Genomic DNA, 70,181 nt, shown 5'->3' on the forward strand with positions numbered 1-70,181 from the left:
GCCTGGATCCCGGGGTCGGGGGCGGGGTCTGATTCCTGAGCAAGGCGTCTGGCCCTTAACCTGTGGGGCCAAGGGCATCAGCTGGTTTGTCAGTAGGCCAGAGCTGTCACTCAGAGAATCAGGGCCATGGGATCGGAAGTCATCGGTGGGGTTTCTGCTGACCGGTGCTAAGGTCTGACAGGCAGTGGAGGTGTAGCGGAGAGGTTGGATGCAGAAGCAGCTCCGGAGGAATACTGCCAGCACCCGGTGGCGGAGGGCGTCACCACGCCCAGCCAGGTTGGAGAGGAGACCCAACACATCGCCTTTAAGTGTCCTTTGCTGGCGCCGGGGTGAAAGGTCCTCCAGCCTCCCGAGGCCTTGGAGGGTGCACGACGCCGCCCGGCCCGCAGTCGGGTCAGTTCAGCGGCGAGCACCCCCTAGCCCCGGCGCCTCGGCGGTGGATGGTGGTCGCTCCGTCTGCCCTGAAGGGGGCGCTGTAGAGACGGCCTGGCCGCCGCACATGCGCCTTGCAGCTCCCGGGCGGGGGCGGGGCGTCCGGACGCGGAAGCGGAGCGGCTCACGTGGGGGACGGCGCCGGCGGGAGTGAGTGCCCCTGGGGACGCAGCCCGGGCATCGACCATGGCGCTGTCCCCGGCCGCCGGGGCCGCGACCTGGCGCTGCTGCGGCCACCTCCTCACGCGTCCTTTCTCCCAAGCGACGCGGCGCGGGGCGCGGCCAGGCGGGGAGGAGCTCGGCCGCCTGCCCCTGGATGACCTGGGGTCGGTGCCGCGGCCGGCCGGGGGCCTGGAGCTCCTGTTTGGCCTGTCCCCGTGCCTCCTGGCGCTGCGGGCCGCCCGCCGCCGCGTCGCCCGGCTCCTAATCCAGGCCGGCAGGTCCGGGCTGGAGGGGCAGAGGGCTGAGCTGCTGCGCGCGGCCGAGGCGCGGACCATCCCGGTGTTGCGGCCCCGGCGGCGGGAGCTGGACGTCCTGTGCCGCCACCAGGTTCACCAGGGCGTCTGCATGGAAGTGAGCCCCCTGCGGCCCCGGCCCTGGGCCGAGGCCGAGGCCGAGAAGGCCCGACCAGGAGACGACCCCCAGCAGCTGTGGCTAGTCCTCGAGGGGCTGCAGGATCCCCGGAACCTTGGGGCCGTGCTGCGCTCCGCTCACTTCCTCGGAGTGGATAAGGTCATCACCAGCCGGAGAAACAGGCACGGACGCCCCTTATTCCCCGCGCGTCCCCATCTGGAGGCACAGCCGAGTTCCTAAGCACCTTGACCCTTGGGTGGTCCCTCAACCAGGCCTCCCCGACGCCAGAATTCTTACCCCCTAACCCGTGGGGTATGGGGGAGGGCACAGCACCGGGCCTGAGCTTACCCGGCTTCATATGGTGGCATGGGGAAACCTTGCAGCTGCCCGCTCACTCCAGTAGTCAGCAAGGCCAGCGCCGGGGCTATGGAGGTGATGGACGTGTTCTCCACTGATGACCTGGCCGGTTTTTTACAGGTAATGGCGAGGGGGAAGCGGGGGTGTGTCAGTAAAGGAGAAGAAATGAGCCAAGCTCAGTCTCCAAGGGCCTCCCGGCCAGCAGCTGAGGGAGGAGAGGGAGGGGGTGGGGGGGGGCGTGTTGGTATCGCTTCCTTGTTTGTTTAGTCACTAAGTCGTGACCACTCTGCGACCTCACGGACTGCAGCACGCCAGGCTTCCCTGTCCAAAGTATTGTGGCCATTGGAGCTTCAGCATTAGTCCTTCCAGTGAATATTTAGGATTGATTTCCTTTGGGATGGACTGGTTTGATCTCCTTGCAGTCCAAGGGACTCTCAAGAGTCTTCTCCAGCCCCACAATTTGAAGGCATTAAGTTTTCGGAGCTCAGCGTTCTTTATGGTCCAACTCTCGCATCCATACACGACTACTGGAAAAACTGTAGCTTTGGCTATATGGACCTTTGTAGGCAAAGTGATGTCTCTGCTTTTTAATATGCTGTCTAGTTTGGTCATAGCTTTTCTTCCAAGGAGCAAGCATCTTTTAATTTCATAGTTAAAGTCAGCATTTGCAGTGATTTTGGAGCCTCCAAAATAAAACCTGTCATTGTTTCCACTTTTTCCCCTTTTATTTGTCATGATGTAATGAGCCCAGATGCCATGATCTTCATTTTTTTGAATGTTGAGTTTAAGCCAGCCTTTTCACTCTTTCACCCTCCTCAAGAAGCTCTTTAGTTCCTCTTAGTTTCTGCCATTAGAGTGGTATCATCTGCATATCTGAGGTTGATGATATTTCTCCTGGCAATCTTGATTCCAGCCTGTGATTCATCCAGCCATGTAAATCGCTTTGAGAAGAGAAGGATCTGGAGTTTTAAAAAGCATACCTGGAGCAGAACCTGATGTTACGGACTTTCACTGCACTCCTTTCAGAGGCACACCTGTTGCTCCTCATGCAGGTTACTCAGTGCTTCACTGGCTAGGGGCTTCCTGAGAGCTCAGTTGGTACAGAATCTCCCTGCAATGCAGGAGACCTTGATTCGATTCCTGGGTCGGGAAGATCCGCTGAAGAAGGGATAGGCTACCCATTCCAGTATTCTGGCCTGGAGAATTCCATGGACTGTAGGTCCATGGAGTCTCAGAGTCGACATGACTGAGTGACTTTCAGTTCACTGCCTAGTAAGTAAAATGTTGGTTGCTCAGTATGTCCAACTCTTTGGGACCCCATGGACTGTAGCCCGCCAGGCTCCTCTGTCCATGGAATTCTTCAGGCAAGAATAATGGAGTGGGTAGCCATTTCCTTCTCCAGGGGATCTTCTCAACCCAGGGGATCAAGCCCAGGTCTCCTGCATTGCAGGTAGGTTCTTTACCATATGAACTGCCAGGGAAGCCCATCTAGTAAGTAGGTCTTCAGTAAATGTTCACTCCTGAGAAACCAGTGGTTCCTGCTTCATCCTGTAGGGAAGCAGTTTGAAAGGCTCTTTGGACAAGGACTAGTCTATCCCTTCCCCCTGGTCCCTCCCACACACGAAGAAACAAACAAAAGAAACCCCCCAAACCACTACCACCAGCAGCATCATCACCACCACCAAAAAAACCCGCTTTGATGTTTACGAAGGAAGGGGCTGCTGCGGCTGCTGCTAAGTCGCTTCAGTGTCGGCTCTTCGCGACCTTAGCAAAACCCCTGGTCCATCAGCATTTGTCTTCAGCTGTGCTTCCCTTGCTGGACACAAGGGGGCAGTATTGGCCCGTGTTTAGCAGTTTCCCTGCCCATCCCCCAGGGCCCCTCAGTCCTTGGGTCCCTTTTCGGTACATACTCATTTCTTGTTTGTCACATGCAATCTGATGGTTTTAAATTGCCTTTTAGATTCGAATGCCTCCCAAATATATATCCTTCTGGGTTTTGCTCCTGAACCTCAGATTCACATATCTAGTTGCCTACTCAACAGCTCTTTTTTCTGTCTAATGGGCATTTCAAACAAGATTTCCAAATGTTCCTGTTCCTTTTGCAGATTTAGCCAGCTCACTTGATGGCAGCTCCTCCTGCCTTCAGTTGTTTAGGCCTTGGCATCCTCCTCGGTTCTTCCTGCTCTCTCTCCCACATCCCACCTGTCTTACAAGGATGTGATTGTCCAGTCCTGCACATGCAGCTGACGACAAAGGTACAGGTAGTTCAGGTTTGACCCAGAGATTTAGAAAAGGATTTAAAATAAACGGATATTGTTAAGGCACCTCCTTTCATTTTTACCTTGACCTTATTTCCACATTCTGACCGTTTCTGACCATCTCCACTGTTACCACTGTGGTCCAAGCCACCAGCATCTCTGCCTGTACCACTGCAGAAACCTAACTGGTCTGCTTGTTTCTGCTCTCAACATAGACAGAGTGATTCTGTAGAGACGTAAGTTAGACCATGTCACAGCTTCTCCGCCCAAAACCCTTCAAAGGCTTTGTCTCTCTCAGAGTGAGGCTACACTTCAGTGAGGCATCCCTGATCACCCTACTGTGAGGCTGGGGTTTGGGCCTGTTTGGTTCATGGCCTTATCCCCAGTGCCGAGCACAGAGCCTATCCACTCTAGGTGCTTGATAACTACTGACTGAATCCAGCGGCTCAACGAGGGAATGACTAGATGGGCAAGGCCGGGCTCCTCCCGGCCAGTGCTCCGCTGAAGGACTGATTTCTCCTCCCCTTTCAGGCCAGAGCCCGGCAGGGCTGGCTCGTGGCTGGCACGGTGGGCTGCCCGGGGCCTGAGATCGCCCCGTCCTCCAAGATCCCCATCACTCGCTGCTTGGAGTTCTTATGGGACCGGCCTACCCTCCTCGTGCTGGGTAGGTAGATGTCCCTGCTCTTTGCCGAGATGCAAGCTTCCTGAGTGCCTTCCTGCCCAGCTGGGGCCTCTGTAACCCTCCGGCTCCCCTGCTCTGCAGGGAACGAGGGCTCTGGTCTTTCCCGGGAAGTGCAGGCCTCCTGCCAGCTTCTCCTCACCATCCTGCCCGGCCGGCAGCTGCCTCCTGGACTTGAGTCCTTAAACGTCTCCGTGGCCGCAGGTGAGTTTCCTCTCCCCTTCCTTCTCTCCCTCTGATCACATGCATACAGCTGCTTCAATTCACCCTAGATACCCTTCTCAATTTTTCTGTCTGAATTGCTTATATGTGCCAAATGAGGAAAATGTCTACACCTTTTAAAAAATTAATTTCTTTTGACTGCTCTGGGTCATCATTGCTGCCCAAGGGCTTTCTCTAGTTAAGGTGAGCAGGGGCCACTCTCTAGTTGCAGGCTTCTCATTGCAGTGACTTCTCGTTTGTGTGCGTGGTGCATGGGCTTCGTTGCCCTGCAGAGCATGTGGAATCTTCCTGAACCAGGAATGGAACCCATGTACCCTGAATTGGCAGGCAGGTTCTTAACCACTGGACCACCAGGGAAGTCCCCTACAGCCTCTTGAGGATGAAGTGAGGAAGTGCCTGGCCCATGGTCCCTCCTCTTTTCCATCTGTCTGTCTGTGCAGGAATCCTTCTTCACTCCATTTGCAGCCAGAGGAAGGGGTTCCCAGTGGAAGGGAGGAGAGAGCAACTTCCCCAAGACCCCCAAGATCCCTCGGCCGCATCTGAAGCAGCCAGTGTGGCTCAGCACCCAGGACCGTCCTCAGGATCAGAAGAGAAGAGACAAGACGGGGGCTAACCGGGACTGTCCACAGTGTCTGCCGGGGAGCCTCCGCACCCACACCCTTGAATGTGCTGGAATCTCTTGTGTTCTTATGAGTGTGCATCAGGCCTCTGTTTATAAACCGCTGTCCCCGGGAGCCCGAAGCTTTGTGGTAGAGACCACAGGAAGTTCAGTTTCCCATTTTTTTTGGACTTGCGGTTGGAGAGGGCAGCCTGTTCATTTCTACGCTGCGCTGGGACGGAGGGTCTCTTTCTTCCCAGGTCCCGCCTGGAAGTGAGGGGGCGTTTTGGACGTCAGAAGGGAATCAGGCAGCCCCATCCAGGGTCCTCTTCCTCTTGGACGGGTGTGAGAAGGCAGAGGGAAGCCCGGGGCACTCCTGTGAGCCAGATAGGTGCAAATCCAGGCTCAAACCCTGTGAGCACACGGCTTCATCTTTCTGTGTCTAGTGGCCGCCGTCTGCGCCTCTGCCCCAGGGCTGTTGTGAGGATCCAGTAAAACATCACTTGATATCCGGCAGGCACCCCTTCTTTCTGGTTCCTCCACTAGGTGGCAGCCTTGCTCTTTGGTCCACAGTTTCTTTGGGAAGCTTTCACAGCCACCCGGGGCGGTTCCTGGCTGTGACCCACCCCAGAGAGGCAGGGGAAAGATTAGCAAATACCTGCCAACTCACTGGCCCTCCAGTACCCGCCATGGGTGAGTCACCAGTTAGCCGGCCTCCATGGAAGGACCTGCCGAACCAGAGTTCTGGCCTTTGATTCTGGGAGGTGGTGAGGACCTTGCAGATCTGCCATTTATTGTACAACCCAGACAGATTCGGTCCTCCTCTCCCAGGCTCCCGTGAGTGGAGCAGAGGCCACTAGGATAAGTAGCTTAGAGCAGTCTTGGCTGCTCACTGGAACCACGTGGCAAGCTTTGAAAAACAGCTGACACCCCTCTCAGCCTGATGGAATTGGTCAGGGTGCGACATGAACATCCGACTTTTTTTAAAGGACTTTATCTATTTTCTCTTTTGGCCGTGCTGGATCTTTGCTGCTCGGGCTCTCTAGTTGTGGAGAGCAGGGGCGACTCTAGCTGCGCTGCACGGGCTTCAGTAGTTGTACAAGGGCTCAGTGGCTGCAGCTGCCAGCTCTGAGCACAGGCTCAGTGGTTGCAATGAATGGACTTAGTTGCCCCACGGCATGTGGGATCTTCCCGGATCAGGGATCGAACCCTCGTCCCCTGCATTGGCAGGTGGATTCTTTACCGCTGAGGCACCAGGGAAATTCCGAACATTGAATTTTTAAAGCTCCCCCAGATGGGTCTCAGTTGCAGCCCAGGCCAGGAACCGTTAGGTTTCTACTGATGTTCTGGGCTGGGTAACTTGTGAAGGCCTGTCCTGTACATTGTAGGGTGTTGAGCAGCATCTCTGGCCTCTGCCCACAAGGTGACGGTAAGCACCCTCTCTCCCCTGAGTTGTGACAACTGAAAACGTCCCCAGGGGGATGGAATCAGCCCTTGAGCTGCACTGCTTGGGAGCGCGGGTCTGGGGGATGGCCACCCGCGGCGCAGGTCCTGATGCTGTGACCTCAGCCAGTTCCTCAGCCTCCTGCTCGTCAATGGGCAGGGGTAATCCTGCCTCCCTGGGTGGCGGGGAGGGGAGATGGGGGAGAAGAACTCGGGGCCTTACAGGTTGTAGGTGCTTAGTAAGTAGTACTGCCCTGTTCTCTGTGGGATGGACTCATCTTGAATTCTAATGGTGATGCCAGTTTAGAAAGACACTGAACTTCAATTTTAAAAAGGCCAAAGATGGGACTTCCCTGGCGGTCCAGTACTTAAGACTCTGTGCTCCCAAGGCAGAGGGCCTGGGTTTGATCCCTAGTCATGGAACTAGATCCCATGTGCCACGCCTAAAGAGCCCATGTGCTGAAGCTAAGACCTGGTGCAGCCAAATTTTTTTTTTTTAAGTAGTATAATTCCAGCTGAATTGGGTTGTTGTACGGCAGAAAGCAACAGGACATTGTGAAGCAGTTTTCCTCCAGTTAAAAAGTGAAAGTGAAGTTGCTCAGTCGTGTCCGACTCTGCGACCCCACGGACTGCAGCCCGCCAGGCTCTTCCATCCATGGGGTTTTCCAGGCAAGGATACTGGAGTGGGTTGCCATTTCCTGCTCCAGGGGATTTTCCCAACCCAGGGATTTAACCTGGGTCTCTGCATTGCAGGCAGACTGTCGTCTGAACTACCAGGGAATCCCTCCAATTAAAAAGTAAATTAGAAATAAAAGGGACAAAGATGGCTTTAAAGTCAGAGCTTTTCCTCTCAAAAAGGAGGAGGAACCCCTCCTTCATACACTCCATAGATCTCCACCACACGGGTTTCCCCCGAGCCCTGTCCCTGACTGCCACACAGATGTGACCTCCATCCTCTCAGGTATACGACACCGCCTCCCGCATCACCTCTGCGCTCTCGGCGAAGAGGCCAGTGTGTTTGTTTTTCTTATTTTTTTCCAGCTGCACCACAGGGTAAGTGAGATCTTAGTTCCCCGACCAGGGATCAAGCCCGTGCCCGCTGCAGTGGAAGCACTGAGTCTTAACCTCTGCCCACCAGGGTGGTTCCCCTCGTGTGGTTTTTGACTGCGGCTATGCCTTAGCATCCTGGGGTCAGGGAATGGGAGGGTCACTTGAATAGTCCAGGTGTGCGGAGGTACCAGGCTCACTGAGTCAGCATCTCTTGGGAAGAAGCCAGACACCAGCATTTTTTTTTTAAGAACTGTCCAGCTGATGGCCAGTATACTGCCAGTTGGAGAATCACTGGCTGTCAAACTCCGGCATATGTCCAACTGCTTCCATACCGTTCACACCCGTGCTTTTGAGAGCATATCTGAAAGTTTGGGCCAAGCAAGCTTTTACCTGTCCCCAAGGTTCTTCAGAAGATGCTGGATCCAGCCCTGACTCTGGCTTCCTCCCTGGGCGGTGTCTCGGTTTCCTCATCTGTACAATGGGGATAATGCCATCTACACCTGCTCCAGCTACCCTCTCCCCAACAGGGAAGTTGTAAAGATTAAAAAGTGCTGTGTAAACTACAGGACTGTGTGCCCAGGACTGGTACATCATAATTCAAACCTGGATGTGAGGGTTCAGGTCAATGTGTCAACCCGAGTGGGCCACAGGGTGCCCAGATCCTTGGTCAGACATTATCCTGGGTGGTTCTGTGAGGGTATTTTTGGGTGAGATTAGCATTGCTGGGCTGAGTAAAGCAGATGGCACTCCCCTGTGTGGTGGGCCTTGTCCAGTCTGTTGAGGACCCCAGTAGAACAGAAAGGCTGACCCTTCCCCAAGTGAGAATATTCTGCCTGCCTTTTGGAAGTGAAACATGGCCTCTTCCTAGGTCTCAGGCCTGCTGGCCCTTAGATGGTTACGACGTCATCAGCTCTCCTGGGGTTTCCAGCCCTACCCTGCAGAACTTGGGGCTTCTCAGCCTCTGTAATCACATGACCCAACTCCTTATAACATATAGTGTGTGTGTGTAGGGTATGCATATATGTGTGTGTGTGCACGAACATGCATGCATGCTTGGTCATGTCTGACTCTTTGCAACCTCATGGACTAGCCCACCAGGCTCCTCTGTCCATGGGATTTTTCAGGCAAGGATACTGGAGTGAGTAGTCATTTCCTTCTCCAGGGATCTTCCTCACCCAGAGATCAAACCTGCATCTTGTATCTCCTGCATTGGCAGATTCTTTACCACTGTACTCCTGGGAAATCAAATATATATATATATAGAGAGAGAGAGAGAGAGAGAGAGGTTCTGTTTCTCTGGAGATCCCAGACTAATCGATCTGGTGGAAACAGGCTGAGGTGTCCTGGTGCTCCCCCCCATACTGGGGTACAGAATTGAGCTGTGCTCTCCAGAACTAAAGCTAGCATGGAGCCTAGAAGTAGGGGTGGGTGTTCTTGGGGTCCAGAGCCCTCTTCTGCCCACTGACCCCTCTGTGGTGTCCGGACCCCTCTCTAACCTTGGGCCTGCTGTCCGTCAGCTTTCTGAGTCCCAGGGGTCTGGGTCACCCCCAGGGCCACTCCCCTGGGGAAACAGCCAGGCCCAGGTGGCTCCTTCCTGCTTCTTCCCCCCAGGCAGCAGGCTGGCTGTCCTCGGGAAGACAGGTTCACTTGAACCAGAGGGAATTGCGGCTGTAATTACCTGCCCAGGACATACAGATACGTGGTAGTGTCATGCAACCCAGACACTCTCCAAATGAAGAAAACGCACCCGAGGCCAAGGATGAGGCCTGCTTCTCTGCGCGTGACCTCAGGTGCCAGGTACATGGAGGCTGCTCAGCTCAGCTGGTGTGGTTAAACCCCGGGAGCTGGGGCAGCTGTGGCCGTGGGTAGGAAGGCCAGCAGCGTCAGGGTGCGGCCAGAGGAGAGCGCGGCGGTGGCTGAGGCCAGACCTTGGCTGGTAAGCCGTGTGCGCTGTGAGTTCCAGCTCTGACACTTGGTGGTCGTGTCCTCAAGTGTCCTCTGACACTTGGTGGTCGTGCCAAGCCTTGGCTTTCCTCGTCTGTGAGTAGGCACAGCAACAGTGTCCAGGTGGGGGGGTCGTGCCCGTAAAGCCCCCGGCCCTGTGTCCTCAGACTTCGAGATGTTCTCTCAGCCGACATGGGCCGACCTAGAGGTCAGGACGTGGCCCTGCCCTCCCACCACCCTGGCCTCAGTTTCCCCAGAGGCTCTAGGACCCCTTTTAGCCACAACACACAATGGTTTACCGGGGAGAACAGAGGGAGCTGGGAGAGGCGGGGCTGAAATGACATTCCTAGGAGGTTGGGGTTGCCAGAGCACCCTGCCCCCTCCAGGGCTGGCATCTTTTTTTTTTTTTTTTCCTGCAGAAGGGTAAATTGCCAGTTCCCTCCCCCAGGCTGGGATCCTCAACTAGAGCCCCCCTACTACAGGGAGGGTGGGCGCCAGGGAGCCCCACAGTTTGTAAATGTAATCAACCTTGAGGTCTCTGACTTCCACAGGTGCAATTAGCATGCCCATCTGCTAATCCCTGATTAATGATGTTTACAAACACAGGACCCTGCTCTCAGAGCCGCTCAGCACCCCCCTCCGGGGCCAGGAGGCAGGGGTCTTCCGAGCATCGCCCCCCACCCTCCCCATGTAGCCCACCTCTTCAGGCCTCCCCACGCAACCCCTCTTCCATCCCCTGCCCCAGGCAGCGAGCAGAGCTGGAGATCCTTCCAGAGCCCTGGGCCCAGTCCTCACTGCACTCGGGTAGAGCAGAGGCCCCGTGAGATCGCAGGGAGCCCAGAGGCTGTGAGGCTGGGGCCTTGCTCTCCGTTCCCCCCAGTTCTGGAACTCCCGGGACAAGCGGTGTTGCTTTCACTCACCAGCCCAGTGCTGGCCCTGGGGCACACACGCCTCCCTTCCTGGAGGAGTGGGCCTGTCCCTGGCGCCCTGAGGCCTCTCCCCAGACGGGGCATTTCCAACCCTGCTGAGGACTGCCTGGGTCCTCTCATAGGCAAAGTTGCTAAAGCATCAGGAGCACACTTCTAGGGGACTTGCCTGGTGGTCCAGTGGTTAAGGACCTGCTTTCTAATGCAGGGGGCGTGGGTTCCATCCCTGGTCGGGGAACTAATATCCCACTTTGTTTTGTTTTTGTTGTTAAGTCGCTCAGTCATGTCCGACTCTGTGCAACCACATGGACTGTAGCCCGCTAGGCTCCTCTGTCCATGGGATTTCCCAGGGAAGAATACTGGAGTGGGTTGCCATTTCCTCCTCCAGGGGATCTTTCCAACCCAGGGGTCGAACCAAGTCTCCTGCATTGGCAGGCGGGTTCTTTTATCACTGAGCCACCACATGCCGCTGGGCAGCTAAGGCATTGCCCGCGACTGCTGAGCCTGTGTGCTCTGGAGCCCACGTGCCACAACTAGAGAACTTGTCCGCTGCCCGCAGACCTGCAGAGATCCCATAGGCAGCAACTAAGACCCCACTCAGCCAAATAAATGATTATTAACACACACACACACACACACACTTCTGAGTCAGACAGTCCTGGGTCCAAATACTGGGTCAGCCTCAGGCCCATCCCTTAACCTGATTTAATCTCAGTTTCTTCATCTGTGAAGTGGAGATAGGAACAGTACCTATCATAGGGGTCGTTGTGGGCATTAATGATGGGATGTATAAAAAGGACTCAGCACGGTTCCAGGGACACATTAGGTGCTCAATAAATGTAAACACTTTCAGGGCAGCAGAAGTAACAATAATGGTGATGACGATGATAGGAAAGGAGGTCTCTGAGCTCCAGGGTGTTTGGGGAGTCTCCTTCTCCTGCTGCCCCACCCCCCCACGCCCCTCTGGGGAGAAGGGCAGGTCCCAGCTCATTACTGGCGGGGGCTGGGGTGGAGGTGTCAGATTGGAATCCCTCCTGGGTCTGTTCGCAGCTTCTCTGTTTCATTAACACCTCCCTGGTGGTCTTCAGCTCATCCTGCTGGGGGAGGTGCTCTGGAAAGTTCCAAAGGCTTCCTCCCCAGCCCAGAGCTCGCTGCTCCACGCTGCTAGGTCTGTGCTCAGACAGGGTTTTATGTGGGAGAGTGGTGGCCACTGGCCCTGAGGCTGTCTCTGTCCCCCCCCGCCAGGGTCCTGGGGGCCTGGTCAGGGGGTCTAGCACCTGAAGCTGCCCCTTGCTCCCCAGCCAGCCTCTCCTCCCCAGAGCGTCCCACCCAGCCCAGCCACTTTTTCTTCCTTTTGGATCTCCATGACTGTGTGAACACGGCGTGGTCCTGGGTTCTCATCCTGACCCACCACTTCCTAGCTCTATGACCAAAGGCAAGTCGCTTTCCTCCAGGACGTCTATCCAGTTCTGTAAAATGGGGACACGAAGCCCACAGCCTGGAAGCCCACCGCCCGCTGAATCGGTCAGCTCTCCGCAATGGGCGGCCATTGTGATTTTACGGGGAGTGACAACTGCTCTCAGAACAATCACTCTACACCCCAGGACTTGATTTAGCCAGCTGGGGGGTCGGGGAGTGGAGGCCAGAGTCCCAAGGACCTGTCAGTTTCAAGGAAGCAGGAGAGGGCATGAGCTTTGCCCCGATGAATTGTTCCAGCTCCGTCCGCAGACTGGGAGAGGGAGTGGGGCTGGTCACTGAACTGGGACCAGGAGATTTATTCCTTGGGCTCTGGGAAGGCTGCTTCTAAACAAGGTTCCTCTCCACTACACTCCAAGAAGGCTTCTTATGGAAATGCCTGTCCTTCGCCCCCCTACTGCCCTCTCAGTCACAATGGTCCATTTCTGAGGACGCTCTTCACCAGCTGCGGTGGCCCCGGGGGAGGAGGGGCTCGGTTGGAGCAGGGGCTGGGCCCGAGCCCCTCTCCGCTTTCCCCCCTTCCCCAATCAGGCAGTCTAGTTGAACTTGACCCTTTCTGCTTTCTCCTGCCACCTCTCAGCCTCCTGGCCCCACTCTGATGCCCTGCTTTTTGCTGAGGTTTGTGGATGTCAGAACGGAGAGACTATGGAAACTGGTACCTTTTATGGTTTGTCTGTCAACTCAAAAACATGTCAGTGGGCTCAACAGTTTGCTTCAGAAAGAAGAAAATGAGAAGTCAGCAAACAAGGGAGGCAGTAACGGGGTGGCGGGGGGGCTTGCCTCCTTGCTAGCACCCTTAAGGCCCTTCCCCAGTCTCTCGGCCCCCAGAGTCCTCTGCAGACCCTAAGCACCCCCCACCCCCTAGGAAGGTCCACCCCGTCCTTGAGTCTTTGGAGCAGGAATTATTAATAACTTCCTAGGCCCCCCACATAGGGCCAGGCACTTACAGGGAGACGGGGCTAGTTTATAACCCATGAATGAACAAGCAAATAGGTCCTGAGGTCGGAGACTAATTGCCTCCTGCTTTTTGGTGGGGTGGGTTGTGGGGAGCAAATCTCTCAGCATGTTTCCAGCTGGCCCTGACCCTCCACTTTTCAGAGGCAAGATGCAAATAATCCTCCAGCCACAGCTGCTCTCGATTCTCTGAAACAAAGGAGCTCATGGAAGGCTGAGGGGACGCTCTGCAGAAGCCCTCAGCCCTTCGCCTCCCTGAGATCCATCGGTGCCCAGTCCCGGCATGGAAGCCCCTCCCCTTGATGGGGGTACTAGCTGTGGGGCCCGCACTGCCAGGGGCTGGATCTTGCTTAAATCGGAGCCCTGAGACCAACACACACCCCCCCCCACTCTCACCATGGTGGGTGTGGGACCCGGAAGCTGGCAGCAGGGCGATGATGTTGATGATGGGAATGATAATGATGATGACGGTGGTGATAGTACTAATGTTTATTATGTACGTGCCGTGTGCTAGCAGTTTTATGTGCCTCGTCTCCTTGGATCCTTTCGATGCTTTTGGGGCAGCCACCGTTACTACATTTGTTTTATAGATAGCAAACGGGCACGGAGGGGTTGAAGAACTTGCCCAAGGTCATGGTGGGGCAGTCAGAAGGATGTAGGAAGGAAGGAGGAGGAGAGGGCGGGGAGCCAGGGTGGGCAGGAGAGGACCTGCAGCCCAAGCATCCCCTCGGAGGCTGCCGCCGGGGAGGCCAAGCCGCAGGGTCACGCGGCCACCCTCCCCATCCCCAACACCAAGCCCCTCCACCCATGCAGCGCCCCGCCCTGTCTCCCCACTCCACTTCTCCCCGACTATCCTGACAAGCTCACAGTGGGGCACCCCTGTGCAGGGGCACCTCCACCCGCTCCCCACTCAGCTGTGGGTGTTAGGCTGGGGGTGGGCTGCAGTGGGTGGCTTGTCTCCTAGAGACGCCCAGACTTGGGTTTAAATCCTTCCCCTGCTCCGGCATCCAAAGCCCTCGGACCTGGGCTGAGTTTCTGAGCCTCTCTTAGTTTTCTCCCTGTGAAATGGTGCCCGCGGGACTTCCCTGGTGGTCCAGTGGCTAGGGCCTCGCCGTCCACGGCAGGGGCGCAGGTTCGATTCCTGACACGGGGGCTAAGATCCACATGACTCGTGGCCACAAAAACCAACACAGAACAGAAGCAATATTGTAACAAATTCAACAATGATTTTAAAAATGGTCCACATCAGAAAAGTGAAATGGTGCCCAAACTGGCTTTGAATATTCATTGGAAGGACTGATGTTGAAGCTGAAACTCCAATACTTTGGCCACCTGATGTGAAGAGCTGACTCATTGGAAAAGACCCTGATGCTGGGAAAGATTGAAGGCAGGAAGAGAAGGGGACGACAGAGGATGAGATGTTTGGATGGCATCACCGACTCAATGGACATGAGTTTGAGCAAGCTCCAGGAGTTGGTGATGGACAGGGAGGCCTGTTGTGCTGCAGTCCATGGGGTCGCAAAGAGTTGGACACGACTGAGCGACTGACCTGAACTGAGACTGGCTTTCTCCTGGGGGTGTGCTGGGGCTTGGAAGCAGATGCCCGTGGCATGAGCTAGGTCTTCAGGGGGGGTCTCCAGCTTCCTCTCCTCCTCCGCTCTGCCTCTGTGTTCCTATGTTCTCCATCCTGTCTGCTGTCACCAGGGGTCCCTGCCACTGTTCCCTCTCCGGGGCTGCGTCTCCACACACGGGATGTCCCTCTCTTTGCATCTCCTCTGGCTCCACCCCGTGGGGCTGATCGATGGCAGCCGCCAGTTATCGATTGGGGTGGGCATCCAAGTGCGGCTGCCGGAGGCCAGTATTGATGGACAGGATCGGTGCCCAGGCTGATGGGGAGGCAGTTGGGGAGCTCTGGGCTCTGCAAGGCCCGGGGCTCTGGCCTCTCCTGCCGGGACCTGGGAGTGGGAGTCTGTCCAGCTGCATGGCCCTGCCGCTCGGATGGGAGTAGAGGGCGTGGCAGAGGTCCTCTGGGGACAGACTGCTGAGGTTTAGCTTGTGCTGTCATTGGACAAATATTTATTGAGCATCTAGTATGGGTCAGCGGGGGATACAGCAGTGTGGGAGTCAGCAAAACCCAGTAAGTAAAATTATATGGTGTGTTACGCAAGAAGTGGAGCAGGAAGAGGGGGGTGAGCGTGCAGTCTGGGAGAGGCGCCACTTTGAATAGTGTGGTCAGAGACTGGCCCCCTTGAAAAGATGACCTGTACGCAAAGAGCCGGAGAAAGGGAAGGAGTGAGCCCTCTGAGCATTCTGTGCTGTGGAAACAGCGAGAAGGGCCAGATGCCTTCTGGCAGGGGCAGAGCGTGGTATTCCGATTCCAGAAGAGCTTTTCATGGGCTGACTGATAACCCAGAGGGCAGGATAGGCCCAGTAGAAGGCCCAGGGAGTCAGATAGCAGCTCAGTCTTAACAGGATTCCAAAGAGTGAATGGGGTGGGGGTGGGGGGTACTTTGTAGGTAGTGAGCTCCCTGTCACTGGAGGAATGCAAGCACTCAGATGACCACTCAGGCAGGATATTGCCAGGGGCTTCAGGCACATGAGATTAAGATTGGGTTGATGGCTTCTGATCCTTTTTGTTATTCAGTAGGGAATGAGGGAACTCAAACTTTAGCCAGTCGGGTAGGGTAGACAGGATTTCAGCTGACAAATGTCCTCTCTTTTGTGCCTGGGGATGTCTGGTAATTTGGGGTTGAGTTGTGGAGAAGATTCCCTGAGTTCCTGTCACCCTGGAGGCTGAACCCAAGCTCTGACCCAGATGGCCCAAGTATTTGGAAGAGAAGACAGGTGAAGATGTGGCACCTTCATGGCCTGCGAGGTGCTGCCTGCCAGCAGAATGGGGGAAACACAGACTTCAGGGCCTGGCAGACCTCGGTTCAGGTGCTGCCTCGGGCACTTGCCACCTGGGCGGCTGTGAGCAATTTATTCAACTTCTCTGATCCTCACTCTCCTCATCTGAGCAAGGGGGCCATTGTGTCTCTTGCAGGGTTTTCTGCAGAATGATGATAACAGGTGTTTGGAGCCAGGCAGCTGCTCAGTAATTGCCCCTCATCACCCTCCAAAGCCAATGACTTTGAGTGGGCTGTACAACCCCCACCCTCTGCTGTCGCTTCCTGCTCTTCTTGGCCATGAGCAGCCCCTCTGATCTGGGTGGACCTCAGCACCCACCCCGCCCTTCCTTCTGAGGTTGGGAGTCCAGAGTCCTGGATCCAGAATGCAGCCTGGCCCCGGCAGACACCTGAGTTGGCTCAGGGGCCCTCTCAGCCCAGCAGGGTGGGGTTGGGTGGCAACCTGATCTCCTATCTGTTGGTCCTCTGTCTTGGCCTGTCCCGGAGGCTGCTGGCCCTGGAGCCTCCCTGCCACTGGTTGCCCAGTCCCTCCCTGCCCTGTAAGCTGTGTCTGTCCCCACCTCCTAGCGGGCTGCATCCAGAGAGCTCCCACATCACCCCCAGCTCAGCACCCCTCATTGGGGCAAAAACTCAAAATCTCATTAAAGGTCATGGATTTTCCTCCAAATTTGCAGCGAGTATACTCTGAGGCTTCTGAAGAGAATGAGGGCTGGGGAGCTGTCTTCTGGAGCCCCTAGCCTAGTGGCCCTTCAGTGCAGCAAGATTCTAGATATGCCCTTGGTTTCTGGGGAGTCAGTATTCTCCTATCTGGCTGACCCCACCTTCCCAGTTTGGGCAGAGGAGTGGGTGTGTTTCTGTTTGTGTATGTCTGTCTTTGCATGTCGGTGTGTGACTATGTGTCTATGTGTGTGTCCCTGGGTGTTGATGGCGTGTCTCTGTGTATCTGAGTCCATTTGTCACTGTATCTGTGTGCACATCTGTGTGTGTGTGTGTGTGTGCACGCTTGCATGACTGCAGTATGGGGGATGGGGCTTGGCAGGAAGTTGAACTCTGGATGTTCTGCTACCCATGGGCCAGCCAGACTTGACTTGGGGTGTGTGCATGTGTGTGCTAAGTCACTTCAGTCGTGTCTGACTCTGTGTGACCCTATGGACTGTAGCCTGCCAGGCTCCTCTGTCCATGGGATTCTCCCGGCAAGAATACTGGAGTGGGTTGCCATGTCCTTCTCCAGGGGATCTTCCTGATCCAGGGATCGAACCCACATCTCTTACATCTCCTGCATTGGTAGGCAGGTTCTTTACCACTAGTGCCACCTGGGAAGCCCTACTTGGGATGAACCAATGGATCCGTTCCCAGGGGCCATGGACTGGGAGGGCTCTGGAGGGGGCATAGACATCCCTGTCCTCTCCCGTCTATCCCTGTTGTCCCATTGTCATCTTGGAACAAAAAATTGGGTTTTGGGGGAACTGGTGGAAAAGATTTGCAGCCTGATGTAGAGAGTGTGGGTGTGAATTCCTCCCTTCCCTCTGGTCTGAACTAAGAGCCCCAGGTGAGTATGTTTAGAGTGGAATGGACATGCATTCCCCTGAGCAAACTCTGGGGGACAGTGAAGGACAGAGGGGCCTGGTGAGCTGCAGTCCACGGGTGGTAAAGGGCCGGACACGACTTAGCGGCTGAACAACGACCCCATGTGCACCTGTTGAGTCTGGAGAGAAGGTTGGTCAGTGAGGACGCCAGAGAGAGGGTGGGCACAGAAAGCGTTCCTGTCCAGCAGAGCCACCTTCCTAGCAGAATCAAGGACTGCCTTAAAGCGGATAAAGGTCACACATGGGCCCTTTGGCTTTTATGGTGTGGAGTGGCTTATGGCCTGGCTGCAGGGGGCTTCTCTGGTGGTTCAGACATTAAAGAATCTGCCCACAATGTGGGAGACCTGGGTTCAACCCCTGGGTTGGGAAGATCCCCTAGATGAGGAAATGGCAACCCACTCTAGTATTCTTGCCTAGAGAATCCCATGGACAGAGAAGCCTGGTGGGCTACAGTCCATGGGGTCGCAACAAGTAGGACACGACCAAGCGACTAACACACAAAATCACCACCTGCCAGGGACAGAGGTCAGCCAGGATGCTGGACTGGCGTTCTAAGCCCTGGGACACGGCTGAGACGCCCCAGCAAGCAGCCCCAGTGGGGTCTCCCACACGTTCGGGGAGGGACGATCCCTAGATGCGTGCCCTCCATGAAGCACAAGGATGTGCATGCGTGTTCTCACTGCGGCCTCTGCCGGGGGAGCTGGGAGCAGCTCTCTGGGTTCCGGGGACAGGCCAGATTTATGGTGCTGGGAGAAATATTTAGGCCTGAGACAGTTTGGTTGTGTTAATTATGGAAATCTAAAGATAATCTATATTTAATGCTGAATTTTGTCAAATTTGCTAAAGAATTAGGGGAGCATGTGCAAACAGTGACACTTCAATGAAGAACAAGGTGCAATTAAACTCTGAAATTTACAGTGGAATAATTGGAGAGCATGACAAATATAGTTATCAGCAGCAACTAATTAGGGGTCTGCTCGAGGTTTCTGGGCTTGATTAATCTCGCCTAGATGCTAATACGTTATGCTGGGCAGCTGATTCCATTTGTAGCCTCCTACTTTCCACTCTGTCTCCAGGGCATTTGTGGGGCGGGAATGTAGCCCATTCGGTCATCCCGGGTAAAACCTGGCCTGAAGGGGACCATGGGGGCACCAGAGATGCCCTGCTGAGACTGCCCTCCCCTGCCAAGGATGGCGTGAACAGTTTGAGCTGCTCAGGCATTCTGGGGTCTCACTGGGGTTGGTAAGTTCTCGGTGTCTCACTTGAGCTTGTTAAGGTTGAGGGAAAGACGTATTGGAGGCAGAGTTTTAGGGTCTGACTCAGCCTCAGTGGGTCAGATGTGTGCCCTCCAAGCTGACATAACTCAGTCTGCCTCCTACCTCCACTTCCCGCTCTATATCTTGTGGGAAGGGGTGCTGAAGCCCCTTTCCCCCCCAAGATAGATTCCACGCACATCATTCCTTGGCCAGGCACCCCCCCTTCTTTCCCTCCCTGGTCTTTGCTAATCTTCCTTGTGGCTGATTGCGGCCAAGCCTTAGATGCATTGATTCAAGTTCAGGCCTGAACTGGTGCTATTACTGGGCTGGTGTGTGGCCAGCACCCTGGGCCTCACTGCAGGTTCAGCTGTGAACCAGAACCATCTGCTTCCTCTCCGCCTCTCGCCCTGCCTCTGTCTCTGGCTCAGATAGCCCCCTCTAACCTGCTGTCTTTGTCCCCATCCAGGGGCCCACCCCTCCCTCAGAACTTCTGTCTGCCATGTCCCCCCGACCCCGGGGTGGTCCCTCAGGGCTGGTGGGGCGTGGACCCCATCCTCTGCTTCTCCTGCCTTTACTTCACGTCACCTGGCACAGGCCGGGGACTCCGGTTGGCATTCTCAGATGAGGTTGGTGAATCTAAACTGGGAAGTTGGGTGAACTGTGATGTTCTCTGTGAACGTCTTTGATGCATTAAGAACTCGAAGCATGAGTGTGTGTGCGCATGTGTCCTGGGAGGCTGGGACCCTGATGGGGCTGGTGGAGAGACGGCAGGGGCTGGGGGACGGGGCCTCCAGGATGCCTCCCCTTGGTGTCTGGGCCAGAGTGGTCCTCCTCCCCGGGGGCAGAGAGGTTTGCTTCCTTGACATCTCAGTTTCTCTTCCTGCTTGTGGTCTGAGGAGCTTTGAGGTCAGACCCACCTGGGCTTGTATCCTGGCCCTGGGGTTCCTGGGCTGTTCCTAACCACCTCAGGCCTTGGTGTCCTGCTTTGGAACAGAGATAATTGTTTCAGGGCACTTACCCCCATGGTCACCAGGACCTGGTGTAAAGGGTGAGGGCTGAGCAGACCCTCAGGAAAGGGGCTCCCTCCCGGCCCCCTTCTGATCCCCTGCCCCTTCACCTTTCGGAGGTCTTACACACCTCCCCAGGCAATGTTGGGGCCCTGTCTGAGGAGGCCAGTGTGGGAACTCCAGCGCCTGGAGTTTCACTGTCCCCAGCGCCTGTCTTCAGGCTGGGAACCCACACAGCTTGAGGCCTGTGTGCAGTGGTTAAAAAAGGGCTTGTAAGGTCTCCTTATAAGAATTGATCCCTTCGAGTTGTGGTGCTGGAGAAGACTCTTGAGAGTCCTTTGGATTGCAAAGAGATCAAACCAGTCAATCCTAAAGGAAATCAACCCTGAATAGTCATTGGAAGGACTGAGGCTGAAGCTCCAATACTTTGGCCACCTGATGCAAAGAGCTAACTCATTGGAAAAGACCCTGATGCTGGGGAAGACTGAAGGCAAAAGGAGAAGGATGCAGCCGAGGATGAGATGGTCAGAGAGCACCACTGACTCAATGGGCGTGAATCTGAGCAAACTCCAGGAGATGGTAAAGGACAGGGGAGCCTGGGGTGCCACAGTTTATGAGGTTGCAAAGAATTGGATCCAGCTTAGCGACTGAACAACAACAAAAGGTCTCCAGTCAGGCCATGAGCTGTTGCTTTTGTTGATGGAGGGAGGTGGCTCCCATAAAAATTGTTTATTTATGGCTGCACTGGGCTTTCTCTAGTTGGGACAAGCAGCGGCTCATTGCGGTGGCTTCTTTTGTTGTGGAGCAGGGGCTTAGCTGCTCCACGGCATGTGGAATCTTCCTGGACCAGGATCAAGCCCATGTCCCCTGCATTGGCAGGTGGATTCTTAACCACGGGATCCCCAGGGAAGTCCTCCGATAGCCTTTTTGCCTTCACTCCCTCTCCAAAGGGTAATCCTAAAGTGCAAATCAGCTCTTTCCCGTCCCAGCTCAGAAAACTTCAATGGCTCTTGTTGCCTCCAAGATAAAGTGCAGACTTCTTAGCCTCAAGGTAAAAGCTATCCACAATCTGCCCCAATCTGGCTCCTACATCCTCCTGGGTCCCTTGAAGTTCCTTCACTCTGCCCTCAATCCCTACTCAAACCCTCTTCCCGCCAAATCCCTGCTGCACCTGACACTTTGAAGGCTTTCATTGGGGGTAGTTTCCACTGCTGGAAATGTCTTCCCTCCTGCTCTCATCCCCACGTCCACCTTCTAGGAGAGCAGCTCAAGTCTCACTGCCCCTCTCCCCACAAAGCCTGCCCAGATGCTCCCTGAGAACCTGTCAGCCCCTCTGCCACCCCATCTGAATTCCTCCTGGTTGCAGTTGTCCCTTGGTGGTTCAGACAGTAGAGAATCTGTCTGTAATGCAGGAGACCTGGATGTGATCCCTAGGTTGGGAAGATCCACTGGAGAAGGGAATGGCTACCCGCCCGCCCCAGTATTTTTGCCTTTAAAATTCCAGGGTCGGAGGAGCCTGGCAGCCTGTAGTCCATGGGGTGTCAGAGAGTCTGGACACGACGAGTGTCTGACACTTTCACTTTCTTGTGCCGTGTCACTCTTCTCTACCAGGGCACAGGAGATGCCATGTGGTGGTTGTTCAGTTGCTCAGTTGCATCCGACTCTTTGCGACCCCATGGACTGCAGCACGCCAGGCTTCCCTGTCCTTCAGCATCTCCCAGAGCTCACTCAAACTCACGTCATTGAGTTGGTGATGTCATCCAACCATCTCGTCCCCTTCTCTTTCTGCCCTCAATCTTTCCCAGCAGCAGAATCTTTTCCGATGAGTTGGCTCTTTGCGTCAGGTGGCCAAAGTATTGGAGCTTTAGCTTCAGCGTCAGTCCTTCCAATGAATATTCAGACTGATTTCCTTTAGGATTGACTGGTTTGATCTCCTTGCAGTTCAAGGGACTCTCAAGAGTCTTCTCTAACACCACAGTTCAAAAGCATCAGTTCTTCAGTGCTCAGCCTTCTTTATGGTCCAACTCTCACATCTGTACGTAACTACTGGAAAAAACATGGCTTTGACTACACAGACCTTTGTTGGCAAAGTGATGTCTCTGCTTTTTAATACACTGTCTAGGTTTGTTATAGCTTTTCTTCCAAGGACTGAGCGTCTTTTAATTTCATGGCTGCACTCAGCAGCTGCAGTGATCTTGGAGCCCGAGAAAATAAAATCTGTCACTATTTCCATTGTTTCCCCATCTATTTGCCGTGAACTGATGGGACCAGATGCCATGATCTTCGTTTTTTGAATGTTGAGTTTTAAGCCAGCTTTTTCACCCTCTCCTTTTACCTTCATCAAGAGGCTCTTTAGTTCCTCTTCGCTTTATGGGCACAAGCCAAGGGGACCCCCAACAGCTTGGCCGTACCTAGCCTTGGACCTGCCTCTGCTGTGGTGTCTCCTGGACTTCAGAGCTGGAGGATTTGGGGTCAGGGTGCATTGCCTGACCATTTCACAGGCCACTGTGGCTCAGAGGGGTTAGTGACCTGTCCGGAGACACACAGAACTTGGAGGTTTCGGGCCGGAGCCTGAAGCACCACTCGCAGTTGGTGTTAACTCTTGTCTGCAGAGTTAACACTCTTTGAGATTTGGATGAAAATAAACTAGGTGTCAATCGGCAGCTCAGTGGTAAAGAATCTGCCTGCTAAGCAGGAGACTCGGATTTGATCCCTGGGTTGGGAGGATCCCCTGGAGAAGGAAATGGCAACTCCTGTATTCTTGCCTGGAGAACCCCATGGACAGGAGCCTGGTGGGCCACCATCCACGGGGTTGCAGAGTCGCTAACCTGACTTAATGACTAAACAACCAGAACAACGGAACTAGTCTTACATTTGTGTCCACTGGGGCAAGTTTGCCTGGGTCCCCAGGACAGGCCTTTATTGGCCTATTTTACAGATGGAGAAACATGTCTTGGTCATTGCTTGAATTTGCAGAGTCTGACAAGTCACAGATGCAGGTTGCCTTGGGTAAATGGAGGCTCAGGTAATTTTTGCTGTGGGTAATGTGGCCTGCGAGGCGGGGATTGGGACTCAAACCCAGGCCTCTCTGATTTTACGTTAGCAACTTTTCCTGCACACCAGTTTTGTGGTGATTCAAGACCCCAGTCCGGTCCCTCCCTGTCAATCTCACAGCCCCTGGCTCTGGGGCAACTGTGAGCGGTGCTTCAGGCTCCGGCCCCGAAACCTCCAAGTTCTGTGTGTCTGTGGACAGGTCACTAACCCCCCTGAGCCACAGTGGTCAGTGAAATGGTCAGGCGATGCTCAGTCACTTCGTGGCAGGGTTATTATGGGGTGAAAAGGGATGATGGATGCCAAGGTCCCTCCCCCGTAAGATGGACCCCCTGTGAACCTGGGCTGGGATGTTTTCCCAAGGACTCTTGGTCTGTCACTTGGGGCTGGGAGGGGGAAAGCAGACATCCACGGGTGTAGTTCAGCCCTTCTCTGGGGGAGAGAAGAGAGGCCTGGGGGGCTTGCTCCTCAGGAGCCTCCAGCCCTTGCTGCTGCTGAAAGTGATTGGGTTCTGTTGCCATGGCAACTCGGGCCAGCTGCTGACCTCACTTACAATGATTACCTTTTGGCAAATAAAATAATTGTGTTAATAAAGAGGCTGTTCACCCCCTCCTCCCCCACTGCACTGGCCCATTCCCCATCCCCAGCTTCGGGGAAAGAGAGGCCTCCCCCACCCAGTTGCTCCTGGCCTGTGGGATGTCTTCTCTGTAGATCAGCTGTTGACTGAGACCCTGACTGGGCTTTCATTTTTGCCTGTTTCAAGCATTTCTCACGCAGGTCTGGCTTGCCCTGGGCTTCCTTGCCCTGATGTCTCTGGTGCACAATTGAGATGACACACCTCTTCCTGTTTCCCTTTGATGTAGCTTTAAAAAAAAATTCATTTATTTATTTTATTTTTGGCTGTGTCAGTTGCAGCACATGGGACCTTGCATTGCGGCAAGCAGGCTCTAGAGTGCATGGGTTCAGTAGTTTGGCTCGAAGTCTCCGTTGCCCTGTGGTATGTGGGCTCTTAGTTCCCCGACCGGGGATCAAAAGTGCATCCCCTGCGTTGGAAAGCAGATTCTCAACCACTGGATCACCCGAGAAATCCCTCCTTTGACATTGCTTTGAAAACCAACTGGGCCTCCCAGGAATCAGCATAATACATTCTACCTGTTATTCTACTTGCTGGGTGTTATACCAGGGCCTTCAAATACGTCTTCTTTATGTCCTAACACACTGTGCAAGTCAGGAGCTTCAACACCACTTCAGAAGGGGAGAAGCCTGAGGCTCTGGGACAGGGCGTGTTTGTTTGGACAGGACTAGAAAGCTGGATTGGTTTCACCTCTGAACTGAAGAATGGGCTCTGCCCACAGGTGTGGCCATTTGGCCCGAGAACATTCAGTCCAGCGGCTGGTTAATACACACTCACCGTTGGTGTGGCGCCGGGGTGGGTAGATGGACACGTCCACAGGAAACAGAGGCAACATGCCTGTGACATGTGCTCTGAGACCAAGAAAACGGCAGAGACCCGGCTTGAGGTGCTGTGGAGTCCCTGCGGGAGACGAGGAAGACGAATCTGGCTGTTATGGAGACTCAGGTAAGTAGCTGGCACTGCTGAAGGCCACGTTTGTTATCTCATACGATGCTCATTACCACCCCATCTTACTGGTGGGAAAAGTGAGGCTCAGAAAGCCTAGGTGAGTTTTTCTTTCTTTAAATTTTTCTTTTTTTTACTTGAGTATAGTTGCCTTACAATGTTGTATTAGTTTCTGCTGCGGCAAAGTGAATCAGCCATGTGTACACATATATCCCCTCTTTTTTGGATTTCCTTCCAGATTAGGTCACCCCCAGAGCTTTGTTAAGTGAATTTTTCAAGGTCACACAGCTGGTATGGAGCAAGGCTTCAAACCTGGACATTTGCCTGACCTCCCTGCCCATGCGCTGTGCTCACTGGACTGTGTTTGGAGGTGGGGGTGGGATGGAGCACAGGCTCCACACACTGTTCATTGTTTGAGGCTCTTGTGCAACATCAAGTCACTCCACTGTTCTTGCCTGGAAAATTCTATGGACAGAGGAGCCTGGTGGGCTTCAGTCCATGGGGTCACCAAGAGGACACGACTGAGCGCACACAAAGAGGGTTTACCAAAATTGTGGCTAATTTGGGAAATTTGCTTTTCACCAATGGACACAAAATCATGCAATTTGATTAAACTACTGGAAAGCTCACTTTAAGTCTGACAGGCAGTATGAAGCCAGGGCTTTGCGGGCAGCGCTAGTCCCGTGATGGGGCAAAGCTTTTGAACTGTGAGGGGACCGCCCTCACCAGGTTCCAGGGTCTCTCTGGGACTGGAGGAATACTTTCACAGCGCAGAACGTCAGCAGGTAGGATTTGGGGCTCTTTGGAACCGAGTCCCAGCCAGGGTAGAGACTCTTCCTGGTGTTTGACCTGCCCTGGAGGAGAAGTGAACCTGGCGAGCCCTGGGCAGGGTGCGGGGCGCCCACCACACAGTAGGTGGCGCTCTGACATCGGTGAATCCTCGGCGCGCCTGGCGGGGCCTAGCCGGAGGGCACGGCAGGGTGACCTGGAGGGGAAGTGGGTCTCGCTGGACGTGAAGGCCGGCGGGGGCTAGGTGACAGGCACTGCAGAGGTCACAGCCAGGCTGGGCGTCAGGAGTGCTGTTCCTCCCACTGTGGTCTCCTGGTCATCCTCGGGGCTGCAGGCAGTGGGGACTGGAAGGGTGGCAGTGGGAAGCGCAGAGAGACACGTGCTGCATGGGGGTGACTGTCGGCTGGGGTTCTTGAGCCAGGTGACCTGTTGTTCAGTTGCTCAGTTGTGTCTGACTCTCTGCGACCGCATGGACGGCAGCACACCAGGGTTTCCTGTCCTTCACTGTCTCCTGGAGTTTGCTCAAACTCACGTCCACTGAGTCGGTGATGCCATCCAGCCATCTCATCCTCGGCCGCCCCCTTCTCCTCCTGCCTTCAACCTTGCCCAGCATCAGAGTCTTTTCCAATGAGTCAGCTCTTCGCATCAGGTGGCCAAAGTATTGGAGTTTCAGCCTCAGTCCTTCCAATGACTATTCAGGGTTGATTTCCTTTAGGATTGACTGGTTTGATCTCCTTGCAGTCCAAGGGACTCTCAGGAGTCTCCTCCAGTCCTGTTATTGACCCCTAAAGCCCAGGGTTCTAAACCCAGGGCCTACCTCATCTGCTCTTGGATTCCAGGACAGGTAAGAGGCTGGTGGGGAGGAGGAATGTGTAAGGCATCCAGCCTCTATCAAAGGAAGCCTTGGGGGACGTCCCTGGTGGTCCAGTGGTTAAGAACCTGCCTGCCGATGCAGGGGACATGGGTTTGATCCCTGGTCCAGAAGATTCTACTTGCCATAGGACAAAGAGGCCCATGTGCCCCAACTACTGAGCCCACACTCTAGAGCCTGTTCTCTGCAACAAGAGAAGCCACCATAATGAAAGCCTGTGAACTGCAACTAGAGTGTAGTCCCTGCTCAAGGCCGCTAGAGAAAGCCTGCACAAAGCAATGAAGACCCAGCGCAGCCAAAAATAAGTAAATACAAATCTTTAAAAAAGGAAGGCCTGGGAGATGTTGGTGAGGGAACAGCTTTGTTCTCAGAACAAGATGCAGGCACAGGCCCCAAAAGCCTTGCCTTTGTCTCTAGTTTAGCTAGAGACATGTCCCAGCCCTGTGACTGGGGCCCCCCTGGTGGCTCAGATGGTAAAGAATCCGCCTGCAGTGTGGGATACCCAGGTTCCGTCCCTGGGTTGGGAAGATCCCCTGGAGAAGGAGATGGCTACCCACTCCAGTATTCTGGCCTGGGAAGTCCCATGGACAGAGGAGCCTGGGTGCTACAGTTCATGGGGTTGCAAAGAGTCAGACATGACTGAGCAACCAACCCCCCTGCTCCCCCGCCCCAGCCATGTGATGAGGGGCAGGCCACTGAGACCTCTGCTTCACTCTTTGTGATGTGGACATAATCCTCACAGTGCTGGCAAGCTTAAACAAGAGTGTGCCCAGAGAACTCAGCGTGCCCGAGTGAAGCATCTCTCTTGGCTGGGGGTTGGCAGGAGTGGCATCTTCACCCTTTCTTTGCCTGCAGGCCCAGTGAACTCTCAGTGGTGTTGGTAGATTAACGCTTGGGGTTGGGGCAGCTGGAGTTGGCAGTGTTCCAAAGGGACCTTCTAACCTCAGCCTGTGGGGGATCTTCCCTGAGAGACCCCTGCCCTTAGGTTTAGCATCTTCCCTGTTTAGGAATGCACACTCTGGAGGTGGGCCTGACCAGTCCTCATACTGGTCCTGGTCTCTCCCCTTGCCGGTCACTCACTGCATGTCTGGGGTTCTGTGGGGCTTGAGAGAGAAAGAGGATCCCAGCACCCTCTGGGGTGGAAGGAGGTAGAAGGCCTCTTTTCCAGCAGCCTGCTTGCCTACAGCTCTGGTACAGGTGGGGAAACTGAGGCAAGGGGTGTCACTGCATCAAACCACAAACCCCTGAAAGCTGGTAGGTGTGGGGAGGGAGGTGGCAGATTGTCTTTCCAGCCTCCTTAGGGGGTCTGGGGGGTTCCGTGACCCTGAACTCCTGGGGGAGATATGTCAAATGTCTGGCTGGAGCCGTGTAAGGAGTCAGGAGACAGAAGGACAGGGACGGTCCTGAAGGAGAAGCAAGATCAAGCAAGTGGGGGACAGCTCGGTGGACAAACGTGCTTCAGACGTTCAGTGAGCCCCTTGGTGGGTCACACACTGTCACAGGTGCTGGGGACTCAGGGGGCCCACCCTGGGGAGGGTCCATGGAGCCAGGCGGTGTGAGGCTTGGCTCCAAGTGGCTTTGCCAAATCGCCTAACAACTCTAAGTGCGTGTTTCATCGTCTGTGAAATGGTGAGATGGGGATGATAATAACGTCTCCCTCCATGGGGCTGAATGAGCATCAGATAAGCGGAAAGTGCTCAGTGCTGATCCGGGCAGAGAATGGCTGGGGGGATGTCAGTAACGTGGTCACTAGCTCTGGACAGTGTGACCTTGATTCAGTTGATTACCTTCATTGAATCTCAGGTTCCTCATCTAAGAAATGGGTTCAAGACATCTGCCCTGCCTACCTCCCAGGACCCTGTTCTGAGGTTTAAACCAAGTAAGATAATGCACAGGGAAGGATCAGTTTAAATTGTGTGTGTGTGTGTAACAGAGATGCCAGCATTGTGCTACATCTATCCTGCAGGCTACCTGAGTTCAGGTAAGCCGTCAGATGGCTATGCGGTGCCTGGCAATTCATGTCAGCATGTCTGTTCCGGAGCTTTGGGGCTGGGACTGGAACGCAGGCTGAGATGTGAAGATAAGGGCCCAGGGGAGAATTGTAGCATTTCTCCAAAGGCCTAGGAAGTCAAGGGCTTTCCAGGTGGCGCAGTGGTAAAGAATCCACCCTCTAACACAAGAGATACAAGAAACGCGGGTTCAATCCCTGGGTTGGGAAGATCCTCTGGAGTAGGAAATGGAAACCCACTCCAGTATTCTTGCCTGGAGAATCCCATGGACAGAGGAGCCTGGGTCCCACTCCATGGGGGTCACAGAGAATCAGACGTGACTGAGCAACTGAGCATACACAGGAAGTCAAGAGAGAAATCTCAGATACTGAGTTGGGATCAACCCCTCTCCCCATCCCAGCCCAGGATGAGGGGTTGGCGGGGATGCCTGCCGAGGTCAGGGGGTCCTTCCTCCCCTCTGTGAACATCTCTTTCTGCATGAGCCTCCTCCCCCAGCAGCCTCTCCCCCCAGGCTAATTCCTGCTGCTAAATTGCAGACTGACCCAGGAATAAGTAATACAGTGGGGCTCTATCCTAGAAGATTTTTTTGGCCATGCAACATGAGGGATCTCAGCTCCCTGATCAGGGATCGAACCTGTGCCCCTGCATTGGAAGCATGGAATCTAAACCACCGGACCACCAGGAAAGTCCTTTGCAGAGGCTTTTGATGTCCGTGCCTCCTAGCTCCTTGTGCCTATAAGAAGGTGCCTGGTCACTTCCATTAATGTTGTTAGTGCCCGGGACTCCTCAGCCCCCACCCACCCCACCTGCCCAACAGCTGGCTGAGTGGTGGAGCTGGTCAGAGTTCAGCTTGGACGAGACTGAAGAAGCAAAAAGAAATCATCTCCCTTCTGGGAGAATTTGAATTGGGGGCAGCTCCCTCTCCCCCCAGAAAAGACCTGTAAGAGGCAGTGTGACGGAATAGGAAGAACGTGGGTCTTGGGGTTAGCCAGCCTGGGGTTCCGATCCTTTACCATCTGGGGGTGGGGGGCAGATCCTGGGCAGGATGGGATGGCAATAGGATCTACTCTGTAGGGTGGAGATGCTACTTTCAGGGTTGACATGTGTGATGTGCCTCGGACTATGAATCCAAACTTAGTTGATGGGATCAGTTACCTGGGATTTGCGCAATTTTGTGGCCTCCCGTCCCCCACCCCAACTACTTTTCTTAGCTTGTTGATTGATTGATTAGGTGAAAGGCAACACAGGGAATGAGCAAGATGCCATTCAGCTGGGGGATCAGGGTGTGAGCAGAAAATCCCAGAGTGTCATTCCTTTCCCAGACAGCAGGGACAAAAATGCGCATATCTAGTTGAGAGACTGCCTGGCCTTGTGAAGGAGGGGGTGCTATGAGACTCTGACTGGTGGGGAAGGGAAGGAGTGCCTGGTGGAAGGAATTAGCAGGAGCAGAGCCTAGAGGTGGAAACGCGAGGGACACATGCACCAAAGTGCAAACAGGCTGCTTTCCTAGAGCAGAGGGCAAGTGAGATGAGGCTGAAAGGGCCTTGACCCAGTTCCTGGCTTATTAGATGTGAGACTTCCCTGGTGGTCTGGTAGTCAAGAATCTGCCTGCCAATACAGTGGACACAGGTTCGATCCCTGGTCCGGGAAGATCCCACATGCCTCAGTGCAAGAGAGCAGTCTCCGATTGCCACAACTAGAGGAAGCCCACACAGTAATGAAGACCCAGCGCAGCCAAACATAAAGAACTGAAAAAACAGATAAAAAACTAGAGTGCACTGGGAAGAGAGGAGGAGGCTGAATCACTTGGATCCTTACTAAAATGCTGTCAGTTCCTACATTTGAGGAATCTGCTCCCTCAAGGTGACCCATGTCTGTTTTTCCCTTTCCCCTTAAAATACAACAGTGGAGGAAAACATTTCTCCACTACCTCCCCTGAAAGAGCATCGCTTTCCCTTCTTCATCCTCCCCTCCTTCAACTTCACCTTGTGTCTCTGACCCTGTTCCCACTCCTTGAAGAAAGAAGGTGGTGTGCGGGGAGGTTCAGACAAGGGGGCAGGTGGTCCCCAGGGTGTACTATGGTAATAAAGAGGGACAGTCTAGCCTTGGGGGTGTCTAGGATCCCATGTCTTTCTTAAGTCCCCTGGGCAGATACACATTGGGGAGGACCCTGTTCTCTGCCAGAAATACACAGGTGGAGTGATTTACATTAAACGGGGCTTACTAGCCTCCTCATTCTTCAAATGGATACCCAGGGAAGGAGGCGGCGGTGGCCAGCTGGCAGGGTGAAGTGAAAGTCACTCAGTCGTGTCTGACCCTTTGCAACCCCATGGACTTGTCCATGGAATTCTCCAGGCCAGAATACTGGAGTGGCTAGCCTTTGCCTTCCCCAGGGGACCTTCCCAACCCGGGGATCCAACCCAGGTCTCCCCCATGGCAGGCAGATTCTTTATCAGCTGAGCCACAAGGGAAGCCCCAACTAGCAGAGGTGCTTCTTTATTTCTCCTTCCTGGAGCCAGCGGGCAGAGCCCGTCCCTGACGTCCCTGACGGGGCAGGACGCAAGCTACTTGAGGAGACCCTTGGGCCCTCCTGCCTCCTGCCTCCAGTCTCGCCCCTCCCCTCCCGCTGCCTTTCACTCCCTCTCATCTCCCGTGTGACTCTTTAGGCTCCTTGGTGCTTCCCGAGGGCTGAGCCGGGTGGGAATGATTTTTGTTCCTTCTCACTTTAGATGGACAGATTTCTCATGCCCAGCCACGGAGTGTGGCTTTGGTCCTCTCTCAGGGCCCCAGGAGCGGGGTAGGTGGAGAGCCCACACTTCTTTCCCCCTCCTTTCTTTCCTTCCTTTTTAAAATTTCATTTATTTATTTATTTTTTTTGGCTGTGTTGGGTCTTCATCGCTGCGTGTGGGATTTCTCTAGGTGTGGCTGCTCCCCATTGCTGTGCCCAGGCTTCTCTTGTTTCAGAGCATGGGCTCGGGAGTGGTGGCCCACGGGCTCAGCGTGTGGAATCTTCCCGAACTAGGGAACGAACCTGTGTCTCCTGCCTCGGCAGGTGGACTCTCAACCACTGGCCCGCCTGGGAAGTCCCTCTCCCTCTTTCTTCCAGAGCCCAGCCAATCCCTCCTGGGTCTCCTGTCCTCCATGGGGAAGCTTCAAAGCTCTGGAGCCCATCCTCTCAAACCATGTCTTGTCTTTTTTCTTTCTTTCTTTTTTTAATCCCTGTGTTTTTTCTTAAATGGACTTAGTCCAAAAAGGATCTAAAGAATTTTTTTTTTTGGGCTGCACTATAGCTTGTGGGATCTTTGTTCCCCCACCAGGGGCCAGGTACTGAACCTGGGCCCTCCCCGCCCCCAGCAGTAAGAGCATGCAGTCCTAACCACTGGACTGCCAGGGAATTCCAAGAACCTTCATTTCTAAATGTTCACAGTTTGGTCAGTTCTTTCTAGATTTTTACTGCCTTCGGGGGGTGTTTTCTGTTACCCCCAAAGTTTGGAGCTTTGGAATCTGATTTAACCCTCCCACAACACCACAAACAGGGTCGTTGATTACCTTTTACCAACGGAACAATCGAGGCTCATGAACAGCGTTAAGCAATGAGGCTGGGTGATTACCTTTTACCAATGGAACAATCGAGGCTCATGAACAGCGTTAAGCAATGAGGCTGGGTTGGAACCCAGTTCTCCTCTGCGCTGGTGCAGGGCACTCTTCCCGGGGGCTGTGTGCCCTCTGGATTTCCTGCTTTCAGCTAACGTCCAGGCACACAGATGTTCTCAGGGTGGCAGAGTCTGAAACGTGGTCATTTTCACGGCCACATGGTATTCCATCACTTTGATGGATGCCGCCTCTTTTGGTCCCTCCCTCGTTGCTGGGTATGTGAGAGGTGTCTAATTTCTTACTCTAATAAATGCAGCTGCTGTGAGTATTTTGCTCAGATTGCTCCCACTATCCTCTTCATCCCCAGCATGTTCATGAGAGGTTCAGGTAGGGTTCCACAGCTCAGTCACAAAGTCGGGGTTTCGGTGGTAGTCAGTCCTCGGTATCTTGACTTAGAGCGTGATCAATGCAGAGGAAGCTCCAACCACCTTTTTTTTTTTCTTTTTCTCCTTCCTCAAATTTTGACAGTACCTAGTCTCAGTTGTGGTACTCAGGATCTTCGATCCTCACTATGGCATGTGGGATCTTTAGTTGTAACATGCGAGATCTTTCGTTCCAGCAAGTGGGATCTAGTTCCCTGACCGGAGGTCGAACCCATGCCCCCTGCATTGGGAGCTTGGAGTCTTAGCCACTAGACCACCAGGGAAGTCACTCAACCATCTCCTGTGGATTTAAATTCACCTCCACCCAGAAGAGGTTACGCCACCTCTTTGGGGACTGGTATATTGGTAAATTACCAGTAATTTACCAGCAGGGCAAATTCCTTGTATGCTGCTGGTCTGGGACCACTTCACTACTACATAGCCACCACCACATCAAAAACCAAGAGCTGAAATGGCCCAGAGAATAAATCTACTTCAAACATTGTCCATGGGACTTAATGTTAGCCAAATGGCCAAGGTTATCAATAGCCAGCTTAATGAGAAATTGCTAATGCATTTTCCCAAACAGGTAGCAAGATTTAGAGGCTGAGAGTGGGTAAGTGATAGAACCATAAAGTTTAGGCTTTAGCCCTAACACGTCTGTTTAGGGGTAGAGCATACATTTTATGAAAAAAGTGGGTGGAATGGGAAAAGGGATCAACTATAGGAAGAGACCCTTATTTCAGCTCCAGGGGGAGGAAGGTCAGTGGTTCAGGTGGCAAATGGGTTTGGGAATTTAGGTGGTCCTCTTGGGGTGTGAGGCTCTCATGAGCTGGCAAAGAAGGGAAGCAGAGGGCAGTGGTCACTGCAGAGGGATGAGGAAGGGGCAGATAGTCCCAGTTCAGGAGGAGGTGAAGGCACAAGGTAGGAAGGGGCATGCCTGGGGTCAGGATTGGACTCCTGTGGAGTTCTAAGCATCCCAGCCAAGCTGCCTCATGGTTTTACAAAGCATGGATATTAATAAGGGTGATTAGTAATCATGACGTGTGAATAATAAGGGATGGTTAATTGTCCTGGTTATGATGAACAGCAGTCACTGGGAGAAGGTGGGGGAGTTGGGACCCCCAACACACACACACACACACACACACACACACACACACACGTATGTGATCTGTTCTTGACTGATGCTTATGAGACCACGAAGCCAGCAAGCTAAAGGGCATCAATATTTTAAAAAATGTAACCTAATAAGGCAAATTTAAAAATTCACTGAACACATGTTCTCAACAGAACGTTTGGAAAATACAGAAATATTAAGGAAGGAAACAAAAGCACTATGAATGTTTTGGTGTATATCCTTCTAGCCTTCTGCGATTAGTCGCTCAGTTGTGTCTGACTCTTTGCTACTCCATGGACTGGAGCCTGCCAGATTCTCCAGGCAAGAATACTGGAGAGGGTTGATATTCCAGGTGATCTGCCCAACCCAGGGATCGAACCCATGTCTCCCACATTGCAGGAGGATTCTTTACCACTGAGCCACAAGGGAAGCTCAAGAAGACTGGAGTGGGTAGCCTGTCCCTTCTCTAGGGGAACTTCCTGACCCAGGAATCAAACTGGCGCCTCCTGCATTGCAGGCGGATTCTTTTCCAGCTGAGCTACCCGGGGACACAAATATAGCCATAAACTATACTTAAAATGAAATATAATAGGATTATCCTCTGCACGACATTTGGTAGCTTGATTTCTTTTTAACTTACAAACACTTCTCGTGTGCTTCTCCCTGCTGTCAAGTAATCTTTGAGAGTATGTTTTTTTGATAAGGGAAACAATATTTGGGGCAAGAAGTCCATGCTTTCTGGCCTCCTCCAGTTTTCAGAAATGCAGAAGGGCGATACTGGGGTGGGGCAGGCGAGGTCAGTGCGCCCAGTGGACGGGGAAGTGGGGCAAGGAGGAGACAGGGCTGCTTCAGAACCTGAGCTTGATAGAGGGAAACATCTTCTGAAAACATAATTTTTTTTCATACTCAGTTGAGGATAGACAACAGTCAGAATCCTTCACTGGGCATTGATGCCAGGGTTAGTACATGGTCCTGGAGACAATTTGAGCCCTTATAAGCCTCAGTTTCCCCATCTGTATGTAGAGGAAACAGCCCCTACCTCCTACCCATCTCCTGGAGGGCTGTTACCATGGCCTGAGACACAAGAAAACTTAGGATGTGGAAGAATACTGACCCTGGAACTCTCATCAAATAACAAAAGACAGAGCAAACCTCCAATTATGGAGAGGGGACCACCTGTGTGACCCAAGGGAAGCCCGTCCTCTCCTTGGGCCTGACTTTTCTCTGCTGTGACCCTTCCGGACACCTGGCTGGTGCCAGGGGACAGAAGGCTCAATTGTGCTGCTGCCTCGGGGCTCCTGTTCTCGGGAAGAGGTTACAGCCGGAGCCGCAGAGCCTGTCTCCCGGTTGAACCTCTGTGAGAACATCTTCTGGTTTGAGAGAGATGAGAGACCAAGTGTGATTCCATCCTTCCTAAAAATGGGACAGAAATCATGCGACAGTGAAAGTTGACTTGAGCTCAAGGCCTTTCCCACCAACACGGAGAAGCCTCTGCTCCACCGAGTTCTGAGGTCAGCTGCCTCTGCCTCTGCCTTGCTCTGCAGTCCTAGTGTTCATGGGCTCAGTGTGGGGGGACTCCAGGACCACTGGCAATTTGTCAGCATTCTGAAAGTTTCATTCACTCATTAGTTCATCCATTAAAAAAACAAATTTATTTACTTTTGGTTGTGCCGGGTCTTTGTTGCTGCACGCGCGCTTTCTCGAGTTGTGGTATGCAGACTTCTCATTGCAGTGGCTTCTTTTGTTGCAAAGCACGGGCTCAGTAGTTGTGACACATGGGCTTATTTGCTCCGCAGCATGTGGGATCTTCCTGGAGCAGGGATCGAACCAGTGTCTCCTGCAATTGGCAGGTGCATTTTTTTTTTTTTTTTTTAAAAACACTGAAGGCCTTCATTCACCCACTTAAAAAAAAAAAATTAACAATTTATTTGGCTGCCCTGGGTCTTCATTGCAGCATGCTGGGTCTTTTAGCTGGGGCATGCAGGAACTAGTTCCGTGACCAGGGATCGAAGCCCAGGCCCCCCGAATTGGGAGCGTGGAGTCTTAGCCACTGGACCACGAGGGATGTCCTTATCCACTTGATATGTAAGAATAATCCACATCTGTTTCCTGAATAACACTCCTGCCACCCGCAAGCTCTGTGACCATGGTCAAGGGGCTTCACCTCTCTGTCCTCAATCTCCCTATCTGTAAGATGGGGTTTTGTAATGGTACCTATCTCATAGCATTGATGGGAAGAATAAAATGAAATTGTATAAGTGTGAATTGTGTTTAGGACAATGCTGGAGCAATGATGCTGATACCATCGTTATCATATACGTGTCAGGTACCAGGTAAGTAGTAATAGTGTTAATTGCTCAGTCGTGTCCGACTCTCTGCAACCCTATGGACTGTAGCCCGCCAGGCTCCTCTGTCCATGGGATTCTCCAGGCAAGAATACTGGAGTGAGTTGCCATGCCCTCCTCCAGGGGATCTTCCCGACCCAGGGATCGAATCCGGGTCTCCAGCTATGCAGGCAGACTCTTTATGGTCTGAGCCACCAGGGGTTATGTGTCAGGTACCAGGTAAAGGGATGATTAAAATCATCCAGACCCAGGTCCTACTCTCAGGGTGCACAGAATCAGCTGCTGGAAGCCCTTAAGTCTGGACAGGCTGCTCTGGGAGCACAAACAAAGGATTGCATCCTGGGTAAGGTTTTGGCAGGCAGCCTCCTACCCCCAAGTCCTGCCTGCTCCCAGCTGCAGCTCCCACGACAGGTAGTCCCCTCCTCGTCCCCCCCACCCCCAAGACCCAGCCTACAGCACAGCTTCTTCTTGGCCTTAAAAAGCCAGGCCAGCCTCTCCCCCAGCCCCCCACCCCTCCACTGCAGCAGCACGCAGGCTGTTTGGAGAGGTGACAAAAAATTAAAATTAAAGCTAAATTAAAAAGAAGATTCCCATTTCCTCTCCCCATCGCACTTTCCACCTTAATTTTATCGCATCTTCCTTCTCGTTTTATTGACTTTTAGAAGCATTGCCACAAGATTTAGTGTGGAGCAGGAGGGGAGGTAATAAATGTCATACTGCTCGGGCCTCCAATTAATGCCGCCAGGGGGTGGGGGCCGCTGGGGGAGCAGGGGGCGGCCTCTGGGTGCGAAGCCCCTGGGAGGGGAGCCGAGACCCCAGAGGTGGGGGAGATTACCTTACCCCATCCCAAGGTGGGGGCGATGGTTGCTTTTGGCTTTTGTCCCCTCCCTGGGCCTGTTTCCTGGTGACCCAGAGAAAAAAGAATCACGCTCAACTTTGCTCATCAGGCCAGACAACAGAAATCAGAATTTCATCTCCTCAGTCTGGCTTTACAAAAAAACCCCAAAAAACAACAACTCTCTTCTCCCCCGAAAACTCCACCCATATTTCCCAGGATGAAGATTCCCCACCCACCAAACAGATCTTTATTTAATTTTATTTTATTTCATGCTCTGTTGGTGCAAGGCAGTTTTCCCTCCTCTCCCCACCCTCCCTCCTTCCTTCTTCTATTTATTACCCCCCCCCCCAATCTCTAATATCATTTTCACCCACCCACAGCGACGCTGCGTGCTTGTAATTTTCTTCTGACCCTAATGGCTCCGGTTTCCCCTCAGTATTTAAGCGGAACAAGACAGAGGTAAGTGGCAAATAAACAGCGGTTCCTATTTACGCTGCCAATTTCTGTTGATGGTGAAGAGGCTGCCTTGAAATGAGTCCTGCCGCTGTCTGCCGCGGAGGCCTGTCTGCCAGACGCTGGGGGCGGTCGGCTCCCTGCCGCCCATTATCCGCTGGGGTTACACTGGAGGCGCGGGTGTGGGCCGGGTGACAGGTGCGCCCAGGGTGGTGTGCTTGTTCGTGTTGTTGTTGTTGTTTTAACAGGCTCCTCCCCTGCCTGGCTTTGGCCTTTCACCTCTGTAGGCCAGCGGTCCTCCCACAGGGGTGGGACCTCCTCCCACTGGGGTGGAACCGCCTTAGCTGTCACCAGATAATAGGGTTGATTCTCCAACCATCCCAAACCTACTAAATCAGAAACTGTGAGAAGGCTTCAGCAATCCACGTTTTTTAAAAAACAACTTTATTGAGGTATAATTCACATACCATAAAATTCACCCTTTTAAAGCATGCTATTCAATGATTTTTTAGGAAATTTATCGAGTTGTGCAACCATCGCCACAACCCAGTTATAGAACATTTCTATCACCCCAATAAGATCCCTGACGTCTGTTTACAGTTCATCCTCTCCCTCCCTCAAGCCCTGGGCAACTACTAATCTACTTTCTGTCTGTATAGATTTGCTTATTTTGGACGATCTTCTGAGTCTAGCTTCTTTTACTTAGCATAAAGTTTTGTTAACAGCTCTGTTGAAATATACAGTTTACCCATTTATCCTACAGTTCAGGACTTCCCTGATGGTCCAGTGGTTACGACTCCACCTTTCCAATGCTGGAGGCTAGGGTTGGATCCCTGGTTAGGGAACTAAGATCCCACATGCTGTCAGGTACAGTAAAGAAAAAAAGAAGTGTACAGTTCAATAGCTTGTAACATATGCAGAGATGTACAACATTGATTTGAGAACATTTTCATTACTCCAGAAAGAAATGCTGTTGTCACTTCCAAATTCTCTTATCCCCCAACCCTAGGCAAGTACTAATCTACTTTCTGACTCCAGTAGATTGCCTACTCTGGACATTTCCAGAATGATATATAATAGATTCATATAACATGTGGACCCCTGTGACTGGCTTTTTTCACTTCGCATGATGTCTTCAAGTTTCATACATATGGTAGCAATATAAAAGCAACTTAGTCCTTTTTATTGCCGAATAGTATTCCATTGTATGTGTATGCCACATTTTGTTCATCCATTCATCACTTGATAGCCATTTGTGTCGTTTCTGCTTTTTGGCTATCATAATAATTATACTGCTGATCCTGTTCATGCCGCCATTTGTCTTGCTGTTCACACTATTTCTGAACCCAGGGTAGGCAAGGCGCGGAGCCACAGCCATAACATAGCCCTGCCATAACCTCATACAACATAACCATAACACAGCCATGCCATAACCTCATATAACATAACCATGATGTTGCTCCAGTCTAGCTCCAGCGCCCCAGCAGCCAGGGCTTCCATGGGGAAGCTCACACCTTTGGGGAACCGCACAAAGTAGCCTCTGGCCAAGCGGCTACCTCCTGACGTGCATGCGCAGTGCTACAAGTGAGCTCAGTTGTTTACTAACTGTGCAAAGTCATTGGTTACAGAACATGGGGTGAGAGGGCGTGAGAGCGTGGGGAGAGAGCGCCTGACTGGTGCCATCCTGTTCATTTCCCCACAGTAATACTATGGAAATTTGATCCAAAAAATTCTGTGTGCGTAACTGTAAGAAATCCTTATCCGAATCTGATTAGGCTAAACTTGAGGACCACAGGTCTAGGCTTCTTCCCCCATCTCTCTTCTAGACCATTCCTTTGCTGTCCATCTTCCCATATCAAGTCCCCTGTTTCCAGTCTCTACCTTCTTTTAAAAATGTTTTCATTTTCTATTTTTTGAGCACGTCACACGGCTTGTGGGAACTTAGTTCCCTGCCCGGGGACTGAACTCGTGCCCCTTGCAGTGGAAGCTGAGTCTTAACCACTGGACCACCAGGGAAGTCCCTCCTAGGGGGTTCCTAATGTATATGCCTGGGTAAGAAGGCGCATGGTCACTTCTGTTAATGTGTTACTGTCATTATGCCCAGCTAATAGGGTGGCCTGTCCTCTACCCTGTCCCTTTTTACTGAAAAGGGCACCTGGGAGGTCAGCTGGTGGACTTTAGGCCCCTCTTGTTTCTATATCCGGCTCTTCACTGGGACTGCCTTCCTTCCCTGGAGCCCATGCCCACCTCCTCCCCACTGCCTCAGCAGCCCGCCTCCGGTACCCGGGTCCTGGGCCCGAGCGCTCCAGGCATTCCTCACCCTTCCCAGGAGGACAAGGCCGGGGCTGCCTTAGGCTCTCTGCATGCTAAGTCGCTTCAGTCAGTGTCCGACTCTTAGCTACCTCGTGGACTGTAGCCCGCCAGGCTCCTCTGTCCATGAGAATCTCCAGGCAAGAATTCCGGAGTGGGGAGCCATTTCCTTCTTCAGGGGATCTTCCCCACCCAGGGATCGAACCCACGTCTCTTGAGGCTCTTGCATTGGCGGGCAGGTTTTTTACCATGGAGACCCCCTGGGAAGCCCCTCTGTGTCTCTACATAGGCCCTGGGCAATCCGCAAAAACCTTTAAAAATGCAGTCTTTTGGAATCCACGGGTCCAGCGAGGCCGGAGCTCAGGGGCGCACCGGCCGCTTCGGCGTCCCATCCTGGGGCCGGGCCTGTGTAGCCCTAACTCCCCGGGTTTCAAGAGCCGCTGCTCGAGGTCAGGACTCCCTCCCCAAAGGTGTCTCCGCAGTGTGCAAGCACACAGCGGCCCGCCTTCCGGGGACGGGGTTCCTTGGGGAGCCCCCTTCTCGCCTTTGCTCCCCCTCTCCTAGACCCGTCTCACACCCTTCTCGGGGGTCGCTCCTTTCCGTCCCCAGCGCCCTGGTCGTGCTCCCAGTTCCCACTCCGTGCTCCCAGTTCCCACTCCGGGCCTCGCGAGGGGCGCGCTGGGGTCCTCCCCACCCGAGCCGCCAGCCCTGCATTAAAGCTGCTCATTAGCGTGTTTGTTTTCATTGGACGCACAATAACCATCAAGGGCGCCGGGCGCGCTCTCTAATTACAGCTATGAATATTCATAGCGCGGGGGTGGCTCTCGGTAGGGGGGACGCCCCAGGGAGATGCGCCCGGGGGACTGGGCGCCAGGGGAGGAGGGTGGGGGGGGGGGGTGCTGCCGCTAGTCTCGGGCTAAGAGGGTGGGTGGGCTTCCGGCCGGAATCAAGGGGTCCGGGAGCCCACAAATCAAAGCACTAGCTAAAAATTTCCCTCCCTTCTTTCACCTTGGCTGCTGGGCAGAGTAAATAGTGGTGGATTTGGGATCGAGATGATCCCACCGCACAGTGCGGACTCCGAGGGGCTTCCTACTTCCCTAGGTCTTGCCTCCTACCTAGATCTTCGCTCCCGCTCTATTATTCTGTCATCTGCTCTCGGTTTTGGCTTTGTCTTCCCGCCCACCGTTCTCTGCCACGGAAAGTTCCCGTGACACAAAACTCCTGGCGGAGACAACCGAGCTGGGCGCTGTAAGGGGACGCGTGTGCCTTGTGAATTAAGAGATTTAGTCACTTGTGGAATGACTTTATTTTATAGCGACTTCCTCCCCGACTGAGTGATGTTGCATGCATTGGTTGTATTTATAACTTAATAGCTTTTCTCAATTTTATTATACTTTTTATGATACTTGTGGCTTTATGGGACTTCATAATTTTTCTCAGATTCATTAAATCCTGCTGAGGGTGGAGCTAATGGAAGGAGCAGGTGCCTGGTTCCAAGATGGCAGGTGAGAAGGTAGGGTGCCAGCCCCCCATCCCCTGCTCCTCCCTCAGGCATCCCGCCTTCTGCCCTCTGATCGCCATGGGTCTGTGGGGTCATTTCGGCGCAGTTTACTCCTCTGAGCCTGACATTTCCAGGAGAGCCTGCCAGAGAGACAAAGCCCCATCCAGGGACATCCCACCTTTGGTCAAGGACTGTAGCTGGTCTGGTCTTGTCCTGGGCCCTATCTCATTCCAACACTAATTTCTCGAACCAGAGACGCTACCAGCCCAGATATCCCCACCTCTTCATCGAACAGATGGGGAAACTGAGGCTCAGAGAGATAGGCCGTTACAGAACTAGGGACTGGCAGATGGAGACTTGGTCTCCTACTTTCTGCTGCCAGCAACAGGTTCGGATACTCTGTAGCTTTGCCCCCAGTTTCTCTCCTGCCCCCGGATTTTATGTTCTCTTGAAGGCAATAATCATGTTAACATTTCCCGAGCACATGCCTTGTGTCCTTGAGTCTTCACAACAGCCCTGCTAGAGCAGCTGCTAGTGTCTATCTCCATTTTACAGATGAGGCAAAAGAGTTGCAGTGAGATGAAAACATTTGCTCAGGTTTGCACCATCTATGGCCATGCGGGGGTGGAGAGACTCAAGGCTTCTGTACTCTGCAGTGACCTTATCCATGCAATCATAGCTAAGTGGATTATTCGCAAATTTTCCTGATGCCTTCCCTCTCCAGGAATTCTTTTTGTTGAGAGGTGGTGGTTAGGAAGAGCAAATAGTCTGGAGGATGAACTGATCAGAGCAGGGGCTCTTAATTCCAGAACCACGATGTTGGCTGAAGGAGGGGAAGGAAAGTGGGAGGAAGAGGTGAGTCAGCCGTGGGTGGAGAGGTTGGCCGGTATTAGCGCCTTCCGGCTGGTGACTGTCACCCTGGCCACCTCTGGCATCCAGGAGGGTAGCAGCTACATTTGGTGAGTTGGATGACTTTGAGCGCTAGTCCCCGGCCCTGCCCAGAATCTCCCTCTAGGCCTCTTCTATTTCTGAGGTTCCAATACATTAAAAAAATTTTTTTTTAATTTTTAAAAAATGTATTTTTAATTGAAGGATAATTGCTTTACAGAATTTTGTTGTTTTCTGTCAAACATCAGCATGAATCAGCCATAGGTGTACATATGTCCCCTCTCTCTTGAACCTCCCTCCCACCTCCCTCCCCACCCTACACTTCCAGATTGTTACAGAGCCCCTGTTTGAGTTCCCCCGAGTCATAGAGCAAATTCCCTTTGGCTTTCTATTTTCCATATGGTATTGTAAGTTTCCATGTTACTCTCTCCATGTATCTCTCTCTCTCTCTCCTTCCCTCTTCCCCGGTCCGTAAGTCTGTTTTCTATGTCAGTCTCTCTCCACTGTTGCCCTGAAAATAAATTCATCAGAACCACCTTTCTAGATTTCATACATATATGTTAGTATACACTATTTATCTTTCTCTTTTCTGACTTACTTCACATTGTATAATAGGCTCTAGGTTCATCTACCTCATTAGAACTGACTCAAATGAATTTTAAAATTTTTATTTATTTCTCTGGCTGCCTCAGGTCTGAGTTACAGCATGTGGGATCTTTCGTCTCGGCACTTGGACTCTCTAGCTGTGAAGCGCAGGCTCTAGAGGTCACAGACTTAGTTGCTCCTCAGTCTGTGGGATCTGAGTTCCCCCACCAGGGATCGAACCCATGTCCCCTGCATGGCACGACAGATTCTTAATCCCTGGACCACCAGGGAACTCCCTCCAGTGCATTTAAAAAGGAAGAAATGCCAAAAAGGATTGCAGAAAGGTTATGTGATTTACATTCCATAAGTTAACACTTTTAACTCACGAAAGACAGGCATATAATTGTGCCTCTCACAAAATCATTTCAAGACGGAGAAAATGATGAATGCAAGGTGGGCTCCAGGACGGCAGGCTTTTGGTCCCCTGTTCTGTTCGCCACTGTGACTCCGGTGTCTAGAGCGGTGCTCAGCACGGCGTAGGAGCTCCTCTGGGGAGTGAGTGGCGCACTCCAGACAGTGCAGGCAGGTGAGACTCCAGTTTAAAGCTATAAGAGAAACACCTTCCGGCTCTGCTCGAGTGGCCCTGTGGCTGTCAACATAGTCCCCTTTGGAGATCATGACAATTTTGCCTGTGTTTGAATTTTTTCCCCCAAGAATATGGTGATGAAAATTAAAATTCCTTTAAAAGCGTGCCTGGGTTTATTGTAGCTTTGGGTCATTGGGCGCTTTTCTCAATTTACAGGTGTTTAGAAATAGAACCATCCAGTGTGCTTGCAAGTGCCTGTGGTTGGTGGGGTGTCAAATAACTTTGAGATGCTAAAAAAGATCCTTGGAATCTGGAGAGCTGGACATCCCTGCTTCAGAAGAATGGTATCTTGTTCTGTTCACAGATTGTCAGGTTTGCCATTCACGCGATGTAGTGGTGGTATGACAGGTGTGTGCTCGAAAAATGTGTTTAATTCCTCAAATGAAGCTGGTAGGAATAAGCTCCCTGAAGGCAGTGGTGGAAAGGATGTGGAGTCAGTGAGCCTAGGTTCAAATCCATGCTCTTCTTGTTAAGGAGCAAGTCATCTTGAGCCAAAATGACAGCCTCTCCAAGCCTCAGTTTCCTCACCTGTAAAATGGGAGGAATAAAAACCTAGTTCCCTCCAGGGGTGGTGATGACCAGGAAAAACCTTATCAAGTGCCTCATCAGTTGTCATGACAATCACCCCCATCATTTAGGTCCTTCACGTGCAGGTAGTGTGCACTCCGCATGTCTGCCATATATAATTGGAGACACGGAATGAGCAGCCACACAGAAAATGTTCCTCTGGCTTCCACCTTGAAGCTCCCCTGGCTTGAGTGAAGGCTGTGCCCCAAGCTCACTCTGCTCGGTGCCTCCATTACAGACCTCGGGGACAGGGTCCTCAAGATGCATTTGTAATTTTTATTGTTATATCTTTTAATTTTATTTTGCTCTCCTCGCTGTCTTGAGCAGGGGAGATAGGGAGCTGGTATTTATGGCTGCTCCCCGACCTACCTCTTGGAATGTATGTATCAGTTAATTTAATCTCCCCTGGTTTTATTTAAACTGTTTTTCCTGATTCACTCTCTTTTCTCTCCATCTACAACTTCCCCCTCCCCTCTCATCCCAGCCTCTTTTTTGTGTGTGTCTGTTTCTGGGCCCTGTCCTTTTCCTCCTTCCTCTCCCGGCTTCTCCTAACTCCTCCTTCTCCCCTCTCTGCCGCCCCCACCCCAAACCTTCTGCCTTGACTTTGGCCTGGCTCTTTCCATCCCCGGCTTGGGGAGGGTGAAGAAGCCTCTTACACTATGGTTGCTACAGTCTTTTCCTGGCCCCTCTTTCTCTCTCTCTCTCTCTCTCTCTGCCCTGTTGCCTGATTGACATTTACAAATTACCCAGCTGAAAGTGTTCAATCCCTGACCCGCCTGTTTCTGTTCAGCAATGAGTGAGATTTGCAAGCATTTTGTCATATAATTACTGCAAATCCCTTGAAAATTTCCACAACAAGGCCAGATGAATGGTAATTTGGGGGCCTCCAGCTCCCAGTCGCCTTCACCGGTTGAGGCCAGAAATGCAAACCAGCCCCCAAGTCCTTCATATGTGTTTGTTTATTTACGGGGGTGGGGGGCAGTGGTTGGGGTGATGCGGGGCGGGGGAGGGGGACTCACTGGTCATTTTGTTTTCTTCCCCTAGAGATTTCTGGGAAAATCTTGAACAGCACAGACACGCTCACTTCTCCGCCTTCCTCTTTGTGGTGCGCGTGCTGTAAAATGTTTGGATTGGGAGATTTATTTGCTTTACACGGGTGTATTTGTGCTGATTTTATTGTATTGACTGGGCGCATTTTTTCTGCGTTCCTCTACAGTTTTATTGTGCGCCAGTCTCTGGCATACATCACCTGCATTGTTTTCTGCAAAAATTACTCCCCTTTTCACTGTGACTTGATAGGACTTTACTACGTTAATACCTAAGTGGGGAGATTTGCTGCTGCCAAAGATGCCCCCATGCCTGGGCACCCCCCCTCCCCGGGCCCCCCTCCTGTAGCTGGGCAGCACCTACACTTTGGGCTGGGGATACAGGCCACTGGGCTTCTGTGCCTTGAGGACCCTGGACCTGGGGAGGAGGCTGGATGATGGAGGAGGGGGTTAGAGTTGGCCAGGGGGAAAGGTCAGAGGTCATGGGGTTGAGGGTGGAAGAGGCCACAGCCTGGCAGTCGGATGAAGAAGGAATGCGACCCCCAAAAGAGAGGTGCTGTGCTAAGTCGCTTCAGTCCGACTCTGTGCGACCCCATGGACTGTAGCCTGCCAGGCTCCTTTGTCCTTGGGATTCTCTAGGCAAGAATACTGGAGTGGGTTGCTATGCCCTCCTCCAGGAGACCTTCCCGACCTAGGGATTAAACCCCCATCTCTTGTGTCTCCTGCATTGGCAAGCGGGCTCTTTACCACTAGCGCCTCCTGGGGTCCTGTTAATGTCTCTGCTTCCTGCCAATATTAGCTATATTCATCCCTGGGGATCATTCTTGGGCCTTTCATGGTCTCTCCTGGGGACCAGTGAGCATGATGGAGACCCTGAGTCCCACACTTCAACGGTAGGCAGAAGGTTAGGCTGGCATCTTAGGGCATAGTTGTCTCCCCACTTTGCAGTTGGGCACGTGGTGGCGTGGAGACACAGGGTCCCTCGCCCGGGGTCACACACGTGGCAAGTGGTGGGTGGGCACTGGAGCTGATGGCTGCCTGATACCAGGGCCTGCTACTCACCCTTGGGAAAGTCCAGGAGAAAGAAGGCATGTACGAAGGATGGTGATTCAAGGCACGGCGGTTAACGCTGGCAAGACTCTTGGAAACCCATCTATCCCACCTTCCCCAAAGATGGGGAAATTGCAGCCTGGGAGGGGTCAGCAACTTGTCCAAAGCCAAAAAGTCTGTTCGGTCGTTAAGTGGAGGAGCCTCATTTTCCTTCTTCTCCTGGGACTGTTTAGATGGTTGGGGTTCTAGTCTGGGTGACTGCCTGGACTGCCTGGCTGCTCCACAGTGTAAGTTTGTGTGTGTGGGGGTGTGTGTGTATGAGTCTATGTGTACATGTGTGTCAAGCAGAGGGCAGGAGGAGTGTACCACAGCCTGATCTGGCCAGTGATATGGGTCGCCTGTGTGAACCCGGGGCCCTCACCGTCCCCCGGGGTGGCAGTGGACTTAGCCTGTGGTTTCCCTTCCCAGTTCTCCTGCCCCGCGTCCCCAGTGTTCTACTGGGGGCTCCAGGATGGATTTGGGTCTGTCCCATCCCTGGGACGTCCAGTCACCTCCTCATTCACACTCACGTGCTGTGTCCCAGGGGTCACACACCGGAAGCAAAGGATGGATTCCAATATCTCAGCCCCTCCCCCACTCCATACCACTTAAAAAAAAAAAAACCCAAAGATTATATAATTAAATTAAAAAATGTGTCTTCTAATAAACTGTCTTTCCTCATGGTAAAGTCCCATTTTTGAGGGCGAGGCTGTAATATCGTATCTGGAAATGTTTTCCTTTGGGTATGAGCTGTCTCTTCTAGTTAATTGTTTCTACCATTGCACCAGCAGCTTGGCCTCCTCCGGGAGGGTCCTCCAGCAGGAAGCGGCTGAACCGAACAGCTTGGGGGCCGGGGGTCTGCCCAGGCCCAGCCAGCTCCCGGGGAGCAGCTCTGGGAGCAGCTCTGGGTACAGAGGACCCCTGTTGGTGGGGCCACGGAGGCTGCTGCTCCCTAACCTGCAGTGGGGGGGCTGGGCCCCGCCCTCCGCACACACCCGTGAGTGTGACCCAGCCCCACGTGCACAGACAGGCTCACGCCCACAAACATCATGAAGATGCAGACAGGCAAACTGCCACGTGCAGACACCATTGTGTGAACAATTGTGTGAGCGAATACATCCAGGCTCCTGCACATGCTGGGCGCTGCTTGCACTTGTGGGTGTGCAAACTGTACATAGCTCTTTCCAGGGACTTCCCTCGTGGTCCAGTGGCTAAGACGTCGCTTTCCAATGCAGGGGGTGCAGGTTTGACCACTGCTCAGGGAACTAAGATCCCGTATGCCACCAGACCTAAAAATCAGGACGCAAACAACAAAAGCACTATTGTAACCATTTCAATAAAGACTTAAAAAAAAATGGTCCACATAAAAAATCTTAAACCAAAAAACTTTCCATCAAATTGAAGTCAGCCTGTGGCTTCAGAGTCAAGAGCCCAGGTTCCCGCCTTCTCCTCCCAGCTGTGACGCTGTGTGACGGAGGCAGTGCCATTCCCTCTCTGGGCCCTTCTCTGTCTCAGCAGGAGATCTTGGAGCCCCAGCTGTCCATGAATCCTCCTCTCCTTGTGGCTGTTCGCTTCTCTCTCACTCAGGGTGTTTTCTCAGAAGGAGGCAGGAGGGGTCTCTGCCCATCCCTGACCTCCAGGCCCTACTGTGTCTTTTGCATTCAAGGTCCCCACACTTGCTCCGACCACTCTTGGTCCCAGAGGCCTTTCCTCCCACGCCAAGAGCCCCGTGGTGTCCAGAGGGGAGCCCGGTGTGGGCCGTAAGCACAGGAACTAGGCAGTGGGTGAACTCACCAGGGGCTTCCCTGGTGGCTCAGATGGTGAAGAACACGCCAGTCAGTGCAGGAGGTATAAGAAACATGGGTTTGATCCCTGGGTTGGGGAGATCCCCTGGAGGAGGGCATGGCTACCCACTCCAGGATTCTTGCCTGGAGAATCCCATGGACAGTGGAGCCTGGCGGGCAAGCTACAGTCCATGTAGTCGCAAAGAGTCAGACACGACTGAGCGACTAACACTTTCACTTTCTTTCTGAACTGACCTTGGCTGTCCTCTCTTCTCAACAGCTGACTGTCAAGGGCTTGAGCAGACAAGCCTGAAATTTGGGTCTGGCTGGGAAGCTTTAATGGGTCTGCTGGATGCCCCACCCCAATCCCAAACCTTTCTCTGAGCCACCTCCATGCAGTATCGGGCAAGGACAGCTCATCCTAGCCAACGTGGAGCAGCAAAGATCTGCCTGGGTGGGGGACCTGGTGGGGCGGCAGAGGGGGAGAAGCAGGAAGGAGGAGGCGGGGCCCATAGGCAGTGTGGGGGAGTCTCTACCCCTGTGTCTATCTTGGGACGAGGCTTTTGACTCAGTTTCCCCTGATAAAGCCAGAAATGGAAATGAAAAAGAAAGTTTAGGGGCAGGTAAATGTGTTCTAGATGGAGTTACATAGCATCTCCTTATCTCCTAAATTAACACCCTCATTGGTTAGTGGGGAGGAAGAGGGGAGAGCAGGGTGGTAGCCAGGGGCAACCCTCCTCTCATCCGGAGTTAATGCCTACTGCTGAAGAGCCCTCCAGGGCCAGCGAATCATCCACATAATTATCCCCCGGAGGTAATGGGCTTGGAGAGGTGGGGGTGGGGATGGAGCTCAGGATGAAGGGTTTGCTGACGCTGGGGGAGCAGAGGGATCTTCCTCTCTGTGGGAGGGGGACAGGGCCAGGATGTGGGTGCTGGGTAAGTGGGGGTCCCAGCTGCCAACCTCCATCCCCCATCCCGTGACTGTGTTTCCCACAAGAATTGGATTTGAGGGCTGGGTTTGTCTTCTGTTGTCTAGTTGGAAACCTGGTGTGTGTGTGTGTGTGTGTGAGAGAGAGAGAGAGAGAGAGAGAGAGAGGGATTCAAGGTTTTCTAGTTTGGGGAGGGGTAGGAGACGTAGGGGCTTCCTTGATAGCTCAGATGGTAAAGAATCCACCTGCAATGCAGGAGACACAGAAGATACTGGTTCGATCCCTGGGTTGGAAAGATCCTCTGGAGGAGGGCATGGCAACCCGCTCCAGTATTCTTGCCAGGAGAATCCCCAAGGACAGAGGAGCCTGGTGGGTTACAGTCCATGGTGTTGCAGAGTCGGACAGGACTCAGCAACTCAGCACAGTGTAGGAGGTGTAGAGGGTTGGACCACAACTAGATACGAGTGTCTTAAGTTCTGCTGCTGCTTTTCAAACTGAAATTCTTTCCTTGGAGGAAAGTGTGTGGAAGAGGGATGTAGGGTGAGGATCCCCGCTTTCCTGGGTTTAGGGAGAAAACTGTAATCTAGGCTTACAGCTTGCCACCCTTCCTCCAATGACACATTTCTTTCTTTCTTTTTTAAATTGAAGTATGATTGATATACAGTACTGTTTAGTTTCAGGAGTACAGCATAGTGATTTCAGGTTTTTTTGTAGATTATGTTCCATTGTATGTTATTATAAGATATTGGGTATAATTCCTTGTGCTCCACATATTTCTATTTATATCTTAGAGGTAGTGTGTGTGTGTGACAGACAGACACAAAGACAAGACAGCGAGGTGGTGAGGGATTAAGCTGAACCAGGCTTTCCTGGGGAGTGGGGAGGGTGTGATCTTTGGGGATGAAGCTAACTTCTGGGCACAGGGCCCCAGACTGCGAGGTAAGCTTGGGGAGAAGGTTCAATGGCGGGTCTGTATCAGCGTCTGGATACTTCTCTGCCTCCCGCCAACCCATCCCAGCTTCAGCACAAATTTGCATTTAAATAGAGATTTTTTTTTTTTTTTAATGAGAAGGACCCAAGGGAGCCCCCAGACTATTAAGTTTTCTTCTGGGGGCTGTGTGGATCCTTCTTCATTTGCCCCTCTGGCCCAGCCTCCCACCTCTCCTCCCCCTGCCGTCATATTATTCTGTGGCCATATATTCTGAGGGCCAGATGAGGCTCTGGCTCTGACAATCTGAGGGCACTTGTGGGGACAATGGGGCCGGCGCTCCTGGGAAGATAGAGGATGCTTAGCGCTCAACCCTGATCCCGCCTTCCTCTTTGTCTGCCGAGGCCCAGGCACCCTGTCCCCCGCCCCCAACTCTTGCATCTCCCTCTGCTGGCCCTGGGGAGTGGAGGGGCCTGCCCTGGGAGTCCTGCTGCCAGCTCTGGGCTGCAGGCAGTAGTGGCAGGATCCGTGTTTTCATCACACTGGGCAAAGTGTGTTCATTGGGTGTCAGGAGACACCCAGTTTGTGTCCTGGCCCCGCCATTCCCATGCTGCGTAACCTCGGGTGAGTTGCTCAGCTGCTCTGAGCCTCGATTTCCTCATCTGTGGAATGGGCATACTAATAGCTGCTCCTTATGGGTGAGGGTAGGGTTGAATGAGATAATGCAGTAGTTTGTTTAACCCAGTGCCTGGCATGGGGTAGGCCCTCAATGATCAGACTGAGAAGACTGAGGAGAAAGAGATTTCCAGAAGACTCTGATGCTGTAGTGGAAAGAGCAGGATTTAAGTCGAGAGACCAGGGTTGATTTTCCTGCTTCCTGGGGAAGCTGCGAGGCTTTCCCATCTATAAACTGGATATTCTGAATAAAAGCTCATCTCAAAGGGTTCTTGTGAGCATCAAATGGTACAGTTGGGGCTCAGGGTCCCTGGCCCCCAGTGGGTACTCAGTAAAGGTCAGCTCTCCTCCACTTTCCCGTCCATAGAGGGGGCAGACTGGAAAGGTGTTCCAGGGCCTTGGAGAATGTTTGGGAGGCTTGGTGGGGGGACGGTGTTGTTGGGGGGTGCCGTGGGGTGGGGATTAAAGATCTGAAGCTCTGGGTGGTGGTGGGGGGCTGTGGGTAGACTCGAGAGTGCCCACCTGGGGGAGCTCGGGAATTGAAAGCCCCTGATAAAGGAAGCTAGCTCTGCACTGTCCCATCTCATCCCGGACGGCCCCCGATGGGGGGTGACATGCTCTGCATGTCGGGGGGCTATGGAATCTGAGGGTATCAGCAGACCCGTGGCTGACGGCTGAGGAGCTTGGGAGGGAAATTGAAGGAGAAAAGGTCAGCTCAGGGGGGTTCCCCCCACCTCTCCACAGCTCCCATCACTGGGTCTAGGAGAAGGAAATGAGATGTGACAGGTCCCTGGCCACCTGGCATAGGCTGAGAAGGGAGACAGGGTGGGCAAGGGAGACGTGTGTGTGTGTGTGTGTGTGTGTGTGTGTGTGCGCGTGTGTGTGTGTGTGTGTGACCTGTTAGTTCTAATTCACCCCTCACCCCCAGCCCTGGATGCTGGCGGGCCCAGATTAGTCCTGGCATCTCAACTAGCAGAGTGACAGTGACAAGTTCTTTGATTAGAAAAGCTCTGTGGTTTGAGGCCCCTCTTCTTCCTCTTCTTTCTTCCTTCCTTCCCTTCTTTCCCTTCATTTCCTTTTTCTCCTCTGTCTCAGTGTCTACTTTCCTTCATCTTTCTATTGTTTTAAAATTACTCTTCTAAGCTTCTTTTTATTGATTTGGCCGTGCCAGGCCCTCGATGTGGCATGCAAGATCTTCTGTTGCAGCGCACATGCCTCTCTTTGGTTGTGAGTCGTGGGCTCAGTAGTTGTGGCGGGGGCTTAGTTGCCCTGACGTATGTGGGATCCCAGCTCCCCGACCAGGGATTGAACCCATGTCCCTCACATTAGAGCGTGGACTCTAAACCACTGGACCACCAGGGAGGTCTGTCTTTTTTTTTTTTTTTAAAGCAAAAACTGTGTCTCCTAGACACAGTTGAAGGAGCCCCACCTCTCAGGGCCTGGCTGGTCCAAGAGGCGTCTCTGTAAGAATTAGGAAAATGTGACTGCTCTGGGAGGGCCCAGCCTTCCAGAGGGTACAGCCTTCCTGTGGGTACAGGGCAAGACTGGTGGAGAGTGCCCTCTGTGAACCACAGCCTCATAGCAGGGTGTGGCTTGGTCAGTAGAGCACAGGCTGGACTTTAGCTGTTGCCTGCCCTTTGGGCAGTCAACAACCTACACTCCCATACAGGGCGGTCCTCTACCCCTAGCCCTGCCTCTCCCTCCCACCTAGGGGCCACCTCTATCCTGGTGCAGTTGTACATCCTTTACATCCATGTTTTTGTATTTTTAAATATTTCTTTCCTTCTTGGGCTTCTTCGAGTCTTTTCTCCTCCTTCTCCTCTTCCTAGAACTCATGTCTTCCCAGAACAAGTCTTACATACAAGTCTTTCTGCACACCTGCTTGTGTCTTTATGTAGCAAGTATTGTGTGTGTGTTCATGGTTCTCTCTACACGGGATATGTGTCTATTGTGTCTTTCTCTTCGGGCTTGGCGCATAGTAGGTGCTGAAAATTATGTGACTGGGTAGTGTGTCCACATGTGTTTCTCCATATGTCTCAGCTCTCTGGAGCCCCTCAATTGTCCCCTCACTTGAGCTTAGAAAGGAAAGGGAGTTAGAAGGGGAACCCCACAAGATGGAGGCCGTGTACTCCCCCATCCCCTCTCACCTGACACCCAGTCTTCCACAGAGCATCGAGGAAGGGCAAGCTGAGGCCTATCCTGACTTGATGGCACTGGGGCACTGGCCTTGGGGTGCATTCCCTCCACTCCCTTCCCAGGCCTCCCAAACCCTCCCAAGCCCTCCAAGACCAGAGCCAGGAGGGCAGGGGCGGGGGAGGGAGTAGAGAGGAAGGAGCTCGAGGAAGCCAGGCAGGGGCTGCCGCCCCTGGGACCCCTTTCCACAAGGACAGAGGCGGCACCAGCTGCTCCACAGAAGAAATATTCCCCAAAGTCAGAGTGGTCGTCTCATATTTTAAGTGGCCCTTATTTATCACCGTCCTCCTGGGCTCCCTTTCGTGGCAAATGATGATAAAAGACAGCAGGGAGGGGGTACGGGGGCTGTTCCCGGCTGGCCTCGCAGCTGTTGGAGGTGGCAGCGCCAGGGGACGTGCAGACAGCAACACATGGGCACAGTGACGTGCACACACAGACAGGGGTACCAGCACACACGCACAATGGTGTGCACACAGACACACCAGCACACACGCACAATGGTGTGCACACACAGACACCAGCACACACGCACAATGGTGCGTGCTCACAGACACAGCAGCATGCACACACAATGGTGTGTGCAGACACACGAGCACACATGCATGATGATGCATGCATATACACAGCAGCACACATGTACAATGATGCTTTCACACAGACACACTAACACACATGTAAAATGGTGCATGCCCACAGACACAGCAGCATGCACACACAATGGTGCATGCAGACACATCAGCACAGATGTACAATCATGCGCGCCCACAGACACACCAGCGCAGATGCACAATTATGTGCACTCACAGACACACCAGCACACATGCACAATGTGTGCACGCACAGACACACCAGCACACATGCACAATGGTGCATGCAGACACACCAGCACACATGCACAATGGTGCATGTAGACACACCAGCACACACACATGATGATGCATGCATACAGACACACCAGCACACATGTACAATGATGCTTTCACACAGACACACTGGCACACATGCAAAATGGTGGGCATACACAGACACACCAGCACACACACACAGTGGTGTGCATGCACAAACATACACGCACACACACAACAGCACATATGCACAATGGGGTACACACACAGACACACAATGCCAGACATGCCAACAACCTCATACACACACACACACATACACACCCACACACACACAAACAGATTCAGCTACAACAATGACATGCCCACAAATGCTGACCACACACATATGCTAAGTGACACCCACAGCTGTGAGCATACACATAGTCTGATCTATGCCTGAGGACACCCATTTACCAACACAGGTACAGTGACAGGCAGGCACAGCCATACGCCAGCACATACTCACATGATGCTCCCCTAAACAGGCCTGTGTCTCAGCCTCTCTGGGGTACCTGCTGGCTTCTCCTGCCCATTGTGCTCACGTATCCTTGACCTTCAGCGTGTCTCTATATGTGTCTGCCTTGGGCTTCCCTGGTGGCTCAGTTGGTAAAGAATCCTCCTGCAAGCAGGAGACCTGGGTTTGATCCCTGGGTTGGGAAGACCCCCTGGAGAAGGGAATGGCAACCCACTCCAGTATTCTGGCCTGGAGAATTCCATGGACAGAGGAGACTGGCAGGCTACAGTCCATGGGGTCACAAAGCACTGGACATGACTGAGCAACTTTCACTTTCACTTTAGCTTCTACATGTGTGCCCTCAGATTAGGCAGCTTTCTCTGTGTGGCAGCCAGCACATGTGTGTGTACTCCACTCCAGACACACCTATCCACACACATGGATGTGCAAACACACTCATGGTCCAACTGAAAGAAATGAACATCAACTCTTACCTCAGATCATACCGAGAAGTTAATTCAAAATCGATCAATGACCTCAATGTAAGATGTGGAAACAATAAAACTTCTGGAAGAAAACATAAGAGAAGGAACTTTCCCTGGTGGTCTGGTGCCATTGCAGGGAACACGGGTTCGATCCCTGTCCTGGAAGATCCCACATGCCGTGGGGCAACAAAGCCTGGGGGTCATGACTATAGAGCTCATACACCGCAACGACCAAGGCTCCCTAGAGCCTGTGCTCCACAACTAGAGAGTAGTCCCCACTCACCACAAGGAGAGAAAATCTGCACGTAGCAGTGAAGACCCAGCAGAGCCAATAAATAAATACATTTAGAAGAAGAAGAAGGAAACATAAGAGACCTTTGTGACCTTGGAGGAGGCGGGTAGAATGTTCATAAGCTAAACTGGCCTGGCTTTAAGCACAGGCTTTGAAACAAGAAAACCTCTTGTTGATCCCTGTTTTATGACACAATTGGCTGAATTAACTTTCGGTAAGTTACTTGCTCTCTCTGATTCACATATCTTTGTCCACTGAAGGTCTACTACCATCTGCCTTGCTGGATGCTTGTCAACTCTGGAGAACTAATGCATGTGAAATACCCTTTAAAAGCTGTAATGCATCACACAAAGATCTGCTAAATAGAATAAAAATTATTTTTGTATGTTGCACTTATTCACACATGTACACCTGGGCACACCTTCTAAGCAGCAAACAGTCCATACCCATGCACCTCCCTGCCCCCTCAGTCAGGGGAGCCAGGGCTGGGGTTCATGTTGATCTTGGCCCTGCCTAGGGAAGCCTCACCCCACCCTGATCCCCGCACCCTTTTCCACATTAGCTACCCAGTTGCCAATCAGCCTCCCTCCCCAGCCTCAGCCCATTAGTACAGCTCCCTGGGGGAATCTATTTTTTAAAGGTTATTAGCAGATTATTGGTTCTTTATCAACCTCAGGCCCCAGTCTCCAATCTCCCAATGAAGCCATTGTAGCCTAATAAGATGCACTTGATAATCTTGGCATGAAGGTAGTAGAGGGCCTGGTGGGGGTAGGGGCAGCTGGAAGGAGGGAAGGGTTAATAGCACTGCCCCACCCCCACCCCCTCGGTCCTCAAATAGCTGAACTACTGTATGTTGTAGTTTTCAACTGCAAATCATCTTTAATAGCAGACATCACGGGATGGCTCATTACATTAAGCTATTTTTCATGCTATCTCCTGTAATATCCTTTAATCCAATGCGTTTCAAATCACCTCGGGCTAAAATAAGAGACATAGCGATGTAATAGCCTAGTGTATTAGTGGGTTAATTGCCCTGTTGTACTCTTTCTAGTAGCTATCTCTGGAATGACTTCTATATTAATTGTAAATTGCTTAATACATTTAACTCCTTGCCACCGCCCCATCCCCTAAAGAAGGAGGCCACTACCCAGTTGCTTGATGGGATTGTGTGTGTGTGTGTGTGTGTGTGTGTGTGTGTGTGTGTGTTGTGGGCACTCTTTTCCAACTCTAGTTCCTCTCTGTCCTCTCAGGCTGAGCTGGCTTTAGATGTACTTCTCAGCTCAGGGAGGGGAAAAGAGACAGCATTTATTGAACACCTGCTGTATGCCAGACCCTGGCCTTGGCCCTTTAACCAAATACTGTCTCCTTGAAGCCTCACAAGACCCTGAGTACTTGCAGTCTGCGCCCCAGAGGTCATGTGACTTGTTCAAGGTCACAGAACAAAACCACAATGAAGCTGGGTTTGAATCTATCCTTGAAGACTAGAGCATCCTAGAGCCTCAGTGCCTGAGAACTAGGGAGGACCCAGGGCTTTTGAACGTGAGCTCAGCTGTGGTCAGCAGGATCTTGGGGGGTTGGGTGGGAGGGATGGGGACTCCCAGTCTGGAGAGGAGAGACTCCCTTGACCTGGGGGGGTTCTTAGTCTGATGGTAGGGGGCAGAAGCCTCTATTCTGGGGAGCTCCGAATCTGATGGGGGGACAGATCCCCTGCCAAAGGAAACCTCTCAGGCAAATGAAGGAGGCTCCCCTATTCTGGGGAGCAAGCAAACTAATGCGGGGCGGGGAGTGGGGGGTGGGGAGGAATACAGCCTCTGCCCTGGCGGTGGCGGAGGGTGCCTCTGGTCTGACGAGAAAGCACAGTCTCTGTCAGTCAGATGAGACGCCAGTCTAACCGATCCACACAGAGAAAAAAGAAAAAGGGTGCAAATGAGTCAGATTCGAGGCAGAGCGGATGGACACTGCAGAGAGCTCGGAGCCCAAGGGCAGAACCCCAGGCCCGGTGCGCCCGGCGCCTCACTTCCGGGTTAGGGCGGGGCCTAGCGGGGCGGGGGTGGGGTGGGGACGGGTCGTCACCTCCCCCGCTGCTCCTTCCCTCCGTCCGCGTTTCCCCCTGGGCTGACCTCTCCCGGGACCGGCAGGTGGGGAAACTTCAGGCCTTGGCGAGGACGGAGACCTCGCCACCGTCCTGGTTCCCTGCGCCAACAACTCCCCGTTTTCCAAACTGCGCCCCCCCCCCCCCCAACCCCGTGTCCTGTGTGCCCAGGACTTGGGCTCTCTTCCGTCTCCCGCCTCCCTTGTCTCTTTGCACGGAAGACAGATGGAGATCCCGGAGCACAGGAAAGAAAGATCCGGGAGGGGAAGGAAGGGAGCAGGGCTAATGAAGCCATGTCACAGCAGAGCCACAGGGATGGGGGAAGTGTTTGCGGCTGGTGAGATGCGCACGCGGGGGTTATCAGTGACACTCGCGAGGCCGTCCCTGCATCACAAACTCTGCAGTCGGGGACTCCCGGGGCAGAGGGACCCAAGCATAAAGTAGCCAAACAGTAAGAGCCTCCTTCACTCACGCCGGTGTTCCTCACTCCGTCCATTTACCATAGGGGAGTGAACTTGAGGTTTCTTGGTGAGTTTGGACCGCGAGCCTCTGGATGCCTCGTCCCGGAGATACGGCCTTGGGACAAAAAAATGGAGAGACAGAGACAGAGGGAAAGAGGAAGGCGGCGGGGGCGCAGCGGACGAGGCGGGGAGCGGGCCCTTCCCGGTCTTCGCGGCCGCGGGGGTCGAGGCGGGGTGGGGTGGGGATGCTCGGCGCCCGGGTCTCGGGCGGCGGCGGCGGCGGCTTTGTTGGCGGCCGGCTCGGGGAGCAACCTTGAGCGCGGGCGCGGAGACAGTGATTTAGGGGCTGGCATTGAAGCGTGAAGGTAAATGGCCACATTTCACCGTCAGAAGGTGAGCGGGAGGCGCCCGCCCCTTCCCTTCCCCCAAGGCCCCGGGGGTGGGGGTTGCGGGGGTGGGCCGCCTGTCGCGGGCATCCGCCGAGATCCCGGCTGAATCCCTGAGGCCCTGCGGCCGCAGCCGCGCCAGAGGAGGGAAGCCGGACGCCCAGCATCTCTTTCCTGATCTGTTCCTATCTGGGGAAGTCAAGCGATCTGGGGCCCGAAGCTGCTTCAGGGGAGAATCAGAGGCGAAGGCCCGCAGCCCCAGGACCCGAGGGACCCTCTGCTGGTCAGGACGGGGTGCGGGAGGCACCTTAACTCTTCACAGCGGTCCTGAGGTCGGGTCGGCCTTCTGCTCATAGTGCAGATGAAACAGAGGCTCAGGAAGTTAAGTGACCTGCTGCAGACCCTGCATCTGGGGAGGGATGAGCAGGGAGGGACTAGGTCTGCGGGACCCCCAGCCTGTGTTCAGCCCCCTAAACCCCTAGCAGGTTGCCTCCAAGAGCTCTGGGATCTGGGTACTGGGTGTGGGGGAGCTTGTGGGTGCAGGAAATGTCGGCATCTAGCAACCCCCTGCTGCTTTGAAAATAATACATGAAAATAATCATGAAAATAATTCCTGCTCTTCATGTTCCCAGGTGGCTGAGACAGGAATCCACCTGAAATGCTGGAGACCCGGTTGGATCTCTGGGTCAGGAAGATCTCCTGGAGGAGGGCATGGCAACCCACTCCAGTATTCTTGCCTGGGAAACCCCATGGACAGAGGAGCCTGGCGGGCTACAGTCCATGGGGTCGCAAAGAGTTGGACATGACTGAAGTGACTAACACTTTCACTAACACGTCTTATTAAAAAAAATACAGAAATGTGGCTGTGATTTGATAACCCTTCTTTTTGACCCATCTACCCCTCCCTCCTTTGGGCAAAGCTTCCTTCCTGGAGACCCCTGTATCTCTCCCACAGTTCTGAGCCAAGCACATGTGAGTGGAGTGTTGAGATGAGTAATTTGATTCATATTTGTTATTTTGCTGAGAAAAAGAGGCCCAGGCTGGGGCATGTGTGCCTTGTTGGAGTAGGGGCATGACATTGCAGACTGCCCCCTGCCCTGCCCCAGCATCATTTCCCAGGCTCAAGTCGCAGAGAGAAGCAGAGTCAGGAGGAGGTGGGGGGGTGGGGGGAGGAATAAGCCCAGGGCACCAGGGCTGGGCCAGAGAGACCCCCAGAGGGTGGAAAGAAACAGTTCCCTGGCTCTACTTGGGGCAGCTTTGGTGGTTTTTATTCATAACAGCTGCTTTTTCTTGGATGCCTACTAAGTGTTCAGTATACCTTTCATCATACCAGCAACCCTACGTAATACATATTGTTATCCCCATTTTATAGATATGAACACTGAGGCTGGGCCCCGATCTAAAACTCCACTACTGAGAGGTTGGTGGAGCTGGGATTGGACCTGAGTCCCGTTGACCCTAGAGAGATGCTTCTGTGGCCGCTCTCTTTCACTGGGAAGGGGACTGTAGAGGCCTTGGGGAGATGACGCAGCACTCAATGGGAAAGGAGGCTGGCATTCACCTCCCGCATGTGGTTTTCCTTGGGCCAGTTCTCCTACAGAGTCTGGGTGGGACCGCAGGTCAGGGCAGAGAGTAGTCAGGTGTGGGAGGTGGAGGTCAGAGTTCTCAGCTGACAGTTTCACTGAACCCTGGGCAGACAGAAGAGGGTCCCTGGGTTGGGGGTCGGGGTGGCTGTGGATCCTCAGGTTCCAGAGGAAGGTGCCCCGGATGGTGGGAGAGAGATTACCTTCCATGGTCTGAATTACTCCTGGAGAGGCCGAAGACCCCTACTAGAGAAATTCCATGGGGCCGGGGGGCAGGTGTAGGCATCCCAGGGGTTCATCCTTTCTAGGACGGGGCCCTGGTGGGAGCAAAACCAGCCATGGGACCCAGGTGCACACAGGCTGAGGCTTTGGGGAAGTGAGGCCCATTTTCAGAAAGCCCTGGTTCCTCAGACCCCAGTTCCTATGATGACTTCAAATAGCTGTCATCACTGAACACTGACTATGTGCCTCAAACTGTGCTAAGCCTTCTCTTAATCCTGACAGCCGCCGTGTGCAGTAGGAACTATATTAACTCCATCTGACAGATGAGTAAATAGAGGCAGGAGCTCCCCTGGGCCAACAAGCTCTCCTAGACCTGCGTCCTCCCCTATGGGGGTGGGGCAGGAGGACACAGCAGGTGGAGAGGGGTCTCCAAACCCTTATAACCTCAGCATAGGGCCTGGCCCCTGGAAGCCCTCACTACACGTAGCTTCTTTATTATTCTTTTGTTTGTTTGTTTGTTTTATTTTTAATTGGAGATAATTGCTTTACATTAGTGTGTAGGTTCCTGCCATACATCAGCGTGAATCAGCCATAGGTCTGCTAATATAGGGCTTCCTTGATGGCTCAGACTGTAAAGAATCTGCCTGCAATGCAGGAGACCCAGGTTCGATCCCTGAGTTGGGAAGATCCCCTGGAGAAGGGAATGGATACATACTCCGTACTCCGGTATTATTGCCTGGAGAATCCCAAGGACAGAGGATCCTGGCAGGCTACAGTCCATGGGGTCACAAAGAGTCAGACATGACTGAGTGACTAACACACACACACCATTATTATTCTTGATGTTTGGTGGGTGGAGGCATTGGGTGGGGCCACATTGCCTTTCAGCCCATTATTTTCGGGCCAAGGTCTTATCTTCTAAACTGGGGTCTCAGGGTACACATCTTTCTCCCAGCTTCTTCTGAGTCTGCCTTTCCCTCCAGGTGGCCCTTGATCTAGGGGAGACACATGGGGAGCCTGTGTGTGTGAATGTGATGAAAAGGTGTTTCTTGTTCTGTGAAGAGCAAAGAAGGGGGTCCCAGAAAGGCCCTTCCCAGGACAGGGTCTGATCCTGGGTCACTTCAGGAACCCCCCTGCCCCCATTTCTGCATTTGTCCCCTGGATGGAGGTGGGCAGTGTCAGGCTAACCTCTTTCCCCTTCGTCAAGCTTCATAGTGGAGACCAGACCAGGGGTCTGTCCTCTTTCTGGGTCCTCGGCCCCCTGATCCCCGACCCTGGTCCTTAGCAGGGATCCCAGATTCTAGCCCCACCCTTTGACAGATAAGGCCAGGGAAGCTCAGAGAAGGGGAGCAACCTGCACAAGGTCACACAGTGAGTGATGATGCTGGGGAAGGCCACCCGAGGGAAATCTCCCAGGGCTCCCAGTTTGGGGGGGCCTCGAGAAATGAGGGGTGCCCACCCCCTCCTCTTGCTGGGGTGTTGTCAGTTTGAGCACTGGCCACCCGCCCCCATCCCCATCCACTCACCAGGTGGAATTGTCTTAATGCAGCAAATTGTTCATACACATGTAAGCAAATATCTCCTCAAATTATCTCTTATCACCAAACAGGCCGCGATGCTCACCGGCTGGAGGGCTGAGGTTGTCTTTCAATCCACTGATGATGAGGGGGAGGCAGGGGAGGGGGGCCGGCTGACACCAAAAATAAACCGGCTGAGCGGGGATGGTTGTCGCAAGGGGCAGAGCGAAGTTGTCAGGCGGCGAGAGCGTGTGAGGCGGCAGGACGATAATGTGGCATGACACTTCTGAAATGAGCGGCCCGTTGCCATGGTGAGCAGCCAGGAGGGACCGGCTCTCCCGAGGCTGAAATAAAACATGCTTTAAATGATGTTTGATTAGAATTTAGATCATGTAACCGAATACCTCAGTCCTTCTCTTCCCTGTGCTTTTCTTCTTTTCTTCTCAATTCTCCCCTTCTCCCCTCCATCCCCTCCCCACCCTACCCCAGGGCACACGCACACTCCTGTGCATCCACACTCACACACACACACACACACACTTGCACACACGCGCTCTTCTCTCTCTCTCCTCTCCCCAGTTGTTCTCTGCCTTGGTTGGACCTCGTTTCAGAAAATTTGGCTCAGAGCAGATGCCGGGGGCCCCTTGGCGGGGTCGCAGCACTGGCCTCGGGGTCCTGGTTTGAGTTTGCTGTTGTGCTCTGATAATAGTAACAGTAAAACAATCCAGAGGGTCCAAGCCTCTTTTTCGTGCCCTTTCCAAAGCTCTGCCCCATGCAAGCTCGTATTTATTCTTGCTACAGCCCTCGGCCGACCTGTCATCATACCCATTTTCTGGATGAGGAAGCTGAGGCTCAAAGAGGCCAAATGTCTTATCCAAGGTCACACAAGATCTTGAATTCAGCACTGCTACGGGCTGCTCTCGGGGCTCTGGGGAGAACCCTCCTAAACAGCTTTAGGAGGAAGGGAGCAGAGCCCGCTCTCTGTCCTCTGGGTCCTCGACCTTGACTGGTCCAGCTTGTTTTGAAGATATACGCTGCTCTTGGTCTGCTTGTGTGACCCATCCCAGGGATGGGCAAAGCCCCGATTTGCTTCCAGAGGGCACTGGGACACACTGTGATTTTTCTGGTCATACGCTCCTGCTCTTTTGTCTGGCAATGGACGTATGTTTTATTTGTGGTGGTTTTTCCAGGGCGTGTTGCCCAGGTGGGGAAGACAGCCAGGCCCGGGGACAGAGGGCACTGCTATTGATTATCTAGAGTGGGTCACGAGGGCAGGCAGGGATGCTCTTGGTGCCCGCATTTTCTCAGAGGCCCCTGGGAAGTTATCATCATCCTAGGTCTGTGTCAGAGGGCTGCGGCTTGACCCAGTGTCCATCTTCTCCAGCAGACCAAGGTCTCCAGCCTGTCTCTCTCACCTTCAGCTAGTCCATCCATGTGTTCACTTGTTCAACATCAGCTGTGTGCCAAGATGCTTACTGTGGAGCAGCCCTGACCTCCGCCTTCACAGGTGTGGGGGTTTGTGGGCCATGGGCAGGTGATCTGGAGACAGACTACCAAACACACATACACACCACACCACACACACACACATACACACACACACACACAAGTCTCCTTTGGTGCAGAGGGTGAATGATCTGATGCATGAGGAAGCAAAGCGCTCCGGGAACATCAAGGATGGGAGCCCTCCTGTGTCAGATGGGGACCCAGGAAGGCTTCTCAGAGGAGATGATAAACGAAAGAAGACAACGGGCTTCTTGGGGCTCCCCTGGTGGCCCAACCATTAAAGCTCTGCCCTCCCAAAGCAGGAGGCCGGGGTCTGATCCCGGGTCAGGGAACTAGATTCCACACGCCGCAATTAAGAGTTCAGTTGCTGCAATTAGAGATCCTGCATGCGGCAACAGGGATCTCTTGTGCTGCAATTAAGGCCTGGTGCAGCTGAAATTAAAAAATATATATATTTAAAAAAAAAGAGACAAGTGCTTCTCCAAGTGCTGAGACAGAAAGGACAGCCCAGGCGGGGAGCCCTCGTCGTGCAAAGTCCAATGTGTCCAGCAGAAAGGAAGCTCCTGGGGGGTGGATGGTGGGGGTGGGGGTGGGATTGCGGATGGGGTGGGGGGGTTGGGAAGGTGGGGGTGAGAGGGTGGGTGTCTGTGTTTCTTCCTTTAGACTCTAAGCTTTTGAAAGGCAGAGACTGAGCCCCTGAAAACCTCCCCCCCACAAGATGGGGTTGCCCTGAGGGTATGGAGGTGTCTTCTATTTCTGTTGTCTTCTGCAATTCAAATGGCCTTCATTTGCATATCTGGTTAACTCTGGAAGCAGGGGCCCCTCCTTAAAGTATAAGTGTCTGGCCTCCCTAGTGTTCGGCACAGGATCTGTTTCATATATATATTTAATTAAAAAAAATTTTAATTTATATATGTTTTTGGCTGTGCTGGGTCTTTGTCGTTGCATGGGCTTTTCTCTAGCTGCAGAGAGGGGGCTACTCTCCAGTGATGAAGGCTTTTCTCACCGAGGAGCACAGTCTCCAGGGCACAGGCTTCAGTGGTTGCAGCTCCCGGGCTCTGGAGCGCAGCCTCAGTAGTTGTGGTGCACAGGCTTAGCTGCTCCGTGGCACATGGGATCCTCCCAGATCAGGGATGGAACCTGTGTCCCAGCATTGACAGGTGGGTTCTTCATCACTGAGCGGCCAGGGAAGCCCCAGTGGTCAATTTTGGACAGCACCCTGGAGCATGGGAGGGACCTTAGTTTCCCGACCAGGGATCAAAATTTCGCCCTCTGCATTGAGAAGTGAAGTGAAGTGAAGTGAAGTCACTCAGTCATCTCCGACTCTTTGCAACCCCATGGACAATAGCCTGCATCAGGCTCCTCCGTCCATGGGATTTTCTAGGCAAGAGGCAGAGTCTTAACCACTAGGACCACCTCCGTCCATGGGATTTTCTAGGCAAGAGGCAGAGTCTTAACCACTAGGACCACCAGGGAAGTCCTAGACCTGTTATGTAAAAATGAATCAGTGTTTATTGTGTACTTACTGTGTATCCCACATTGTGCTAAATGTTTCACAGGTGATTCCTTCCTGAGAGCAGCGCTTGACCAGCAACAATTCCCTGGTATTTCAAGGGCAGGAAAGAGTATGTGGGGGCTTTGGTGAGGAGAGAAGCCGTGGATCAGAGTCTGGGGTCCCCAGAGAGAAGGATGGAGGGTGGAGGAGCACACAGGCCTGGATACATTAGGCAGTCAAGGTTGGGAAAAGGCAGAGGACATCTGAGTGGGATTGACTGGGGTGGGAAGGGGGTGGGCAGGGGCAGTAAGAGATGCGGGCTGGGGAAGCGGCCTTCGCTAGAAGCAGGCGTCTCTCTCCCTTCCCCCCACCCCACCCATCTGGTTGCTATCAATATCTGAACCCAGCCCTTCCTTCCAGCCCCACCGCTCCTGCCCTTGGCCGGTTTTCCAGTATCCCCCGCTTGGACCTCTGCAGCCTTTCTCCCTGGCTCCTCACCCCAGAATTCTCCTTCCGCCACCTTTTTCTCCTGGCCACCTGTTAGCTTCCTGTAACTGAGATTTGACTGCTTCATTCCTGTGCCCCAAAGCCATCGTGGCCCTATCGTGGACCCATGATCCAGGGTCCACAGCTCTGACTCCCAGCCTGCTCTCAAGCCCCGCTGTGATGTGATCCCAGCCTGCCTCTCCAGCCTCGACGACTCTCAACTTCTCATCTCCTGATTGGTCAGTTCTTGTGCCTCTTCTTATCTGCACCTGTGCAAACTCAGAGTGCCCTGCAGGAATGCCCTCTCTTGCCCCCTGGTCAAGGCTGACTCGTTTCTTTCTTTGTAGGCTCAGCTCAAGCCTTTCCCACTCTGGAACCCCTTTCCTGACCACTTCTTTCAGAAAGCATGTATCTTTTCCTTTTTCTTTTTTTTGGCCATGCTTTGTGGCCTCACCAGAGGTTGAACCAGGGCCCTTGCAGTGAAAGCGCAGAGTCTTAACCACTGGACTACCAGGGAATTCTCAGAAGGCATGTATATTAGTCAGCTTGAGCTGCCATAACAAATCATTATAGACTGGGTGGTTTAAACAACAGGAATCTATTTTGCCTAGTTCTGGGAAGTCCAAGGTCAAGGCACTGGCTCTTTTGGTTCCCTGGAGGGTCCCCGTTCCTGGCTGCAGATGGCTGCCTTCTCTTTGGGGTCTTCATGTGGTGGACAGAAAGGGAGGAAGAGCTCTGGCCTCTTTCTCTTTTTACAAGGCACTAATTCCACCACGGGGCCCCACCCTCCTGACTTTATTAAATCTAATTACTTCCCAAAGTCCTCATCTCCAAACCCCATCACACTGGACATTAGAACTTCGGCATATGAATTTGGTGGGGAACAAACATCCAGCCCACAGCAGCCTGTCTGTTACAGGCAGGTCAGATTTTTCAATGTTGTCTAATTGTTTCAGGTTACTTCCTCAACTTGACTGGAAGCTCCCTGGGGCGCAAACTGTGACTGGCAGTAATTGTGTGTTGATGTGCCTGGTAATAACATCTACCTATTTATTACAGGCTTTCCAAAAGTTTACACTCAAGGGTCCCCAGACCTTACCTTTCCTCTGTCCCTACGGAAATTTCTGTGTTTAGCCCTGTTTGTGCCTCAATAGCTTGGGTGGGCAGAGTGGATTGGAAAGAAAGTTGAAAGAAGCCCAGAAACCTTAGAATATCTTCCTTCAGAAAAGACAGAGTGCCCCTCCTGGCTGGATAGGATAGAAGGATAAAAGGCAGAGGGGAGAGCAAGGAGAGATAGGCACCCACAGGGGCTGGTTCGGTGAGGGCTTCAGGGGAGGTTGAGGCACCTTGAATGAGCTCTGGGAGGGAGTGGGAGATGGGAAAAGAAGATTCAAATAAATGTCACTTTGTCTTATGAATGTGTGTGCATGTGTGTATTGCGTATATATATATACACACATATATATGGTGGCGCTAGCAGTAAAGAACCCACCTGCCAATGGAGGAGACATAAGAGACACAGGTTGGATCCCTGGGTCGAGAAGGTCCCCTGGAGGAGGACATGCAACCCACTCCAGGATTCTTGCCTGAGGAATCCCACGGACAGAGGAGCCTGGCGGGCTACAGTCCATGGGGTCACAAAGAGTCGGACACGACTGAAGTGACTTAGCACACATGAGGGAGAAAGAGAGCAGAAGGGGTGACTCTGGCCCTAACCCTGGGCCTCTAACCCTAGAGCTGGTCTTTGAACTCTGTGCTGGGGAGACCAGGAGGCTCATTAGGCTGGAACGTGATTGTCTGTACCCATAGCTCAGCTCTATCTATGGGGTCAAAGGTGGCGCAGGCCCAGGCCTCTGTGGCCTTCACAGTCCAGAAGACAGTGTGATTCGCTGCTTGGGAGCGTGGTCCTGGGAGGCCTGAAACGGGGGAGTGGCAGGTGCTTTGGAGGGTGTGCAGAGAAAGGGGCGGGGGCGCCTTGAGGCCAAGGACAATTAAACGACACAGCTCACTGTCTCCCTGGGCTTCACCTGTTAGCACGCAGGGCCTCTTTGGTAAGGGGACAAACTTACAACTCAGAGTAAGTCTGTGTGTGTGTGTCTGACTCTTTGTGACCCCATGGATTGTAGCCCACCAGGCTCCTCTGTCCGTGGGATTCTCCAGGTAAGAATGCAGGAATGGGTTGCCATGGCCTCCTCCAGGGGATCTTTCTGACCCAGGGATCGAACCTGTGTCTCTTGGGTCTCCTGTATTGGCAGGTGGATTCTTTACCACTAGCGCCACCTGGAAAGGTAGGGTTTGGTTTACCTCAATGTACAGGAGGAAAACCCAGGGCTTGGAGGTCGGGAAATCTAGGTTCATGGCCCTCCAGTTGGGCTCCAGGGGGTGTCTTCCTTGTGCTGTGTGGCTAAGTTTCTCCACTGACAAACTGGATGCAAGACTCATGTTGTTCATCTCAGAGGTGCCACGGACGTGACGGTGATTGGAGAGGTCGAGTCCACTGTTCACACAGGAGCTGGGTGAGGGTGGGGTCACAGTAACTGTAGCGAGATGAAGCCTGTGAGGGCCCGCACATTACAGGTCCCCCCTGGCATTGCAGCCCCACGAGGGTGGGCATCCAGGGTGAGATCTCTGCAGGGACAGGAAGGGGCCCAGGCGTGGCTGGGATCTGGGGGAGGACAGACACAGAAGAGGGGTCCTGGCAGAGAGGGGACTGCCATCCCTGCTTTTCAGGATCCCTTGGGAGAAAAAATTCTCCCCTCCTTCTGTCAAATGAGTTGCAGCCCAGCAATGAACAGTAAGAGTAATAAAAAAACAATAGCTCGGGACTTCCCTGGTGCTTCAGTGACTAAGACTCTAGGCTCTCAAAGAAGGGGGCCTGGGTTTGATCCCTGGTCAGGGATCTAAACCCACCTGCTGCAAACTAAGATCCGGCACAGCCAAATAAATACATAAAAATTAAAAAATTAAAATAATAGCTCATGTCTCAAAGATCTGTATATCAATCTCTATTTTAAGCACTTTACCTCATTTCTGCCTCAGAACAACCCTATGGAGAGGGTACTGTTTTAATCTCTACTTTACAGATGCAGAAACCAGAGCAGTGAAGTGACCTTCCCAAGGTCACAGAGCTTGTAAGTGGTGGAGTCATGACTCAGGCTCAGATGATCTGGGGCTTGTCCTGTGCTGTCCTGTCAGGAACTAATCCTGTATCCTTTTTGCTTCAGAGCAGGACTCCTCAGCTAAAGGGACCTCATTTGCCCCACGTATCAATACCAGGCAGAGGTTCGTGGCTACCTCCCCAAACAGAAGACCTAGGTTGGGCACCCCATGGCTACTGCTCCTTGCTTCTGTACTCTTGGGCAAGTTTGCTCATCTGTAAAATGGGTGGACATACATTTGTTGAGCATCTCTTATGTGACACATTTTTTTGTTTTGTCTTTTGACTGCACCACATGGCTTGCAGGATCTTCATGTCCCCACCACAGACTGAACCTGGGCTCCAGCGTCGACAGCACCAAGTCCTAACCACTGGACTGCCAGGGAATTCCATTACGTGCCACATTTAATTTAAACCTAACCACTACATTTTGAGATTGCTCCAGTTAGCAGCTGGGGAAGCTGAGGCACAGAGGAGCAAACCAAATCCCCCAAGGCCACATGAAACAGGCTGACATGGAGCTTTGTCTGACCTATTTTGGAGTGTATGCCCTTTCTATTCCCCCTTGCCCCTCAGGTTGTAATCCACAGAGATTCAGTTCCTGGGGGGTGGGGGGGATGTCAATAATCATTATGTAAAAAAAGTGTTCCATGATTAACTCTGTTTAGGGAAGGCTGTTTTCAAAAAGTTAGAGATTATTTGCTTCGGGACTTCTCAGAGCCTTTATTATGCTGGTGTGCCTTGGGAAGCTCTAAGAGGAGAGCAGAGTTAGTATGAACTTCTTCTCTGTGAGATAGTTTGTCAGGAAGAAACTTGTGGGAGAAGCATTCCTTGGAACTCACTTTGGGAAAAGCTGTACTTCACCCCACTGCTTCCCTGAGAACAGTAGTGACGACAGTAACAGTAACCCCACGAAAGAGATCATCATGATCTTGTTAGTTGTGTGTCAGTTGCAATGATACTTTTCTGTGCAGGATTTTTGGGAGATTTTTCTGCATCCTCCCCAGATCTAAGCACCCTGATCCCGTCCTTGAGCTCAGGGCAGCTCCAGTCTGTTCCTCATGCCTGGGGCTCCTCACTCCTTTCCTCTAAGCCTTTGCCTGGGCCAGGCCCCTTAGGTTGCTCACCCCTTCCTCCCCTTCCTCACCTTGTTCCTGACAAAAATAAGGGAGGCTCGGAGAGGGGAAGTGATGTGGCCCAGTGTGTATGGTGAGACGGGCACCCCCTATCTCCTGCCCCTCTCCCACAGCCCACTTGCACAGGACACCCCACTTCTGAGAAGCATCCGTGATGGACTCATCCCAGGGCCAACCACGAGCTTCTCTGGCTCTGTCTCAGTCTTATCATGCTTGGTCTATATTATGCGTCGCTAAGCGACGTCAGGACTGTCTCTTTAAGTTATGTTGTTGTTCAGTCGCTAAGTCGTGTCTGACTCTTTGCAACCCCATGGACTCTTTGCAACCCCATGGACTGCTGCTCGCCAGGCTTCCCTGTCTTTTACCATCTCCCAGAGGTTGCTCAGACTCATGTCCATTGAGTCGGTGATGCCATCTAACCATCTCATCCTCTGTTGCCTCCTCCTCCTGCCTTCAATCCTTTCCCACTATCAGAGTCTTTTCCAGTGAGTCAGCTCTTCGAATCAGGTGGCCTAAGTATAGGAGCTTCAGCATCAGCCCTTCCCGTGAATATTCAGGACTGATTTCCTTTAGGATGGACTGGTTTGATCTCCTTGCCATCCAAGGGACTCTCAAGAGTCTTCTCCAACACCACAGTTCAAAAGCATCAATTCTTCAGTGCTCAGCTTTCTTTATAGTCCAACTCTCACATTCATACATGACTACTGGAAAAATCATAGCTTTGACTATATGGACCTTTGTCAGCTAAAGCGATGTCTCTGTTTTTTAATATGCTGTCTAGGTTTGTCATAGCTTTTGGTACACTGTATTAAAAAAAAAGCAGTTTTGTTATGGTATTCATATATAATAAAATTTACATATTATCATATTCATTTAAAAGGTGTTTATTATAATAATTTTTCTATATAAAGAGCACAAATCAGCACACAGAATGATGAATTTTTTACAAAGTAAAAACATCTGTGTAAGCAGCATCTGTGTCTGAAGCAGATCATCTCCTGCCCCAAAGAACCTCCCTGCTGGTTCCTCCCTTCACCCAAGGTTAACGGAAACACCCGACTTCCAACCCCACGGAGGTCTGTTAAAAAAACAAAACCAAAAAACAACTCATTGGGACTTCCTGGGTGGTCCAGTGGTTAAGAATCTGCCTGCCGCTGCCGCTGCCAGAGGGATTAAGGGGCCTCAGCGCATGGTGAAGGACACAGGCCATGGAGTTTGAACCTTTTGAAAGATTGAAATCATGGCAGGTCCAGAAGCTGATGCCCAGTTCCATTTCACTGGTATCAAAAAATATTTCAACTCTTAGACTCTCACAGGGAGAATGAATTGTGTGCTGGCCACATACAGAAGTATTGCTTTAATAGTCTTATGCTTCAAGTTAAGGTCTAAAAAAACTCCAACTGTGGAAGCAACATAAACAGATTCTGAACTGTACATTATCTGTTAAGTTCCCATGCCTGAAGAAGCTAATGTCAACTCATCATGTGATATTCAATTTGTACAATAAATTGTGAACCTGGAAAAAAAAAGAATCTGCCTGCCAATTCAGGGGCCCCGGATTCAATCCCTGGTCTGGAAAGATCTCACATGCCATGGTCAAGGAAGCCCGAGAGCCACAACTACCAAGGCCCGCTCACCTCGAGACTGTGTACTGCAACAAGAGAAGCCATGGCAATGAGAAGCCTGCACATTGCAACGAAGAGTCGGCCCTGCTCGCTGCAAATAAAGAAAACCCATGTGCACCAAAAAAAAAAAAAAAAATTTAAACAAACTCATCAACTTATCCCTTTCCCTTTTCCTTCTCTCCTTCCTCCTTCCCTCCCTTTCTAACCCACTTCCTTTATTCCTCCAGCCCTCCTTCCTTTCTTGTTGATTCTACTTCCATATAGTTTATTTGAAGTTTATAGTAAGAGGCACAGCGAGAGAGTGTAAAAGCCTTAACACAGTGTCCTGGGGGGCGGTGTGAGGTGAGGGGGTCAAGTTGCTGAAAGACCTGACTCTAGACTGGCCACTGCCATCTGTGAGGCCTGGGGCTTGTGACAGAACCTCTCCGCCTTAGTTTCCTTATCTGTGAAATGGGAGTAATGACTCGATTGACTGCAAAGGGTGATGGGAAGATTAAACAAGGTGTCTTTACCTTGTG

General features: G+C 52.8%; 1 protein-coding gene, 1 long non-coding RNA gene and 1 pseudogene across 2 annotated transcripts; all 3 read left to right on the forward strand.

Annotated features, from left to right (window-relative positions):
• The first annotated feature begins 521 nt into the window (after window positions 1-521).
• Window positions 522-6,120, forward strand: MRM1 (mitochondrial rRNA methyltransferase 1). The gene is made up of 5 exons (XM_043902941.1): window positions 522-1,187; window positions 1,389-1,482; window positions 4,152-4,284; window positions 4,384-4,503; window positions 4,962-6,120. Exons 1-5 carry the CDS (start codon window positions 619-621, stop codon window positions 5,132-5,134), a joined length of 1,089 nt encoding a protein of 362 aa, XP_043758876.1. The 5' UTR covers window positions 522-618; the 3' UTR covers window positions 5,135-6,120.
• A 12,375-nt stretch (window positions 6,121-18,495) lies between these two features.
• LOC122694340 lies at window positions 18,496-40,553 on the forward strand. Its single transcript, XR_006341169.1, has 5 exons — window positions 18,496-18,631; window positions 21,415-21,417; window positions 24,074-24,297; window positions 36,666-36,744; window positions 40,489-40,553. It is a non-coding gene; the product is annotated as an uncharacterized LOC122694340 (long non-coding RNA).
• A 28,725-nt stretch (window positions 40,554-69,278) lies between these two features.
• LOC122694338 lies at window positions 69,279-69,567 on the forward strand (annotated as a pseudogene).
• Window positions 69,568-70,181: the final 614 nt, after the last annotated feature.

Source organism: Cervus elaphus, chromosome 5, assembly GCF_910594005.1.
Source record: "Cervus elaphus chromosome 5, mCerEla1.1, whole genome shotgun sequence".
Lineage (NCBI taxonomy): Eukaryota > Metazoa > Chordata > Mammalia > Artiodactyla > Cervidae > Cervus > Cervus elaphus.

Coding starts and splice junctions, on each gene's coding strand:
- MRM1 (XM_043902941.1), top strand. CDS start 619: ATGGCGCTGTCCCCGGCCGCCGGGGCCGCGACCTGGCGCTGCTGCGGC. Junction 1,188..1,388: donor ATCACCAGCCGGAGAAACAG/GCACGGACGCCC, acceptor GAAACCTTGCAG/CTGCCCGCTCACTCCAGTAG. Junction 4,504..4,961: donor AAACGTCTCCGTGGCCGCAG/GTGAGTTTCCTC, acceptor CTGTCTGTGCAG/GAATCCTTCTTCACTCCATT.